This window comes from Columba livia, chromosome 2 (genome assembly GCF_036013475.1).
Source record: "Columba livia isolate bColLiv1 breed racing homer chromosome 2, bColLiv1.pat.W.v2, whole genome shotgun sequence".
Taxonomy (NCBI): domain Eukaryota; kingdom Metazoa; phylum Chordata; class Aves; order Columbiformes; family Columbidae; genus Columba; species Columba livia.
The window spans coordinates 17117391-17188822 of record NC_088603.1 but is presented as its reverse complement, the minus strand read 5'-3'; the positions used below and the strand labels follow the sequence as shown (position 1 = coordinate 17188822).

The 71432-nt window shown below is 43.4% G+C and overlaps 2 protein-coding genes and 1 long non-coding RNA gene across 3 annotated transcripts; 2 read left to right on the top strand and 1 right to left on the bottom strand.

The window, feature by feature from the left end:
* Positions 1–7041: 7041 nt before the first annotated feature.
* On the top strand, positions 7042–10079 carry LOC135578411 (uncharacterized). The gene is made up of 2 exons (XR_010469954.1): positions 7042–7391; positions 8435–10079. It is a non-coding gene; the product is annotated as an uncharacterized LOC135578411 (long non-coding RNA).
* A 22967-nt stretch (positions 10080–33046) lies between these two features.
* Positions 33047–54406, bottom strand: MAP3K8 (mitogen-activated protein kinase kinase kinase 8). The gene is made up of 11 exons (XM_065050655.1): positions 53740–54406; positions 53157–53348; positions 52164–52557; positions 49307–49431; positions 48083–48443; positions 45175–45339; positions 43415–43676; positions 40814–40920; positions 36792–36944; positions 35915–36161; positions 33047–34424 (listed from the first exon to the last, which is right to left on the bottom strand). The coding sequence occupies exons 2-11, from the start codon at positions 53228–53230 to the stop codon at positions 34291–34293; spliced, it is 2022 nt and encodes a 673-aa protein (XP_064906727.1). The 5' UTR covers positions 53231–53348; positions 53740–54406; the 3' UTR covers positions 33047–34290.
* Positions 54407–54561: 155 nt separating this feature from the next.
* MTPAP (mitochondrial poly(A) polymerase) lies at positions 54562–68871 on the top strand. The gene is made up of 9 exons (XM_065050656.1): positions 54562–54817; positions 57282–57454; positions 58009–58242; positions 58559–58783; positions 62470–62681; positions 64570–64796; positions 65997–66089; positions 66195–66268; positions 68011–68871. The coding sequence occupies exons 1-9, from the start codon at positions 54643–54645 to the stop codon at positions 68347–68349; spliced, it is 1752 nt and encodes a 583-aa protein (XP_064906728.1). The 5' UTR covers positions 54562–54642; the 3' UTR covers positions 68350–68871.
* The last annotated feature ends 2561 nt before the right edge of the window (positions 68872–71432 follow it).

Here is a 71432-nt window from a genome sequence, read left to right as displayed (position 1 = left end):
GTTTGACAACATTAGAACATTGGAGTATATTATTAAAAATTACTGTGCAAGAATGAGTGATCAAAAAAGAGACTGAAATTTAAACTTCAACTTTTTATTTGTACTGCTATCAGGTTTAAAACTAACCTGAAGATATAACCAAATCTTAAGTTTTTCTTTTATTTTATTTTTCATAGCATGAACGAAAGCAAGAAAAACCAAAAGCAAAGTAGAATAAAATAAAGCCTTGCTTGACTTCTGGATGTAAGCCCCCTCAGGCTCCCCAAATCCTGCAGTCCTGCAGAGCAGGACCATGGAAGCTTCGCTGCAGCTGTGCTCACGATTGCCCACACGGGGAGGTTCATGCAGACCAGCATGGCTGCAGGTCAAAATGCGGCTTTGCGTGGATGAACTTGCTCACCAGCAATGCAAAGCAGTTTGAAAGGTCCTCTCTTGGTCTGCATCTGGAAAAATAATCTGCACAGTTCATTTCCATAATTATTTTAATAATTGACACAATTATATGACACTAGAAGGCATCCAGAGAAGGAATGATAAATTAATAAGGATATTTTTTAACTGGAAACCACTTCACAGTAATTAATTCCTGATCTGTGTTTGACCATCATTACTCCGTGCATGGGTTGAAACTTGAAAGAGCATTTGAATCAAAGCACACGCGTTCCTTAGCACACAGACCCCACTAAGCTCATTTCCTATCGAAATGCAGTGTTCAGTTTAAAAGTTAATTCCACCCCTACAGAGGTTATGGGCTGCAGCGGTACTCCCTTCTTTAATGAGGGGGAATACTGCTGTGCTGGGAATATTTCCATGGCCAAATTAAATTCTTGAAGTACGCCCAGCAGAGCCGAGACCCCCATTCTGCAGCCTTTCCTTACCTCTCTTTATAGCCTCACCTCACCACAGCAGAGTTGAGCCCATTGCTGAGAATAAACCATGGGTCCAAATTCTGCCCTCAGACATGGTGCAGCGAGTCTGCCTTCCCAAGGAGGCTGCTCAGGTACCATTGAAGGGGGTATTGGACCTCACTCTTTGTAGTGTATGAGAGCAGACTGAAACTGGTGTATATTAAGTCTTTTAGTTTAATGTGTCTGGTCTTCCTTTTTTTTTTTTTTTTTTTAAATAAACCTTGTGTTTTCCTAAGTCCTCAAGAAAGCCTTTTCAGAATAACACACACACACAAAAGAAATTAAAGACAGAAGACAGAAAATCTCAGACGTGCTTCTCTGGTTTGAACAAGTTTGACTATCCTGTAATGCTCAGGATGAAATACTAAAAAATGATTATAAAAGAAATTAAGGCTTTCTTAGCTGAGAGAAAGGATGAGAGTATATTTAGGAGAAGCAAGGAGTTCTATAAATAGATTAAATGATGTACACTTTGTTTGAGAGAGCTTTCAACACAGTACACAAATTAAACATTTCCAGAAATTCTGTTGGGCCTATGTAACAGGATGCTATTGTGGGTCCTCAAAATGACCTTTCATATTTTTTAAAAAAGTCTGTATATATAATGGAAAAATGTGCCTTGATAAACATAAGGTACTTTGTTGACTGTGGTTGAAAACTGACTGTTGAAGTAATCCCACATGGACACAAAATAGGCCTATATTTTATTTATTTTTTTCTTTTAATTCTTTAGCAAGGTTATGAGTTTACAGACATTGCACAGAGAAAATGGAAACTTGTACCTCATCACACGAACAAGCGGAATTCAGTACAACTCTCTGGCATTCTCACTGGCCAGTGCGGTCACAGTTTTCATCGATGCATCTGCAAAGGAATAAGTGTTCTCATCTGAAGACTTCGGACGTAGTGTTAGAGTGTTGTTGGACCCACCTTAATGCGTGTCTATAGAGGGGACACCACCTACCCCACCCTCACCTCTTGGTGGTGGGTGCCCACCCCTGGGCAGCCCAGCCCATCAGCCTACCTCATTCAAAACTTCTGACATTCATCCCAGGTGGGCTAAAGAAATGTTTGGATTTTTTAGTGTGCCAGCTTCTTCTTACTTGGTAGAGGTAGCGGAAGATTTCCACATGCACAAAATCCTCACTTCAGCTGAATGATCTGGCCCTTTTCTGTTTGGCAGGAGAACAGGTTGGGAGTCACAGCAGATGAAGAAGAAAACCTTGTCTGACATCTCCAGTGCTGCTCTATCCTCACACTTTCAGACCTTTTATCTAAGGTCTTTTGTCCTTGTCCTGGGAAGTAAAGGTTCTTGTTTCTTCCCACAATTTAATAATGCTTCCTGATGATTTCTGTACTCTTTCTCATGTTTCATGAAACCTACCACATTTCAAGTTGTTTCTCTTTCCTCGTGTCTACAGCAGCTCTTCCCACTCTCCTCTGCAGCCACCAACATGCTGATACCATTTTGGGGAAGGAATGGCAAGCACATGTCCCTTGCTTGTCAACGCTTGCTTTGCTGTCGCCTCATACTTGTGGCCCTGACTGACCACAACAGTCAGGTCACTGGGTTTCCCAAAGCACAGGAGAAGCCCTCTTGGTCTTCAGTGCAACATGGGGCCAGGCACTGCACAAAGCATAATGTCCAGCCCTTGGCTTTATGAGTCGTTTACCTCTCTCTGTCTCCATATTGCTGTCTTTGAATGACCAGCTTTGTAAAACACAGACATCTGGCAGTGAAAACATTGCAGGTTAAGGAGGAAGAATCACTGTTGACTTACTTGCGGTTCTGGGAGGAGCAAGGTGCGATCTAAAGTGGGTTTAACTTCTTGTGTTCTCCAAGGTCGGAGTTGATTTCCCTCTGTGGCAGTAACAATGCCTACTCAACAGGATCCACTGCCCAACTCACTATTTTATTATTAAATTACAGACCTAGTAATGCTTGAAATACAAACTGATTAGATCAAACACTACTTGCTTAGCACATCACCATGGCAACTCCCCTTTCTCAATCTGCTTATTTATGATGATGATGACCTCTGCAATGACTTCGAAATAGATACGTAGACAGAACCAAATCAAAATAAATTACAGAAAATGAATATCTTAATTGGAAGCAAGTAAGTCTGTCATCCTCTGCCCCAGGATATCACTGTTGTCTAGCCTCAAGACAAAAAAAAAAAAAAAAATGGCCACAAGAACTATCACATAAGCAGAATTTAAGCACATGTAAAAATGCAATCCACAAGATTCCCAGCTGTGCTACCCTAAAATCCATAGATACTTCAGGATAATTTGACTTTGAAATTCTCCAAACACCCGAAGTTTTCACACGCTCCAGTGGCTTCCAGTATGGTCTGTTTGGGCAGCACGTTACTAGTGGTGATAGTACATAAACACTCCCCAGAAGAATCTCTGCTTGGAAAATACTAATAAAAGTTAAATCATTTCAGCTCATGGCAGTCATTCATTTAATTTCTCTTCATCTCCATGAATCACAACCAGTTGATTGTGAAAACACCTCATTATCATGTGAAACTAGACAGGTTTCTAACAGCCAACCTATTAGAAACTTCTCAAAGGTGCCAACACTCCTCTGTGAATGAACAAGGTGAATAGTTACCTCCTCCCAGACACATCAATAGATCATCAAGGACTTCAGTGCATTGCAAGAACAAGTATAGGTAAACATCAATAAACTTTGATCCCTGTGGTCCACAGGGGGAAATCATCACTCTCAGAGGTGATCTGTTATCCTTCTGAGATGCCCTGCTAAGCACAGAGGGAATCCAGTGATACAGAAGATGGAGGCCACCCTTAAACATCAAGCACTGATGCCTGAATAGTCTTCTAAATAGTGCCCAGAATCAGATCACAAAGGTGTTGCACAAGCACTGTTATTCTAGGCACTTTCTTCTCCATGAGCAGCAATTACATGTACACCATTCTTGGTAGGATCATCCCTGGGTGATAGCGCTGGAGCTACCAAACACATGGAGAGGCGAGATCTCACAACCTGGTTCCCTCCTCTCCTGGTTCTCAGTCAAACACGGATCCTAACCTGCCTGACAAAACACAAGTGTGCCGGAAGGCAGCCTTCTCCCTCTTTCACCTTAGTGGGGAACAAGACTTTTTTCCTTATTCAGATGAATTTAAATGATTAAAACCCCTGACTCTATATTTTTTTTTTTTTTTATAACTTTCTATGTTGGCCTCACGGTCTTACCCAGGGATGCAGGTGCTAGGCAGAAGCCACCCAAACAGACATCCCTGTGACAAAGAGGGCTATATATGCATGCACAAAAAGGTAGCAGGCAAGACTAAAGCCTTGGGGATGAGAACAAGCAGAGTTATTCTGTGTTGTAACGCAAACATGAGAACAGCTATATCCCATCAATATGTGGGAGACACAGTCTCCCACAGCATCCTCACAGCTAAGTTGAGGAGGTGTGGTCTAGACAACAGAGTAGTGAGGTGGGTTGAAATCTGGCTTAAGGAGAGAAGCCAGAGAGTGGTAGTCAATGGAGCGGAGTCTAGTTGGAGGCCAGTATCTAGTGGAGTGCCTCAGGGGTCAGTACTGAGGCCAATATTATTCAATATATTCATTAACGATTTAGACAAGGGAATAGAGTGTACTATCAGCAAGTTTGCTGATGACACTAAGCTGGGAGGAGTGGCTGACACGTCAGAAGGCTGTGCTGCCATCCAGCGGGACCTGGACAGGCTGGAGAGTTGGGAATAACCTAACAAAATTTAACAAGGGAAAGTGTAGAGTCCTGCATCTGGGCAGGAACAACCCCAGGTTCCAGTATAGGTTGGGAAATTACATATTAGAGAGCAGTGTAGGGGAAAGGGACCTGGGGGTCCTGGTGGACAACAGGATGACCATGAGCCAGCACTGTGCCCTTGTGGGCAGGAAGGCCAATGGCATCCTTGTATTACAAGGGGAGTGGTTAGTAGATCGAGAGAGGTTCTCCTTCCCCTCTACTCCGCCCTGGTGAGACCACATCTGGAATATTGTGTCCAGTTCTGGGCCCCTCAGTTCAAGAAGGACAGGGAACTGCTGGAGAGGGTCCAGCGTAGGGCAATGAAGATGATTAAGGGAGTGGAGCACCTCCCTTATGAAGAAAGGCTGAGGGAGCTGGGTCTCTTTAGTCTGGAGAAGAGGAGACTGAGGGGTGACCTTATTAATGCTTATAAGTATATAAAGGCTGAGTGCCATGAGGATGGAGCCAGGCTCTTCTCGGTGGCAAACAATGATAGGACAAGGGGTAATGGGATCAAGCTGGAACACAAGAGGTTCCACTTAAATTTGAGAAGAAACTTCTTCTCAGTGAGGGTGACAGAGCACTGGAACAGGCTGCCCAGGGAGGTTGTGGAGTCTCCTTCCCTGGAGACATTCAAAACCCACCTGGACATGTTCCTGTGCGACCTCACTTAGGCGTTCCTGCTCCAGCAGGGGGATTGGACTAGATGATCTTTTGAGGTCCCTTCCAATCCCAAACATACTGTGATACTGTGATACATGGTGGCTTCAATGCCCTGAAACACAGCTCCCACACACTGTGCTCCTTTATGTTCATAGACCTTTCCCCAAAGCCCAAATTTCTCTGTGTTTGTACGGATGCACACGGTTATGGACAATGCTATTCTTGGGATGTATGCCCACACAGGCAGGCAAACAAGGATCTTCACAATCAAAGAAAAGCATTCACAATTCGTCTGTCTTTATTTTACTGTTTATAAATACACAGTTAGGAATTAGAGGAAAACCACTGTGTGGTTTAAGTAGCCAGTCTTCTACCACAAAAGATGAATAGTGAATAGCTGAACTGAATGATTCCCAGAAAACTCATAGTCTGAAAATGGTTTGTCTGTGCTATTCAGCAAATGCTTATGAATAATAAACAAGCAAACAGAAGTCAAAACAAAAGCAGAGGATGGATTAAAATTGTCAGAGCATTTATTCACAATTAAATATTTATCATACACTAAATATATATATGTATATATGTTGGGAGGTTATTTATACACATCGCACTCTTGAGCAGGCGTAAACCAACCAAAGCACTGACAACACTGTATCATCTATCAGATGTGAATGAGCAATGCTAATGGGAGTGCAGGAAATGACTGTCCCTGACTACAAGGCAACACCCCTACGTCAACTACATTTTACCTTCTTGTTTCATCTGTCCCATATGCTACAAGCACGTTACGAGCATTATCAATACTCCTGTTGAAACCTGATGGTTATGCATCAGCAAGGGTGTAAAAAAAGGGCATGACCTGACAAACTTCATCACAATGTTCCTCAGTCAGGATGGGATTGAGCCTGTGGTGAGAGCTGAGATGGAGAATCATCATATGAACACTGGCACCAAAAATTCCTTGCCAAGAAACTGTCAGAGATGTTACCTACAAAGGATCCTGCCTCCCATCTTACTGATGTTCTTGTCTTGCTGCAGTGATTTCTCAGTCCTCAAAAGTAATCTTGAAGAGACAGTCACGTGCATAACAATTTCTTTAGAGGTACTACACATATTACAAGACCATTGCTTTCAGAACCTTTTGCAAGAGTCCTGAGTGGGAAGCCATGATAGGGTCAACCAGAAATAATCCAAAAGTATTTATTTTCCTACTAATACAGGCTTACTAGATCACCAAGCACTGTCAAACTCTCCAGCAGAATTGGGTGAAAAACAGATTTTTATTTTTTTTTCAACTGCCAACTGGAAAGGAGTATTTGGGACTGATTTGATATTTTTAAATACGCCCTGATTTCGAAATGAAAATGTCATTTTAAAACAAAATATCAAGATGCTTTCCAGGCCTTCTCCCCACTTTTTGTCAAAATGATTTATCAAACTTGACCCAAATTGATTCAATTGCTGTGAATTTATATATTAGCTAAAAATATTTTCTGCTCAGCTCCATCCAGAACATGTATAACACTCCTAAGAACTGTTGAGGGAAACTGTGACTGGGATACAGAAATATTTAAACATCCAATGCAAATAAAGGGCAAATGTAATGGCCTCACTACTACAGAAATGTCTTGGCATGTTTCCACCTGGAGCCAGTGAGATGATTAACTGACCACATGCACTAATTATTTGAGGTTGACGTTTACATCAGCACTGTGCAAACTGGGTGCCGTTCTGCTTGCAGAGAAAAACCACTCAACCGAAGCCTGGAGACTGGATCTTCTGTGCCTGGGAAAACCTGAAATAAGGTACAGAAAAATGAGCCTCCGGGATTTCCAAGCAGAGGTTTGGGCAGACCCAAAGGAGCCGACAGCCTGGCCAGGGAAAGCCCTCATTGAAGGAAAAGCTCCAGTAGTCCCCAGAGAACTTCCCCAGAGATGGAGTCATTCGCACAGGGACTTCCACCACTTCTGTCCTGCTGGAAACCTCTCTAACAACTTTCCCCCTGGAATTCAGATGGAGGAGCATGGAGGTGACTGCATGTTACCCACAGTTGGTAGGTACCATTTGGAGGAGTGTCTGAGTGGTGCTGGCAGATGAGCACAATGCCAAATCCAGCCAAATCTCCTTTCCTTTGTTCTCTATCATTCTGCAAATGGTTCTTGCATGAGAGATTTACAATACATGTTTACATACACTGGTTGAATTCTCCTCTCAGTTGACAAGAATTGGAAACAGTTCCCCAGAAGCCAACATAAGAGTTGCATTCCAGAAGGTCTGCAAGAATGCACATGAAAAAAGGCATTTAGTTGTTGTGCAATTACAGTAGGCATCTATAACAAAAAATGCAAGTGTTTCCCAGAAAAAAAACTGTGTAAACACAAAAGACAGGCTTATCCCAAATCTCTTTGAAATCCAGTGGCCAAATCTGATCCCAGTCTGAGTGAATAAGGTACAAGTCTACTACAGCAAGTAAAGCTTCAGCAGTGTGCACTTGGGACTGGAGCATCTGTATTTAGAGCCCTGTGCCATGAGGAGTGCTGCTTAGCAAGCAAGTACTTAAATGTCTGCAGACAGCACCTAAATTTGCATCCCTGCCTTGGATGGAAATAAACAGGTTTGTTCTTCATCCGTGTTTGGAGTAGGCAGAGCAGGATCCGGACTGAGCTTTTGCTGAAAGGCACCTGTTGTTCTGGTTCTCCTACATATACTGACAGCAAAAATTATGTTAAAGCTTAGCTTAAAGGTTGGTTGAGTTGAACACAATCTACAAACCCAGTTTCAGTTAGAGTGCTTCAGGGCTTTAGGAAGTCTTGCTGTTCACTGCCTCTTTTCATATATTCCCATCAGCTGTGGCTGAGCCTTATCTGTTCTCTGTTTACTATTTGCATGTTTTAAAACAAGGGATGAAACAATTGCCAAGAGAATCTTGGCACATTTTCTGTGTGTGACAGCCACATTATAAATAATAGAAAATTAATGTTTTCCTTTTTCTTTTTTAATATCTTCTTACAGCTGGCTTGTCCTGTGTATTTCAGGCAGCAAAATTAGATCAGTAGCAGCTTTGTCAAACATATTTATTTCTTACAAAATGTTCAGTTTCTTTCAGAGCCTGTCCAGCCAAATTCTCTGAAGGACTGATGCTAAAATGAGATCTTCCTGTGCTCTTCAGCAGCTCTGCGCCTGCAGGGATGGGACAGATTGCTTGTTCATATATCAGTCCATTGTTTCATGAAACAATGCTGGTAAGAAATGAATGGAAAAAAGAGTAGAGGTCAAGTGCAAGCTTTTATTATTTGTTAAACTCGCAGTAAGGGGAAAACATTCTCCTAAGGTGACATGTGTAGGAGGGCCTGTCTACCCACTAGATGGTGCTAAAAAATAATGTATTATAACTGCCCAGAGCATGGCTCTGCCAACCAACCCTGTGTGCACAGCAGCCGCTGCTTCTGAGGAGGCAATGCCTGGGTGATGCACCACCCTGCAATGTGCTAGGCATGTGGTTTAAAATCACCTGGAAGCCAATATGCTTTCTACTCTAATCTGAGTTCAATTTGGTTTACTTGGTGTATAGATGTGCCCTGAAAGAGAAGGGTTAGTTCAGGTGTAGTTTGGTAACTCCTGTTTTTTGCAAACTGAGCATCTCCACAAGCAGCAGCTGCTGGGCTGGCACAGTGTGTGGCGTTGGGGTTGGGCTCATCGGGCTCAGCAGCGATGGCCAAGGAGACCTGCAGGTCAGCAGCCAGCAAGATGGAAAATCATTCCATTCAGACCAGGCAAGTTTAAAACACCTTGTGAGGAGGAAAGCCCTGGCATGGCTGGGGCCACCAAGGGAGTGAGTAGCTCCCTTGGAGAAGGGCACCCAGCAGACTGAGGACATCAAGCACTGAAATGTTTTCTCTCAGATTTTAAGAAAACCATTTTCATTTCAAAAGTTTCATCTTTGTGAAGGCATGTACTTAATATTGAGCAATTTTCATATTTATTTAAGACAGGGCACTGCTTTCTCTTGGGTACACAAGGAGGTACTACAAGAACTCGCTTTTTAAAATATTTCTTACTTAATTCCAGCTTTCACTTTTATTTGTTGTTGTTGTTTGTTTGTTTTTCTTTTTTTCCTGCACTATTTTTAATTAACTGCAGGAATTAATCACTCTTGCTAGTGGACATAACAAGCTGGATTCAGATCCATACTACAATTCAGAATTACTATATCTGATGAGAGTTTCCCTGATATTACATGATTGATAGTGAGATCAATTTCTGGCCCTGTTTGCCTGTGGCTTTCATGTTATGCAACAAACATTCAAAGGCAGAATACGATGCTCTCACACAGCCACAGGAAAAATGACAGACATGGGGTATACGACAAGGATATAAGTGAGGAATCTGACCCTTAAAGCTGCAATCCTGTACAGTCTGGAAAAGCTTTCTGGGTAAAAAGCAGGGCCAGAGGTCAGACTGATTTCTGCAGCGGTCACAGGTCAGCTGAGGTCAGGTCATCTGCAATAAGCAGATATTTCTATCCTGGAGCACTGGGTAACATGGTCCTGGCACATCCGTGTTCCAAACACATGGCCAATATTTGTTATTACATATCATTTATTAAAGCTTGGCCAATCATAATAGCAAATTTGTATGCATGTGAAGATGTCTGTATTTTGCCAAAAGTAGCTCATGCATGAAAAATATTACATAAACTTTCTGAACATATATCAAAATAAATATTACAAATTACAGGAAATATGCTAAAATGACTCCCATTAAAGTTTCAGGATTTGTTTAGGATTACTCTTATGGTTATAAAAGTGTCTCCTCTCATATCCTTGAGTAAAGGAACAGCTTTGTCTTGGGCATTTTCTCCCCTTAAAAACATGCCAGATTATTCTTATATCCATCAGAACTCCTAAAGGCATGGCACAAAGTCTAGACACCTGCTCTTGTCCAGACCAAGTACACTGCTGAGCTGGGTCCCCCCAGGCCGGAAAAATCTGTGCCAGTTTTCCAGTGCTGATTGACGCTGTCCCTCCATGCCGCGCAGACCTGAGCCGTCAAGCCACCATCTGCAGTGGTCACTGTGTCTCTGCGAGTCGTGCCAGCACTTTAAAGGCAGGTGTCAACACTCTTCACAGAGCACGGCGACAGCAGGACTTGAACTTCCACTGCATGTGGCAAAGAGGGATGAAGTCACGTATTTGCTTCTCTTGATGCCTGTCAACGTGCCCTTGCCACAGCTCTGGCTCTACTCACTTCACAGCACGATAGTGACTGCAGTATCATGACATGCTTATGGTCCTTGTTAAATCTGCCTCTTCCTCTGCAGCACAGCAGTGCTTCACCTCACAAACTAAGACCCCTACATTCAGCTGTGAGCTGAATAGCACCCATAAAGCCTGACACAAACTTCCCTCTGTTAGTGGCAGAGTGTCTTTTGACTTCAAGGGGTTGGGGATTTTGTTCCAAGACAGATGAAAATGACTTAATATTCACAGGTTGAAAACTTATATAGTACATATAGTCATAGTTCACTTAAAGGCAATGAAAAAGGGTTTGAAAATGTTTAATAAGTACCAAGTCTACCCTAACAAAAATAATTTGTTCAGCTCTGGTCAATCTTTCGCAAGAAGTGATGCAGAGATAGCAGGAGCTGAAAGACAGGAAATGAAAATGATGACAGAGGTAGAAAAAGAGCAGTGGGAAACACTGGAACTGCGTAACTCAATTAAATGGAAAAGTTACACGTTTAAGGATAGTGTTAAAATGAACAAAAGACAGGATTTTTTTACATCACATTATCTCTGGCACTTACTGCTTCATGATTTCATTGAAGCCAAGCATATATCAGGTTTCCAAGAGGGCTTAAATGTGGATAAACTAGATCCATATGAAGACGTACAGCATTAGAATGGAAAAAGAAAAAAAAAACCCACCCTTTTTTTAATGATGAACTCTTACGAGTCAGTCGCATTATTCCATAGCTGCATATTACAGGACACTGTGTACTTCCCGTAAAGCACCAATTATTTAGCATAGAAATACTTTTACATTGCCCCTATGGCCACATTCTTAGACAGAAGGAGGGGCAGAAGAAAAAAGAAGTGAAGAAAACTACCCCAAGCGTTGCAGGACAGGTCAAGCAGACCTTCTGGGGGTCGTCCCCTCACCTCCAGTGGCGAACAGTCCTGAGGAACCCCAGCTAGCTACAGCCCATTGCCTTCGGGCTGGCGTGGGTGGGAGGCTACCACAGTAAAGCCCACTGTACCCAGAATCACACAGCGAGGAGCAAGCATGTGAAGTTTAAATAGCTCATCCAAGATCACATATTAAATCAACAGAAAGCCTCGGGCTCGGGGAGATCCCTGTCTCTGCTGTGTTCTTTAGCCAACACTGCCTATCTCCTGCCATGCAAATGCAGCTAATAAAAATGAGGCTGGGTGCTGTGTGGGGCTCTTTCTCCATAAATGCTATCAGATCTGACACTTATCTCTCTTGGCCCGTTTCAGCCAGCACATTAAATACTCCTCCGTTCGTCCAGCCGCGTATTTTCGGTGCTTCCCCTGCCCGCCCAGACCGTGCGCTCACACGTGGAGAAGGAGCACCCGGAGCCAACCCGCCCTCCCGGGCGCCGCAGCTCCTCCGGGCACGGCAGCGCCTCCCCGGGCCGCTTCCCCGAGCCGGGGCGGAGCAGCGCCGTGCGAAGGGACGGCTTCCCCGGCCGGGGCTGCGCCGCCACCTGCTGGCAGCCGCTGCGGGGAGCGGCCGGGGAGGGGCTCGGCGGGGCACGGCTGGCCGGGGGTCCCCGGGGCTCCTTTGGGTGTGCTGGGACCAGCTGGGCAGGGCGGGCGGGCGGCTGCCTGCGCCATCGCCGCGGCTCAAGGGCCTGGGCACTCCAGACGATGCAAAACATCCCCGGCATGAGGGAACAAACCCCTCCAATTGTCCTGTGTAACCCGGTTCTTTATATCCGCGCCTGCCACAGGAACGGCCATCGGGGCTGCTCTGACTGACGCAGCACGGCAGCATTGCTGTGGGCCGCACACGGGCACCCATCCCAAACTCACCCCTGGGCAAACCTGGGAGTCGGAGGGGAAAGGCCCTCCTCGTCTCCAAAACCACCTCTTGGAACAATGATGGAGAAGGGGAGGGAGGTGGTGCCCAGGTGAGAGTGGAGCCGTGTTCGGAAATCCCCAAGCAGAATGTGAAGAGAGCAAACAGCATGGAAATGTGGAAACACGAAATGCAGGTGGGAGCTGGGCACTGAGCCGGGGTGCTGCAAAGCCAGGAGTGCGCCCTGCCTCCCTGCAGCGCCTGGCACCAGCTTGGAGACCACAGCGTTTCCCAGCACACGTATGGGGACAATGGAGACACTTTCTGATGACTTAAGGCACACAGACCTCACAGCAGCAGACGTTATCTTGCAGCTGCTGGGACTAGGCTATTTTTAGTGAAAAGCAACATTTTCATAAATATTTGCTGACTCCAAGAGTTAGGGAATTAAAAAAAAAAAAAAAAAAAAAGAAGTTATTGCAGAATTTGGGGTAATTCGCAAGCTTTAGCATTGCTACAATGTACATAGATAAGTACTGTTATTTAAAGAGGAAGTGAAGTTGTGTAAAGAGTTTCAGTGGAGGCTTTAAATGTCTTTAAATATAATAACAAATTTCCCTGTCTGAGGACTTTCACTTTACAGTCACACACGATAGAAAGTTTTTTGCTGGTATATATTAGAGCAGAGACACTAAGTTTTATTTTAACTCCAAAATGAATTAATTTGAGTTAGAGATTTATAAAAGTTTTTTTAATGAAAGCGTTAGCAGTGTCTACCTTTGTAAATGCGTACACATATAGGAGTGGCGCACAAGCATTCTCACAAACCCAGTTCCCAAACCAAGGTTGCCCGAATGGTGAGCTTGCCTATGCAGAAAATGTCAGTACGCTGTTCCCACAAGATCCAGTATGAAAACCACTGCAGAGCCTTCCATCCTCCCAGTGCCAGCTCACCCCCACTTCAGTCCCAAACAAAAATCTTAATGGGAAATGTATGATTTTCCCTTGGTCCTAAATAGAAGTAAGCCATTTCTGCTCAAATTATGAAAAAAACCTGACCACTTTTTCACCAAAGCTCAGGAATTGCCAGTCTGAAAGATTTAGCCAGGTAAAGTTTGTAAAATCTTCCACAGATTTAAGAGCCTCTTTTGGATTCAGCTACTAGTGACAGACTTGGAGGCCCTTAAACCAACAGAGTTACATTAATAGTGAGGAAAATGGAGAAAACTGCAAGTGACTAAAGACTCTTTTAATCAGAAAACACTGCGAGCTAAAGCTTTGGCCAAGTTGCCGGTGGTAAGTATTTTGTGTATGACTTTTATTGAGATACAAGTTCCAGGCTTGTAGAAGACAGGACCAGTGGTTTGTACTTAAAGAAAATGACTTTGTGTAGTGCTGACTATTTTTATAGGTCTTCCTGTTGCTATTGAAACATGAAAGTGCTTATCTTTATGTAGTTTCCGCTATCTCAATCAGCTAGTTGTAAAGTCCATTTGATTTTCCAGATCCTTTACAGTCAAATGTTATTTAATAAGGACTGTGGTGTATACAGAGCAGAGCAGCCAAAGTGCAGTTTTTAATTTTCAGGCCGAAGTAAGATGTATTATAACCAGGCAGGGAGGAACCTCCTGGCCATTTTTTAGAAACTAATGAGTTTTTTTCAGAGAAGTCAGCTAATCTTCTCCTTGCTGTATCATTTCTCTTCACCTGGAACAGGAACCCTTTGCCAACAAAAGCAAAGCTGGTGGCAGAAAATGGTTCTGCTCAGCCTGCATGATCCTGTCTGCAGATGAAGGCAGGAGATAGCAGGGTACGTTGCGTTTATATTTAAGTCCTTGCACCGTTGTCAAGGAAGTGATATGAGCTTCTGGGAAACCCATAACTCCTCTTCAACATGTGTCCCGGTTTCGGTTGAGGTAGAGTTAATTTTCTTCCTAGTGGCTGGTGTGCTGCCGTGTTTTGGATTTAGAATGAGAATAACATGGATAACACACTGATGTTTTGGTTGTTGCTAAGCAGTGAGGGATTTCTCAGCTTCCCACACTGTGCCAGGTGCACAAGAAGCTGAGAGGGGGCACAGCCAGGACAACTCACCCAAACTGGCCAAGGGGATGTTGAGTACCGTATGACATCATGCTCAGTGCATATTTTGGGGAAAGCTGAATGGGGGAACAGCTACTTGGGAACTGGCTGCATATTGGTTTGAGAAATGGTGACCAGTTGCATTGCGCATCACTTGTTTTGTATATTCTATTAGTATCATTAAACTGTGGTTATTGTAACCCATGAGGTTTACCTTTATTTTCCCAATTCTCTCCCCCATCCCATGACCTGTGCCTGTGTGGAGTTTAGCTGCTTGCCGGGTTAAACCACAACAATATGTAAACAGGTTATCAGAGTTGTATAGACTGTATCTGACTGTGCAAACAAGGTGATGTTTGTCTGGCTGGATAGTGATAATGATGACTGGATGGGATAAGTTCTGATTCCTTCTGCGCTATTATCTTTCCATCTGGGCCATGAGCACAAGTATTGACTTAATTTATCCTTACTGGATGGCTTTTGTTACAGAACACCAATTCATTCAGCAAATTCCATTTATAGGAGCTTGGACGTCTTCATGTTTGCTCAAAACCCACTCCATGCTACTTTTCCTTTGTAACACATTTTGAGTTTTAGAACAAGTGCTCTATTTAAAATCCTCTCCTTACTGGAGAAGTCTTTTGAAAACTCGGAAGTCCCAAGTGATGCAACACTTTTCCTCCTGTTGTCTGACCACGAAGAATTGCTTGGCTACAGCAGGGTTTTCGCAGGGGCCTCCAGGAAGGGTCCCCAGGTACTGCCCACACTCCTCTCCCCCACGCGTGGAAGGGGTGGCCCACGCTGCACATCACGACTCCGCTACAGGATGGGTGCAGAGCAGGGACCACGGTGTGGACCATTAGTGAGAGAAGTCAGACCGATTTCCTATGCTGTTTTTCAGCCTTTCCATCCTCTGCTAGGGCATGTGCTCTAAACAACAGCTATATCACAGCACAAGAAAGCACTGCAACCCTGTGAGATGCCTGCACAGCTCAGGTCTTCTGCAAGCAGAGGGAATAATTAGACTATTTTTCAGTGCCAGGAGTGGAAGAGCCTGGGACAGCTCAGTTGTCTCCTTAGCAAAATAGTTCAATCAGTACTCCAGAAGGACTCAGAAAATTATTTTTTTCTGACCACAAATTCTCCGGAAGCAGCTAATTGGCAGGGTGAGGGTATTTTCTCATATTTTGAGATTATTTGCCAAATGTTGGAGGAGGGATCCTGAATAATTTTTGGTCTGTAGGGTTTTTTCCCCATGCGTTTCATAATGAATACACCATGTCCAAGCTTTTGACCTCTTTGAGCAAAACAATGATAGTTAACATTTGTGTTTTGAGACATTTCAAAAAGAGATTTTGGTCATAAATGGGTTGTGAGTTTTGGGTGTGAAGCTACCTTCTTTTAACCCTTCTGCACTGCTGGCTTGAAATGCACTGGAAATCCCCTGCACATAGTGGGCATTTTTTGGCCATGAAACTATTTTCTGAAATACTAACTAAAAGTGATGCATGAGCTCAGAAAATCCAACAGACTTTGTTCTAAAATTCTGACCAGGATTAAAACATAAATAAATAAAACCAGTCCAGTTCTGGTAATGGCGAATAAACTTCTTTTCCTAATTCTATATTTCTTTGTATCTCTCCCTGTTTTTAAATGTTACTTCCCTCAGTTTATTTATTTTTATCTCCACTTACATGTTTTTGTCCCTTGCCTTCCACCATGAATGACCTCACTGGAAAGTCCAAGAAAACCTCAACATAAAGCTTGCAGATACTCCCAAGGCAAGAAGAAAAACCCATTACTTCCCATTTGGTTATAAAATGTGGTTCCATAAATGTTCTTTCCAGTGCTGATGCTATTAGGAAAGAGCAGCAGCTCCAGCTGTGAGGTGAAACACCAATAAACATCTTGCAAGCCTTAGCCATTAAACAAAATTTTGATTGTATTTTATATTTTCCCCCTCCCAGAGTTTAATGTGCATCATTCTTTGCACTGCTTTACCAACCTTGTCCCCCCTTAGAAAAGCATGCGCTTTTATTTTAAAAAGACATTAAACAAACCTAGCAAATGTAAAACCTCCCTTCCTTGGGTGGTTTTATGGGTATATGCTGATTAGTTCTGTCTCTGTGCACCAGAAACCGTGAGGCAGTCAGGTGTCGGGGAAAAAAATCTTGGTAAAATCACAAAATCCTTGGGTAACACAAGAAGGCTGCTCAGAGAACAGCATATTACAACAAAAGCCAGACCACTGCTGCAGAGGAGAAACCGCCTGAGTCTGGACACAGCACAAGGTGGGAACCGCTGAGGTGAGGTGGACAGAGGAGAGGACAGAGACACAGGCAAACAGGATGGACACAGCCTGGGAGCTGGAAAGCGGTTGAAAGCAGGGCAGTCCCTCACGCAACAGAAAAGCCAGCCCAGACCTCTGCAGCCATGTCACCGAGGCCACCAATGTGATGCCTGTGCAGGTCTGAGGGGCCCTAAGCACCAGAAATGTGCTGTGGTTGGTCTGATCTCTGCCTGCAAGAGCAAATACCTGCTTCCTCCTGTGCCATGCAGAGAGGGAACAACCGGGGCTGAGTCATGTCTGGTGAAATTCTGGGTGGTGTTGTTGAAGGGGAAAAGTCGTTTGGATGAAAGTGAGACCAAGAACCAGAGGGAGAAGTAGAAATGCTGCATATCAGCAGAGGCACAGAGACCAGAAGGTGCTGGTGGCATTTGCACAACAGCACCGTGGATATGCCCAGAGAGTTCTCAGTGCCACCCGGCCACCAGCACCAACAAGTGCCCACAGCTGCGCTTGGGTATCCGTGGGGAAAAAGAAGGAAGAGAATGGAATGGAATGGAATGGAATGGAATGGAATGGAATGGAAGAAGAGTGGAATTAAAAGAAAAATGAACTGGGCTCTAAAATGGAAAGGAAAGCCAGACACAGTTGTCAGGGTGTTCTTCCACAGCATGCTGCTGCAGGGCTGGGATCCCTGCATGGGTTCTGCTCAGTCCCAAATTTATTCAATGCTATCACGATATGTTTAAGTCAGACCCAGTCCCAGGCAAGAGTGAGAGGGAGACATATTCTGCCCAGGGATGGGAACAAATGCCTGGGGCAGGGGGAAGAGTTACTTGTTCCAGCTTTGCAGCAGGAACACCTGTGTGAATCGTGCCAGGCAAGCTTGCAACCTGTGGCTGCTGCAAGGCTACATGGAAGGACAGAGCCACTGAGCTAGCAATGTTGTTATTTAACTTTTTGTGTGTGTGTATTTAATTTTTTATCTTGTGAATCTGGATCCTGCTGCTCCTTTGCACAAAAATCCTGGGTCATCTCTTAAAAGTTTCCTGTTTAAGAAAATTCAGCTACAGTGGATTAAATTTACACCACTACTCAACTGACAAGTGCTTTCTATTTTCTGTTGAGCAGCTTAATGAGTTTATTTTTGCATAAAGGGCATTGATGTGCTCTATGGTTCATGTTTCTTCTCTGCATCACATTAATTCTTGCGTCTGAGGACTGTTTTTCTTATATTTTGTGGCAGTAAAGCTGAACTGCTCAGAAAATGCTTGTAACAACAAATTACTAGGGCATTTATATTCCTAATTTAACCTGTGAAACAGAAGGGAGAGCACACTGTGGTTGGGGATTTCAGCTGAGCATTGCTGAAATCCTGTCCCTCGGTAGGTGAACGCTGGCTAATGCTCCCTGGCAGCTGATGGCTGCCAGCAGAGCAGAGAGTGACAAGGTGACAGGCACTGTCTGCGGGGCCCAGGCACCGCACCCACTGGTAGCACAGAACCCTTGTGCCCTCCCAGCCAGCTGTGCAGGCTCAGCCACATTTGGGACACACGGCATTCCCAGAGGACAGCAGGGAGCTGGTATAATACAAAAATCGAAAACAACAACAGCCCAGCGAGAGGGAAGCGGTTGCAATTGCCCCGCTTTCAGCTGGGCTTTCTGTCTTCCCCATCTCGTTTTGGGTCCCTGCCGTGCAGCTCCCGAAAATGTGGCTCTGGCAGGGACATCACTAGATGGCGATCGAAGTTTTCAAACCGAGCTGGAGTCTCCTTAGGATTCGCACAAGGCTAAGGGATGTGGTTCGGGTTTTAGCTCCCCAAAACTGCTCTCCACACCAGGAGGCATGAGGCCGATTTTGGTAGCACTGCCCATGCAGTCCACTTAAGCTGCAGAAACGTCAGAGAGAACAGGAAAGCTTAAATATTTTGTTAGTTCTGCTTTGTACAGTGCCGGAATGATAGTCTAACTTCTTCCACCTATGCCTCACCCTATCAGGCAGAAACTATAGTATAGCTTGGGCTGCTGATGGGCCTCTTTAGCTCCAGCCATCACCCCCTTTCCCTCCCAGAGGGGCAATAAGCCACATTATACTCATTATACTATACTTAACCTTTGTTTCAGGGCAAGAATCCTGTATGCTGGGCTGGAGATACAGAGACAGGTTGTACAGCTGGAGGGCCTCTGTCTGCCAATGGGGCAATGCAAATACTCACATCCTATTGCATCTGCTGCAGTTCCTGAGTATGGTTGAGTAACCTGAGCCTGGTCAACCAACCAGAATAATAACACTGAGGTGGCCAGAGCAGTATTTACTGTGTCATTCAGAAAAAAAGTGCCGGAGATCTACTTCCAGGCTGCAGCACCAGTCAGCCATCCCCACAGCAGTGCCCCAACATACCTCCATCCTGCGCTCAGGCTTAGGTTTAGTTTTAATCTATGCAAAAAGGGGAAGAAGGAAAAAAAATAAAAAAGGAGATAAAAAGAAGAGAGGCCAAGAAAAAAAAATTCAACTTAATATAGAATAAAAGTCTTTTGCAAAGAAGCTTGCCATTCTATGTGTTAAGCTACTCCCTGGGGAAGCTGTGGGACACATATCACCTTATTATATGCTGCAAACATGATTAACTTGTTTTTCTGTATAAATGACCAGTATGATTCATTGTTGTCACTCGGCTTGCACAGAGTTTCATTTACAGCTGAATTTAAAAAAGGGGTTGAGCAAATTGTTGGTGTTTTCTGGCCCATGATGCAAAACTGTGAAGTCACAAAGGGGTTAATTAATGAAACTGCTTTGGAGTATTACTGACTTTTTCAGGGCTGAGAATGTCTGTTACTCACTTTCTTTTTGCCCTTTTGCTCTGCTGACGCATACTGTGCTCTGCTAGGGGAGCAGCGATGGCATCCCAAAAGTGATGACATCCGTCTGCCTCACAGCAGGGACAGGAGGACCTGTTGGGGCATTGAAACTTGTCCTCTGCTTCTCCAGTCCCCATAGCACATCACCTTCAACATCATCTTCATAGGCTTGCAGAGGCATATTTTGGCAGCCTTTATACCTGCCTGTGCCCCAGATTTCAAGGACAAACACAGGCACAGGCAGGGCCTGGTGGCCTCTCTGCAGCATGAAACCGCATCCTCCCAGTGCCAGGGTGAAACCAAGGGCAGAAGCACTTTGCCTGACATAGGCTTCTCTTACCACCTTCTAAATGCCATGTCTTTATTTATAGCCTGCAGCCCCACATCACACAGTCTGGATGAAATTGGGCCCTGTGAGATAAATAGATAGACAGGTAGATGGACAGGCAGATAGAAAGATAGATAGACAGACAGACAGATAGAAGAGGCCATGGTCTAGATGACAGTCTTTTGGTTTCCAACTACTAACTCTCAGACAGAGAGCAGAGGGTCTATCTACATAGCCTTCCAAGTTTTCATCTTCTCCATGGCTTTGTGAGCAGGAGAGCACAGGTGGGCACCAAGGCATCAGCAGGAAGAGTAACCCACAAGTGTTCTGAGAGCCTGCAGCAGAGGAGGGAGTTGCACCAGGGCTGTGGAACTCCCACCCCAGCTGCGAAGCCACCCTTCCAGTCACAGCTGGGTCATTTTCAGGAAAAAGATTCTCTTGGTGGAGCTGCATTGCCCCTGCAAACTCTGCTTAACCATGGCAAGGCTAAGTAGGTGGGACACTGCCCTGCACCCTGGGGAAATGCATTGGTAAGTGTCTGCTGTGCTGGGGCAGTCAACCTGGCATATGCCTTTATTACCAGGTTGGTATCAGCATGGCTTTGAGTAAGGTGGGTGCTCACAGGTGACAGCCCCAATAGTTGCTCTGTTTTACCCCAGAAGTGGAAACCCAAACTTATACCTGCCCTACCCTCTGCTACGATTCATAAGCCTTGCAGAAAACATGCTGTTGGACCATTTGAGAGAGTTTTATGGGGTTTTGTAGTAACATTTTTAATTTATCTTGGCAATCTCAGTGCAATAGTGCCCACCAAATGTCCAATTGTGATATGGTGAAGTGCTGGAAATCCTGGAACATCGCAGAAGCAATTTAAAGCATATTTCTGTGTTTCTAAGGTGGTGTTACAGAAAGACGATAGGATGAAACCACGTTGTGTCCTTCCCAACACACCACTTAGACTGGTATCAGGAGCAACCCAGGAGGGGAGTGGGCAGAGGCACAGCCAGGCAGCGCGAGTGCTGGGCGCGGGATGGAGCCATTGGCGGGGGGAGCATCGAGGAGATGGAGGGCAAAGCCCTTGGGACACCTGCTGTGGTTACAAGGGCACAGGGCTGCCTCAAAAGGCAGGAGCTGGTTCACTGAAAATTCCTCTACCAGCTGGGCTTGGCTGCTGCCAGGGCCAAGGGTGCTGCCAGGCTCTGCCTGCGGTTGCAGAGAGTTGTCTGAGGGAAGGCTGAAATTGCATCACCTGCCTCTCATACCAGTGGAAACCTCTCACAAACCCCTGCTTACCCTGATGGGCCTCAGGTTGAGCTAGCAAGGAGTTTTCTGCCAAAACAAGGGGCTTTGGGATCAAACGCACCACCTCATCTTCAGCCCAAGCAAGGTCCTGGTGGGGTTATTTCCCTGGGAATTCCTCCCTGAAGGATATGTGTGCCTGGAAAAAAGGGAAAAGGAAATTCCCACAAGTTCCAAAGCTGTGTTTTAGCCATTCATAATCCATGCCAGTGATTAATATTTAATATCCTGCATCTGGATTGGCAACCCCAAACCAGGCTGGAGGCAGATAACCTGGCCCTCAGCCCATGCCCTGGCAGCAACAACTGTGGTCACACCAGTCTCCTCCCTTCAGGCTCCACCGAAAGCTCAGACCCATCTGGGAAGTTTTAGCTTTTTTTTTTTGATTGGTAGTTCAAAGGAGTAAACGTAATTCACTTTCTCCCGTCACCACCATTTTCGTGTGTGCTGGAGCTTCTGGTTTCAAGTTACCACCGAAAGCAGAAGCAAAAAGCAGCAAGAAAAGCTGTTCTCAGGGTATTTTAGATTCAAGCAAAGTCAGGAGGTTTTTGAAACAAAACAGGGGCATTATGAGATAATTCGGTTTGTGCTTAGCTAAAGGAAAAATCCAATTTTGACACTTGCTTATCCCTGTGAACCAGCCACATACTTTCTCCTCCCTCTGCAATACCCACTTGGTATCAGCATCCACAGCTCAGTTCCAGTTTTGCCAAGCAGAAAATGTTGTAATAAATGAGTAACAATGTTTTGCTGTTCAGTCAAAATTCCTGTTGGAAGGTCTCAAAACAACTGCAAAATTTTAATTTTGCCAAAGTAATAACTGAGAAACAACAGATAATCTGAACACAAGGCCTTACCTTAGTTACCCAAGCTTATGCTCTGTTTCTGGAATAGACCCCAGCTATCCTGTTTCCTTAAGCAGGTAATATTTTCTCAATTTTCCTTCAGCAAGTGGTCATATTTTGATAGAAGTAGTAACTGTCTGTTTTTCATAGTCACTTTCTTGTACAGATTTGGTCTTAGCCACCCAGAGAGGCAGCGGCAGAGCTGAGAATGATGCTGGAGTCCCTCAGCTCAAGGTGTAGCCATGCTTCACCAGATCACCTGCCTTTCCCAGCTGTCCTCCTGCCATGGACCAACAATACCTGAGGATGACCAGGTCTTACAACAGCTACAGATTTCTTAATTACTCAGATATCAAGAGAAGTGTTGGCATAAAAACCAGGCCCTCTGGTTTTGTTGTTGCTTTTAATCAGCACCGAGTGTGTATGACACTGCTATGTAGTAGAGATGATCTGGAACCAGAAACGTATGAAGTACAAGGAGATCTCAGAAAAAAATTGCGGTCAGAATGGAGAGATGAGATCCAGATCCATTTATCTACCCGTAGATTTCTTATGAGGGAGGATGACAAGTTGCTCTGCAGAGAAAACCTGTTTGCCAAGAGCAATGACATCAAGTGAAGACTTGAAACTGCAAAGATGATCTGGGAGCAGTGAAAGCCTATGGGTTTTTCTTTGTTAGACCAAATGACTATGAGCAATTCATACTGGAACAGGACAGCACAGCTACAGCAGGTGATGGAAGATGCTTAATATGAAGAAGTTTTAGGTGATATCCAGCGGAGTTTTCTGGCACAGAAAAGGAGTGCAAAGTCCTGGCTGTGCAGTGAAAATGAAGAGATGTTTCAAGACTTTGTGCTGTAAGGACAATCCAAGGGAGACATTCAAAGCCTGGAATCTATGTAGCTGAAACACTGACCTTTGGGGTCCAGATCTGGCCGAGCTGATCCTAGTCAATACTTCAAGTTAGGAAAAAACAAAAACAAAAAAACACACACACAAAACACACACACACACATGAGAAAACCCCCCAAACAACAACCGGGCAGGGAGTTGTTCTTGCAGCTTACAGCATATCGTCCAAGCAATTTCCCATTCAGCTCCAGGTTTCAACAGTTGGAAGAACTTTGCTTGCTGTGTCTAGTCTTACTAGACAGGAAGAGAAAATTAAGATAGAGTAGGAGATACAAGAAGTCTAGAGGGTAGGAGAATGTGCATCAAGGAGAAAGGAAGTAGTCATGCTGATAAGGACAGTTATTAAGGAAACATTACAGTAAATGAGAGAACTGTGCCTGTTTCCACTAAGAAATACGGTGATGTCAGACACAAAGAAGGAAAAACCAAACCAAACCAAAACCCCCACAAACAAACAACAACAACAAAAGCAAGCAAACAAACCAACAAGACAAAAAACCCCACAGCAACAACAACAAACCAAGCAGGAAATCAAGAGGATCGTACACAAATGTAGGCAGCCCAGGTAATAAAATGCAGGAGTATCCTGATACACCAGTGAAAGACATGAAATCAGCTAGTATGGAGATAACAGCAGTGAGAAAGTCACTCAGGGTTGTAGCGTCAATAGCGATCAGGAAACAGAATAGTATTGGGGAGGTGGTGGAAAACTTTCTTCACTTCAGGAGAAAGAAAGAAAATAATTTAATCTGTCTAAAAATCAGTTTGTTGAACTGGTCCTAAAGAAGTACTAGCTGGGCAGTTTTAAGAATCTGTTGTATATTCCTTAAGGTGAAATTTGCACTGTGATAGCACTCTTCAAGTATCATTAGAGAGTGGGTAACAATGAGAATTTCAGAGGCCAGCAGATTTTTCCATGTAGGGTTGATGTGCCAAGGTGCAGGGCCAGCATGTGGCGTTCCTCCCCATTCCCAAACCAGCCATGTGCCCACCATACAACCACGGCACACCTGCCCATGTCTGCCAGGTGTAGGATGGGCAGCTGTTGCATGCCCAAGAGGTGTCTGGTTGCATGACAGATGCACACAGGAGAGAAAAAACACAAAGCTTTGGTAGCCAGAGCAGCAGGGAATGGGCTTTTGGCTGGTAGGTCAATTCCCTGTCCAGGCATAAGAGCTGACATGCTGATGGGCTATACATTATCTAAACCTCCACTGGGAAGAAGATGCAGAAGCTGTTTCTAGAAACACTCCTCAAGTGAAGGAAGGTGTGGAAAGGCTCTATCCCTAATGGGGTGAGTTAGTAGCTGAGTAAGGGTTTCAGGTGTAAGCAGGAGCCTACAGAGGCTTGGAAAAGGGGCTGTGCAGCCGAGATCATGCCTTGGAAATTTCAGAGTGCAAGGGGAAAGTGAGAGCAGTCATGGGGCAAGCCAAATCAGTTAAAGGACATCAAAACAAACAGCAAAGTGTGGGTTAAATGGAGAAGGAACTCTTCCTCTTTTATGCAAGGTCTGCTGCATGATGCACCAGTGCCTGGGGGTGTTGCAAAAACCAGCACAATTGGACAGACATTTTCCATGGCAATATTTTTACTACATCCTCTTAGTTTCTCCTTAGTTCTAGTTTTCCTCCAGTTTCTAGGGAAGTCTGGGAATAAATAAAAAATAGATAGAGAGCCTTTAGACATGATCAAGGGCTGCCATCAGCTGATCAGGTGCTAGACTTCAGTTCCTGTGTCCTTTTTAGGATCTGGCTCCAGACACCTTCCTCCTTTTAATCTCTCAGGAAATCCCCTTCAAGGGCTGAAAATAAAACTACCCTAAACTTACCAGAGTACAGAAAGGCACCTGAAAATGTAATGGGAAAAGAGCTTTTCTCTGCATACAGGTGAAGTCTGAAAGTGGTTTTTAAAGTAAACTTTCCCCACTGCCAGCTAATTTCTGCACTGATCTAGTGCATAAGGAAACATCAGCCTAAGACAGACTTTTCCAATAAAGTTGACAATGGGGTGCAAAATGGAAGCAGAGCCCCACCTAGGGGGGTCACCTCCCATTCCCCGCCTGCACACAGGCTTGTGGTGTCCGGAGATGGCTGGAGGGCAGGCGGGTGAGTCACGGGGGAGGTGGGCAGGGGAATACCAATGGTGCCCATGGGTGCTCTCAGGGTGACTCAGCGAGCACATGCAGCACCCGCCAGCTGCCAGGAGGGCACCAAAGACCATTGGGGCACCAAGCAGCAGCCCAGGAGGGAAGGGGAAAAAGTCTGGGGCTCGTTGATCTGTGCAGGAAGAGCAGGAGAGCAGAGTGGGTCTGGGATTGCTATGGCGTGAAGACACTGGATCAGCAGGTGGAGCCGAAGGCAAGGATGTGCCTCTGGGGTGGCTACCACCATGCTGGGAGCATGGGATGGGCCAGAGACAGTAGCCAGCTCCTGTGTCCTTCCAATATAGCACTTCCCACTGCCACCAGCAGAGATGGGAGAGGACCCTCTGCTGCAGGTGGCCCAGCCTGGGGACACTCACAGAGCACACACTGCCAGCCCCACTCAGCAGCCCTGCTGCACCCTCCTCTTGCAGCAGAAATCCACATAGCTCACGTCCATGAGACCACTTTTCACAGATGGTATCACACAGCTGTGGCACTCGAGTCTTCTCATATTTCTGAAGCACTTCATCAGCTTGTCTCCAGCCCTTCTGCTCCAGGGAGCAGGGCAGGACAGAGGAGCTGGTGGAGTTTCTGTGAGGCGTCCCTTAGCTTGTGTTATGCAAAGAGTTAGACAAGATGATAACTACCTCTTTCAGTTTTAAGGTTTCTGAACCATTTCCTCTCTCTACCTCATGCGTTCACTCTGTTCATTTTGCCCCACACTAGAGCTTTCCCTTCTGCCCGTGCTGGTCTGCAGCAATGTCTGATCCCTGGGGCATCTCCACCATCCCCACAGGAACTCCACAAAACCTCGCTGTGGAAAGCACCTCAAGGGCTGGGGAACCACAGCAGAAGAAGGCACTAGACAGCAAGCGTGCCATTTCCAAAATGCCAAGCCCTAACCAGGGGGAGCTGCATTCCCTTCTGTGATCCCAGGGGCCATGACATTCCTCTCCGTGAGCGAGGCAGCTGTGAGCTCTGCCTTGCACGGGGCGTGTGGACACGCTGCTCTCCAGATGCGAGCCTTTCCTTCCCACACCCTGTGAAAGGTGAGACAAGTTGCAGGCACAGATAAATAAACATTATACTGTGCTTGGCTCTCAACAGCAAGGAAATAAGCTGAGGGCTCCAGCGCACATGGCTGAGAAATCATTACTAACTGGGACAAATACAGGAAGATCTTGTCCCTGGCAGCATGCCCACACAGTCAGCAGCGTGACACCAGGAGTCAGCTACACACCAGGACTGAGTCCGTGGGAGTTGTGGAGGTTGGGAATAATCCTGCGTGCACCACCCTGGGATGAAGAGCTATGTTAAGCTCATCACTAACAGTAACGTAGCTCCTTAAATATACGTGACTGCCTGTTGTCCCCGCAGATACAAGACAGACGTACTCCATATGGGGTTTCTGAAGTGCATGTCTGGGACTATGCTACCGGAGATAGTTAGAAGGACCCTTTCATAAATAAGTAGCTCAGAGCTCAAGTGTCTGAGTGACAGGAGACAGCTTGGCTGTGGTGGCTGGGGCTGGGGCAGGCTTGCTGAGTGCTGGCAGCTCTCCTGTTTTGCTAGCTGGGTTGCTCCATATAGCCTGCATGGGACTAGGGCAGGCACAAGGCAAGGGGCATGAAAGCATCAGCCGACCAAAGCTGCAAGTGTCCTAGGGTACCTGAGGGCATGGTGGCACAAACCAGTCTGTTCTTTTACTTACAGGAGAGTAGGGATTTAAACTCGGAAACATCAGGCTGCTCAGCAAGGTGCAGAGAGCGAGCTTTTAGCTAGTGTCCTGCAAAACAGACAGGTGTGTGCTAGGTAAAGGCCTGGAAGAGACTCACTTTGAAGAAAAGAGAAACTTGCGTGCATGTTATGGATAAATGCACTAAGCATATTAATAGGGTGGAACTACATCCCATGTCTCTGGTCAGCTTCTGCAGCCCTGGTGCCCTGTTGGTGCATGCATCACCCTGTGGCTTTGACTCATGAGTTGGCAGTGGAACAGCTTTGGATTTACTGTCTCATGTCCTGAGAGGAGATGAAGTGGAGGCACTGACGTCATTGGGAAAGTGGAAATAATCTTTAATCTTTCCACTCTGTATTACAGCAGTAGGCTGGTGCTCCTGCAGGAGACACACTGGGTGCCATGCTCAGCACCAGCTGGTGTGCAGCACAGCGCCCATTCCCACAGCCATCATCTTCCCAAAGCTTCTGACATCTGAGCCAGCCCAGCACTGCCAGCAGGCTGACTTGGAGCAAGTGCAGTGTGCAGGCAGCTCTGCTCTTCAGCATGTTCTGGTGACTGTGCAGCTATGCTAAGTATTATCTCTTGCTAATGGCTTGTACCCTTCCAGGCTTTCTGCCTGGGTCCTCTTCCAATAAAACCTCCCCTCGCAGGGGCCGGCAGGAGAGAAGATAGTAACCCTCATATCACAACATTAGTGCTTAGGTGGGCTTTTCTGCTCAGAAAGACACAGTAGTCTCTCTCTCTCAGTGATCCTAGAGGAGAGCGGACAGATGACTGAATCAGGCAGGGAGGAAGCAGGAGGGAACAGCGCCCGGCAGCACATCCAAAGTTGCCTGGATGGGGGAAACAAGGTTTTCTTCTGCAGTTTCCCCCAGGCATGAGGAATAACCTGGGACAGCTGTAATGACAGGGACTAAAAGACACTGTGTCATTAGGAGGTAGAAATTATAAAAGCCATTTGTGATACCTTGCAAGGCTGGGAAGGGAGGTGAGGTGAGCAAGTAGAAGAGTCCCATTGCTCCAGGACAGCAGAGAGGTAGCGGTGCAGACAGATGCTGCAGGGAGACAAGGTTCGCCTTTTTGCGGCTGTCTTTTTGTGTGCAGCCTCTGCTCTCCACCCAAACCGCGGGTCAGAGGGCAACAGGCTGCAGCGTGGCTCAGCTCTCTCTTGCCGCCTGACACCCCTCAAGGTTCAGGTCCACATGGAGCAGGAGACATCTCTAGTCCAAACCCTCCTCCATGCAGGGCAGACTGCAAAGTCACATGGTTATTTGGTTTGTCCCATTCAAGCTTTGAAAACGTGTTCCTGTATCTGTAAAAATGCCGATTTACAAACTTAAGGCAACTGGCCTCATAAATTAAAGATGAAATTGTGCGTGCAATCTTATGTGCTTGGTTCATTGCTCACATTTTCAAACTCTGGCCTGAAACTGTTATGTCGTTGCGAGTGCATGACTTCAGCTGAATAGTCACAGCCTCATGGGACTTGGGAGAGGAGCACCCAGCGGGGAGGGTGACAAAAATGAGTCATCCTCAACAGGCCGATATTTAATAGCGGGACATGTTTCCCTGGTGTCTAACCTCACCTCATTTCAAAATCTCTCAGGGGCATGGGTGATGTTGCCTGAGACAACATCTGCAAATACAACACCAACAATATTATTTGTGAGAAGATGATCTGTCTTCATGGCTTCTGGTACTAATTGCTCCTGCGGGAAGCTTCGCTCTGCCATGATGACATTTCACATAGCAGCACTATCCAGTTCACTAAAACTCCTTCCTAAATATAAATGAGACCTTTTCTGATTAAAAAAGCACAATGAAGTACTGTAGTCATCACTATTGCAAAATCTAGAAGAATAGTATCTACTGAAATATGAAAGGTGGCATGCTAAATGTTAAAGAGAAGGCAAATTCCAGTTTACAACAGCTGGAGTTCGATGAAGTTTGCAAGGAGCACCACATTTCCTTTCCTTCTTTCCTCAGGCAGCTGAGGGATGAAAGGTCTCTGTTGCTGATCATCGCCAGCCGAGTTCCTAGTTTCATCTCCCATATATCCTCACAAGGGGTCTGGAGGCATGTGTAAAAAACGGCTCTTGCCCAAGATCTGCTTATGGAGGGGTTTTCTGGATGGTCCCTCCTGTCCTCTGGCGTGCCAGAACACGAAGTGTGCATGGACCCGCTGCTGGGCACGAATTTTGGCTTCAGGTGCCTGAATGTGCAACGCTGCCTGAGTGTCCACCCGACAAATTAGCCCTGGAAGTCATGCCTGCCCCTTCATCATGGAAAAAAGGAATCTTTTGGTCCCATTTACAAATTTCATGGGGTGCAGGAGGAAATACCACACTTCTCTTTAAGATACGCACACTCAGAGACACACCTGGAGGCCTCCTCCTTCCAGGTGATTTCTGACTTCTGATCAAATCTGCACTTCTTCACAAACACTACAGGAGAGGCTAAGAGAAGATGCCACAGTTAATACCAGAGTCTTGCTGCAAGGCTGGGAAACAAAACCTAGCTGGGGTAGCAGTGGCTTGAAGCAGTGTACAAAGTGAGACAGACCTTCCTGAACATTTTTAAGATTATTTGTGTCATTTTCCTTCCCTCAAATGTGGCTCTTTTGGCAAATTGAGTTATTGATGTGCTGCAGCCAAAGATGTTTTCATATTTCTGTAGAAGAGCCAACTTAACTTCAAAGGGTACTCCTTGCTTACTTGAAAAAATCTTTCCATACACAGAAAATGCTTCAGCTTTCCCTGAAAATAACCTAGTGCATACATGAAAACAGCTTTTGGCTAACTCTGGCTGAGACAGTGAAACCAGGTTTTCTGTTCTTTCAAAACCACCTACACTCAAAACCACATGGTTGCAGCATACATGTCCCTCCACAGCAGGTCTGCAGGGGGGGCAGAGAGCCAGTTAGACAGTACATCATTGCACGGGGAGGTCAGACAATTTTTTTAACACATCCCTTTGTGGAAGCCTTTGCCAGCATCTCTGGTGATCTGGTGTTGCCTCCTCTTGTATGCCATAAAGCGCAGCCTTGGTCCCCATGGTGTCTGGCTCCTGTTGGAACAAGATTCATACTTGAGACCACATTTATGGGTGACTGTGATGCTGCTGTTGCATGCAGCTTTGACGAGAATCAGCTATGCACAGCCGTCTTGTCTCTCGCACTTCACTCTGAAGCGCCTCTGTCTCTCCTCCCTCTGACAGCTTCTCTCCAGACCAACCCACCTTCTCCTGGACACAGCTCAGACTGACCCTGCAGCCATGTCACACCACTGCTCAGGTGGCACGTGGGGCTGCCTCGCGCGGGAGGTGTGGGGTGCAGGTGAGCAAAGGCTCGTGGCTGTGGCAGCAGATCGTCTCCTCCCCAGTGAGTCACCCTGCCCCAGTATCAGTCGGTAAGGCTGTTGCTGGTGGCCAGCCTGAAGCAGCATGAGTGTGCCCATGGGACCTAGTGAGCCACTCCCAAGGTCCGGCTGGATTTTTTTGGGGCGTTGCTGAGTTTGGCCAGCACACACTGTTTGTAAATGACTTGTTTTCCCATTACGCAAATGATTAGCTTAGGATGGTGACAGTTTTAAACATGGACCTTGCTGGGCCTACCCTGTAAGAAATGGATGCTCAGGCTTCAGATAGTGCTTTGGAGCTCATTTACTGGGAATGTACAAAGTCCTTCCTGCCTGTGCATGGGATACAAAGCAAAGCATAGGAAACAAAGTCCTTACCCGCAGTGCCTGAGCCTACCTTGGAAGCCACTGGTACAGCCCCAAGGAAAACTGTTCCCAGCTGTACAAACCCTTCCAGTTTTGGCCATGCACAGAACCATGCAGCTCCTACCCCCCAGCCCTTCCCAACCATTCTGTTCGGTCTTCTCAGCGGCTCCAGTGGTCAGACCTCCAGTGTCCCTTCCCCAGCTGCCTCTTTGCTTCTGCCATTTAGGCAGAAGAGCAACACTTTGGTTTCCCCAAGATCCCAATGAAGGGGCTAGTGCTCAGCCAAGGGCATGGCAAACTGCTCTGTACTTCTACTGCAGGCTCTTTCAAACCTCCGCTTGGGTTAACATGGAAGCTCATTTGACTCACAGGCAAGCAAATACTTATTTCCACTTCCAGTTTGTCTTCCAAGTCTCTTCTACCCACTGACATTTTTGCAGGATTAGAAGAATGAGGGCCTGATTTTAGAAGGAGTTAAGAAACCTGCAGAAACCAGGCAGCAAGTGAAACCTCACTTGCTGGAGGCATGGGAGAAAGAAAGGGGGCCAGGGAGCACAAAGATGCAGCAATGCAGCAGCTACAAGCAAATAGAAAAAAAACAGGCTTAGACTTCTCTCTTTTCCCCGATGTTGTTTCAAAGGCATGACCTAAACCTGATCTTCCTTCAAAAACAGCATGAGGAGCTCAGCACATCTTCAAATGATCTCTAACCCTGCCGCAGGCTGCTCACACTGAGGAGCCCAGCGGAGAAGCACGGTGGTGGGCTCAGGGTCACAGGCTGATCTGAGCACAAGAAACTGCTAAGGCCAGGAGGAGAAAAGGTACCTCTGGCTCTCCAGTTTCATCAGCTACTGCAAACAGTGTGTTTCTCCGCACACTTGCACTTTCCTTTGCAATTAGCATCAGTCTCAGCATTGCCCCAAGAGAAAATGAAACCCTGCACCAGAAATCAACACGGAGGCAAATCGTTTGCAAAATCCCACAGCTCAGCACAGACGGGCCATCCCCCTGAGGCCCGTGCTGGCAGGGCTTTCACACCATCCCTTCTCCTCCCCTCCCCCTCACCTCCAGTCTTGATTGCTCCAAGTGCACAGCTGATCAGGCAACCAAATTAGAGAAACAACCTCTCCCATCCCAGGTTATTTCTAACCCAGTTCATTCCCCTGACCTAATTTCCCAGGCGGTGCCACAAACCGGTGAACCTGCACAGTGCAGGGGTGAGCTGCTGTGGGACAGGCGTGAGGGATGTGATGTGCTCGGGATATGATGTGTTGCTCCAGAGAGAAACCCCTGCTGAGCTGCAGCCTGAGGCTCACCTGGAAAACAGTCCTCAGCTGTTAGAAATCTCACAGAGCTGGTGGCAATGCCTGGTGTTTGGTGCACCTGAGCAGCTCTTTGTTGACTGTGCACTGGTCCTCTGAAGTGATATTTACCACAAAGCGCCATCCTTCTCAGACCTGTGGATGTACCTATACAGAGCTATTGGTTCACTCAGCTGAACCTTATCATCTTTGTCAATACATACTCCGTAATTACTTTAGACAAGCAGTTCACTTATTACTTGTGTAGTGTGAAGATACATAACAGCCATATGCTAAGAATGAATACTAAATAGTGAGCCGATCGTCATATAAAGATTTCCACGTTAAATCATTTAACTGGGTGAGGGAGAGAAGGATGGCACTGAAGAAAAAAAATAAAAGTAAAATCAGTGTAACATTTTTCAAGTAATAGCAGCCTTCAATTCCTACATGGACTTCATGTAGGCACTTGATAAGTATTTGCATAACATCTAGTCACTATTTGATGGGGATGAATGCCTTGATTTTATAGAAGGGAAACTGAGGAAGAGATTTTAAGCCCACCTCCAGTTACCTGAAAAGCAGCTTCCTACTAATTCTGCATATTTCATTAAAGATCAAAAGCCTTCAGTAGAAAACAAAAAATTGAACCCATGTCTCTCAATGCAAAGGTGAGCATCCAGACCATTAGGTCACATTTTCTTTAAGTCAGTCACACTGAAATTCTGATCCCCGAATATCCTGATCACTACAGCCAGTATCGATATGAAGAGGCCTCCCCTACACAGCTCTCACCAAAGCAGCCAGTCATCTAGAGATTTTGCACAAAGTATTGGAGCAGGTGGGTTATTCCCAGCAGGATTTTTTCAGCAATTAACATCAGGTCTGAAGTGCTGTGTGTTGTATACAACCACTGTGCAACATCCACACAGTTGAGGCGTGTTGGGGTCTGAGAATGAGATTTTGTCAGAGACACTCATCGTCTGTTACCAAAGTCCAGAATCCATCAGCAATGACCTTGACTCAGCTCCCCAGTAAATCAAACGATGTGCGTAGAGTACCTGGACCATGGTAGGGGAGGTTGGCCCAGATACAGTCACAGCCCCACACTGTTTTGCAAGATGAAAGAACAGAGTGACCACGTCTCAAGGCACTGAGCTGGATTTATTCAATTGACCATATCAGTATCAAACTAGAAATCATCTTTTTAAGGTCACGTGTTAGGAACAGCATTCAATATTAGACATATGAAAAAGAGACTGTGCTTCAGAAAAGATTCAGTGTACAACATACATAGTATGCCATTTTAACACAAATGCTTATGAAGGGTCATCCTAAGCATCAAAGAGAGTTTTATAAAAGTTTACGTTCTCATCCGATGGGATGTACAGAACTATGCAGTTTACATAGTTTTACTATCATCCAAAACATCATGTTTCAAATGTATGAGGCACAGCAAGAACAACAGAATTCCATTTCCATAGGAACATAAACACAGCTTGTCATTAATGACACGCTTTCCAAACCATAGCACTCACAGCAATTATACACGTGTACAATTTTAAAGTATTAAAAAGCAAGAGTCTGGAGCCTGCCCACTGTAACCAACAGGGAATAACATTTGTTCTGCCCTTGAAAACCACCCAAGATACCCTTGCAGTAGCTGCAACATAGGTAGCAGTCACTGCTGTGCTTTGTCAGGGCAGGCTTGCTGAGCTGTTCCCAAAGGTCACCAATACGGCTAGTAAGGGAGTCCCTACGCCCACCGAGAGGGGTAACAGCACCCTGCTTAGCTCTGACAGCCCAGGGAAGATGCAAAGTTAAAACACATCTGTAACCAAGGGATGCTCCAGAGATAGCTGACAGAAATTAGCTCAGCTTAAGGGAGGCCCTGATTTCTGTTAAGAACGACCACAGTCTCGCCAGGTCTCAAAGACAGAACAAGACTGAACCAGTCTTTAGTTAAATCAAAGACTTTTTTTTTTGGAAGGGTTTTTTAAGGACAGCTCAGAGAGACTTAACTCCTACAGCCCACATACTCAACTTCTTTTTTTTTTTTTTTATGGCAGTATTTGCAAGCATATATTACAAGTCTTATAAAAGTGCAAGACCCAGCACAGGAAGATATCCTGGATTAAGATGTTCCCAGCAGTGTTCTTTTTGCCATCTTCTTTTTGGTCAACCAGCAGGCACACGAATATCGTTGCTTGGGATCAGCTTATCAGAGCCCCTAAGGGTTTAGCTTAATCATCTGTACAGTGAAACACTATTCACATTTTACAGCCTACAATGGCAATATTTTTATGTACAAATTTGAAAATCGTCTTAAAAATCAAGTTTTAAGAGGTAGAGGTCCATTTCTGGCCTGCTGAAACACAATGTTACTGAGTCAGTCATATTCTAAGGCTGGTGGTCCCCTAACTATATTGAAGTAACCAGCTAGAGCTCCAAAGTCTATGTAGAGCGATCTTTGCCTCTTCAGCAGGTCTGACTCTTCCATGCTCCCAGTACACAATGAGGAATCTAAAGAGGAAAGAGACAAAACACATCCTTATTGCACAAATTGCTACATTAGTTCAGTTTCACAGTTGCAGACATTACTGGAATAATTTGCCTAATATTTGATTGTATTTATCTGTGGTTTAGAAAGCTTCATTTTTAAGGACAATATAACATCAACCGCATATAAAATAAAATATACTAAATCAAACCACAACTCTAGGGAAAAGAATGGTAAGCAGTTTGCTACTGCAAACAGCAAGTGTGTCCAACCTCCATCAGCTGGGACAGCTAGGCAGAGCTTCCTCATCCCCTGAGCCACAGTACCAAAAGAGAGTTTAGTGCAAGAAAAAAACCCAACCAAACAGCTGCTTTCTGCCCGCTGAGAATTCCCCTCATTACAGGGGAATTTTAATCTAAACAGATGACATCCTCTTTGTGTCACTGGGTGTGACAATACAGAACAAGTATGGGACCATCACCCTCAGACTTTTTTATTTGAAACCAAGGTCTGAAGAAACCAGACCTGGTGTGCAACAGCAGAACTCCCGTGAGTACTTGTATAATGATTGTCATGGAATCTCAAGCACCTAAACTAAAGTTCCTCTTTAATGGTCCAATATTTTTTCATCTTCAAAAGAATTGATTCAGATGGCCTGGGCTGGTCAAAGTATTATACACCCACAAGGCAAAATTCAGAAGGAGCAATGCCATTCGGGATGCAAAGGCTGTGACTGATTTAAATGTTAAGTGGATTTGTTGCAACAATTATGCATTACAGCACCCAAAACTTTGCATAGATATCTTTTCAAACACCTACCACAATCACCACTTGTCTGGGATCAGTTTTTAAATGCCTTTGGCAGGACCCACCTCACATATTTTAGAAATAGAAGAAAAGCATTTTAAAGTCTGTTAGCAGGTTGCTGCCACTATATCTCCCTTGTGCTTAATATTATCTGAGGACACACTGAGTTTTCTAACTGGTTCATGTGTTATCCTTCATAAAGCACTTATTAATGCACAATGGGAACCGTGTTCTATCGTACAATCACTTAACAAAGGGCTTGTACTGTTGACACTCAGCAACATTACATTTATTTTTTTTTTTATCTTTTGCTTTAAGGAGGCAAAAAGTGTTGGATTTGGTGGTGGTGGTTGTTGGATTTGTTGTTGTTTTTAACAAATTACTAGTATCAATAAAACACCTCTAGTGCTGTGGTAAATTAAGGCAATTTTGGACAGCAACCTATACTTCATGAGGAACTGCCCTGAATGACTGCCAGGGCTTTTTCATGAGCCCTCCCAGAGCTGCAGAATTCAGGCTAAGTTCCTCCCGTGTTGAAGTCAATGGGTGTTTTACATAACGCTTAATGAGCTCTGGGCCTGATCTCATCTGATTGGGATTTTTATTGGTCTCTTTCCAGAAGCTTCTTGAGTTTCATTTGTTTCTAAACACTCAGTTTTGACACCAAGTCTGCACAGTGCAAAGTAAGTAAACTTGATAGCATTACCTGTAATGTTTTCTGGCAACTGCAGCTCCTTCCTTGCGAGGAGTCTTTTCCTTTCAAACAATGCAGAGTCCAAACTCTGGCACCGTGGCTGCTCCTCTGGGGGTGGGTGTAAGGCTTCATGTTTCAGTAAGTCTGCTGCAGACAGCCTATGATTAGGATTCCTTTCTAGAGCTGCTTCTAGCAATTCTCTCATGGAAGTGCTGCAGTCTTCAGCAATGTCCTCTAAGGGAGGAGCTTGCTTATGTATCTGTTGAAATAAAAAAGACAATTGAAACACTTATTCCAGAAACCATGGAAGAGGAAGTCACAGATAACCACATGAGTGGTCAGGGAATTCCCCACTTTATTGCTCATCACCTCCCTAAGCTGGGCTGACCAATTAGAACAGAAGATGTAACTGCACAAAATCCACCTCTTATAAAAATCAGATTTTATAATAAATTTAAAAACTCAAAGCAACTCCAAGCAACCCTAAAATCTGATGCAATGCAAATTCACCAGGTTTCTGTACTACATGGAATGAACCAGAGAATCATATTTGCCAGGCTCCAGTTTAGCTGCAACTTCTAAGCAGAAGAGAATAGTTAAACACAGATGTGCTTGCTTCATTCAAGTTTCAGACTGCTGAACTGCACCCTTGCAGTAAACCCAAGGCCTGTAAGTTCTAACACAAACCACAGAGGACTCCTTCTCAGCCTCTGTCCTCCCCTAAGTGATCAAAACCCACTTCTTCCCTCCCTCCACTGCAGCAAAAAGGATGATACCGTCTCTGACAAATATTATGATAGTTTTTATATGACTGGAGCTTTCCGAACAAAAGTACAAGAAACCTTTCAACTGAAACCGAACTAAGGCTTTGCTAAGGAAGGACACTTACAATATAGAGGTAGGACGGATATGCAGAACGAGGATATCTGTTCACCCAGGGTGGGATGCCAGTTTGCATATGAATAATAGTAGCTCCCATGCTGTAGATGTCTGCTTTTGTTGTGTGGCCTCTGCAGAGGATAACTTCAGGGCTCATGTAAATCTGTGAAGAACAGTCAAAAAAAGATTAATCAATAGAGGAATAAAACAAGCAAAGACCAATTGTGACATTTTGTGATCTGGGAAACTTCTCTCTAAAAGGATGCATCCCACTAGTACCTGCAGCCTAAAGACCAAGCACCAGCTGGGGAACACACTTTTTGTTCTGTACATTCCCACAACCACAGGGATTTTCTAGTCTGGCACCGCATACTCCAGGTTTGCCCTCACCAGACATCCACAGCTCAGTGGCTAGGGGACTTGGTTGAGCTGTGAGAGGCTGAGCTTCAAGCCATGGCTCTGCTTTGTTCAGCTGGGTAGCAGGAACCTCTTCCCTCCACAGCAAAAGGAGGTGCCTGAATTGCCAGTTTGTTTTGCTGGGCGCTGCTGGGACTGCTCCATTCTGCTTGAGTAACATGGGTGTGCACCAGACTAAGGAGAGAGGGCGAGCCCACTGCAAGCCACTCGGCTGGGGGTCCAGTCCTCAAACCTTGTTACAATGGATGCTCCACTGGGCAGAACCGGGAGATATACACCCTCCTGTCTTCCTTACTCTTCTCCTCTCACCCCCTTATCCAATAATCTGCATGTTGGGGCATTACCCTAAGAAATGGCATGCTGAATAACAAGCCAGGTCTAAGGCAATGCACAAATTAACAAGCCAGGTCTCTCAAGTCCTGCTGGGTACCCTTTCCACCGGGTTACCCCCAGAGCAGCTATTAAGGCAAGCATCCCTCTTCCACCCTTTTATAAACCAAAAATTCTAATATCTTCTAATATAAAATATAGTATCCATCCAAACACTTCACATTTGGATTTGGCAAGATTCTGAAGAAGGATCTGGTGGGAAGCTCCTGCCAGCTCCAAGTGCAGCTGGAGGAGACCCGGAGGGGCAGGGCGCAGGAGCCACAACCTGCACCAGACAGGAGCTGCCCACACGGCTCTGCCACCACCGACCCAGGGAGCTGCTTTCAACACAACGTGGGCACAGCACACAACACACTTAGTTAACAAGCTACCCTGCTTGCTTCTTGTTTCTACTTTTCCCTCATCCAACTTCCCTCTAAAGTAGCCAAGCAGAATTCAATTATTTCAAGTCATCCTGCCACAAAGAATCACATTAAAAGCCATGAACTGACACAGGAGCAGGAAGTTAAGTAATCTCTGCATAGTTTGACTACTTATTACCACACACTGAGAACAACTGTAGGGCTCATACAAATTCCAAGGAATATTTCCCAGTAAATCACATACCATATTTGCAAACAGTGCTTCAGACCAGAAGTGTGTGCAAAGGTTCAGCAGGTGTCTACAGTTGCTACATACTCCTATCCATTGATTTCCTCGCGGCTAAGACAGAGTAAGTGTGCCTGCACCCGCCACCTCTAAGTCTCATTAGGAGCAAAGAACAGAATTTCTACTTTTGTTAAAAAACCTCATTAGGAAATACAGTGCAACTTGAGTGAAATCTATATAAACAAAAAGCAGCTACATTCTTGAGAAAAAAAAGATGCTGGAGCAAGAACCTGTCTGCAGTTAAAGTATGAAAATGGTCAAGGTGCATCTTGATTGCACAGGGACAAAACATTAAAAATGAGATGTGCACCAAAGCTGTGATTTCAAACTGATTTAGACTGGCCTAAGTCTCTGTTGCCAGCAAATGAGGCAGCTAAAGCCCCGGTTACCTTCCCATTCCCACTCTTTCCTGCTGCTGGGCTGGCACTTGTCGGCCAGTCAGACCAGAGACACAACCCAGTTAAAACTAGTCCCCTTCTTTGTGCTGTGCTAGTTTTAGTTTAGCATCACTACAAATGAACCACACCTTCCACATTCCATAAACCTTAGCAGGTAACTTTTTCCTCCCCTCAAATGGTTTTAATTGAAGATAACATTTTAACCAGGTGACAGAAGCCTAACAGAAAATGTAGCAAATGCCTAGAAAAAGTATTTCCTGCAAAGTAGCTTCATCACAACCATGGCATATTGTGCTGCATGGGTCCTACACACACTGTTCAGAAAACCCAGGCTTTTCATGCTACACCAACTAAACAAAATTTAGCTATCTTTCAATCATTCTGCCCAGAATTGTGATTATTCAAACAAAGAAGATTCAGTACTTTCAGACTCTGAAGGGTGAAGATCTTACTTTGAAAAACGTCAAGAAAGCCAGTGCCATCAAAGACTACGGAGCGCACTTGTGGGTGACTGAATTATGTACCCCACAAGGCTGAACATGGGCATGGTAGAGAAGAATATGCCTTGGAAGAAGACTGTGAGCAGGAAAATCTATAGACCAGCATTCACGACATTCCTATAAGTCTTTGAGTGCTATTGGAAAGCCTTCTTCTCCAGCACTCCCTCTGCAACCTTACTTCTGGCCTGCAATGCTGCAGCAGAACGGCAGGATTACCAGTTCCAAGGACAGGCTACGTGTTCCCTGAGACAGCAAACACCAAGCACCGCCGTGTTTCAGGGGCTGTGGGGATTATCGTTTTTCTGAGGACATGGCTGCAGGTGCTCAGTAGTGTGGGACAATTTTCTTCCTACTAAATGAAGAACTAAGTGTTTTTTGCAGTTGTTCTTACTAACATGAACTTGGCCTGTTCTCCAACAGCCAGGAGCAGATCAGCACTAGTCCAGTCCACAAACCTGGAAATTTCCTGTTTACACACATCTCCATTCTTAGGAAATACCCTACAAGGGCTTCCAGCCCATTCCCACCATTTTTGTTATTCTCATTAACACAGCACACAAAAATCCCTCAACCAAACCAAACCAAAATAAAGAAACCCACAAATCAGGTACATCAAATGCCAGAAAGCACGTTGCCTCCAGTACAGTAAGCATTTTAAGCTCTTAATTCCCCTGACTAGAAAGACAGTGAAAACAAATCTTCAAGTATTTTCCCAAATATCTTGAAAACAAACAAACAAGTCTGACCTTCTGTGAAATCTTGGTTTATCGCACCCCTCCAAGGAGTGAAATGCTCTTTGTCAGTTATACAAGTATGTCCTCTAAACACATGCCTATGCTACGGAAGACTATCCAAATGGTAAGCACCGACATTTTGGCTGAAGCGTTTCCTGTAAAGAACCTCCTCCAGCAACAGAGAGCATGCAAAGCCACATCGGCAGCAGCTACCCAAGCTAATTGTCGCTGCTTGGCTGTTTGCTAAAGCTCCAGCCCTGGAAACACCTCAGCGTGGGTGTAGCCGAAGTGGCATGCAGGACCTCTGTGCATGTTCAGAGCCAAAGTCACTGAAGACACTCACCTCCGTCCCTGTAATGCCTAAGTAGTTTACCAGATAATCATCAGCCATGCCATACATAACCTCCAAAGGACAAGAGGGTTACGTGGGGATGGGGAACAGAGCTTAGAAATAGTAAGGGACAAAACCCAAAGGTCTGTAGTTTCTGCAGTTTCACAGGAGGAATCAAACTGCTAACTGCTGTGTTGAGCAGGTCACCCCAGTCCGTAGCTGGTATCTCAGAAAAAATCTTTGCTAGAGCAAAGAACCAAATTCCAGTCTGAAGTGTCCCTGACCAGAAGCCAATTCACTGCAAACAGCCCTCCTCAGAGCACTGTTTCTTGACTTCAGTGAACCCCAGTTTCTCTGACTTTGGATTTAACAGTCACTAACAAACAGGACTGTAGAGGAGGTGACATGGCTTTTGAAGTGTAACACCTGATTCTCCCTTCAACAAGTTGAAAATAAAAATCTAATTGAGATTATATTAATGCTTGTTTGCAACTTTTTGCTAAGTTTTTATAATACTTTTTTGCCCAAGGGTCTACCCTTAAGCTCCAATTTTCAGCCTAAGCATCACAACCATCAGAATAACACTGAGGGCTTTTGTCACTTCAGCTTCTTACCTCGGTTCCTCTAAGGTCTTTGGGATAGTAAATGTCTTCAGTCATTTGAACACTTAGGCCAAAATCCACCAGAACAGCCTTAGTTGACATAAAGACAATGTTGCTTGCTAAAAGAAAAACATAAATGACAGCATTTAAGTTTCTATCACGTTGGGGGCATTTCTTTTACAATGTCTGTTTCATTTGGACATTAGCCTGAAACGGATTAGCACAACCAGTCCCTATAGCTGACACAGTCCTTCTCCTAGCCAAAACAGGTCTGCTAGTGATTAGGTCCAATTTTAAAACTTATGTTAAAAATAAAACTAGAGTGGTTTACACAAAATAAGAGTCAACGTTTGGTCATTTTCCTAGCTTAAAAAAAAAAAAAAATGAGAGAAAATGTCTGAGGGTAAGGGAGGAAGGTAGAAGACTGGCAGGCACCTCTAGTACAGTGAGGCTTGAAGATTAATGGTCTCCAAGGTGAAGGGCATGCTGTGCAGGTCTGTCTGCAAACAACATAACTGTTGGTCACCAAGAGGTTTCTCTACACTAATGATTTAAATGAAGACAGAAGTAGAGTGTAACTGAGGCCCCTCCACAGCAGTTGCACCAGTGTCCTGCACTGGTCAGCAAGAGTGGCTCAGCATGATGACAACAGGCAGACTATGGCTACAAAAGTAATAAAAGGTGAAGAGTTTCAAACTCCCACAGGATTGCAGCAGCATCTAGGAGCTTAATTCACTTTCCTTCATAAAATTCTGTCCAAGGCACAACTTGGTACTCAAAGGCTGTCTTTGCAGTTGTATTTATGAAGGTAGCACTCTGTCTAAGCCTTGAGAAATTCTTGTTTGCTGTTTCAGAAGACATGGACAAATGAAGTCTCCAACTCAGACAACAGAAACACATTTTCTCCCACAGGAAACTGTGGGTCATTTTCAGTCTTGACAGTGCCCATCATGACTATCCAGTGGGAAGATACAGGTTTGATTTCCACAGTACCAGTTCCTGAGGCAAACCTGCACACAGCCACCTTCTTTGAGTGCTACAAAACTATGTAAATAAATCTGTAATTTCAAGGATACCTTTGAAGATATACATTTTAAACACTACATAAAGGACAGTGCAGAGGGCCACACTGCCACAGCACAGCAAGCTCTGCTGCCTGTTTGGGACTGCAACAAGCCCCAGTTTTGGCTGGGTTTAGACTAGTGTTCCTCCCACCTTACGATTTAACCAATTTCCAAACAGGGTTTAAAATGAATGGCAGCACTGAACTGCTCCTAAGAGCCAACAGAAAATCTTCCTCCTCCCTTTCCTGACTCAGGGGAGTCTTTCAGTAAAATCCCCTTCTCCTCCTGCATCAGATGGACAGAGGCCCAATAGTGGCTGGTGCAGTGAGGAAGAAATCGGACATGTTTTGGAAACAGTCTTTTCTATAGATTCTGCCTGGCAAGGGAAAATATCAGCCCTGGAGGCCAGCAGCCCCAGGCAGCCACCTCAGCTCCTGCCCTGCATCTAGTAACATAGAAAAATGCTGGAAAAAGCAAAACACACTCACAGCCACCACATTCACAATGAGCTGGTTCTCCTATCCGCTATCTAGATGTAGTGGGCTGGGTTTTGACTGGCTTGGTTTTTAAACCTCTTAATTAACGTCATTGTTACTGTCAATTACAAATCCATGGGCAAGACACTACAAGCAAGAAAGCACAAGGGAAAATTAAGCAGCTTAATAGTTGTAAGAACCTCAAAGACTTACAACTAAAGTACTGATCCACATTTAGTAAAAAAAAAAAAAAACGCCAAACTGAGATAAAAATTTAGCAACTCCTGATAATCATCTTCTGTCAACTATTTACTATAACACTTCAGTTTGAGTATTTCTATTTCAAACCCTCAAGTTTAGCAAAAATTAACTCATAGAAGATAAATGTCTTCATTAGAAGCACTGTTACTAGAAAGGCAAAATTTATCTGTCTGCAGCAGGAGGAGGTGCTGGGGGAAACAGTATTTTAATATTAAACTTAATGTAATGCATTAACATTTTAAACCATTTAATATTAATGTATTAAAGTTAGGTTTAATATCAAAATGTCTTGATTATTTATACATGCCAATACCTAGGACTTTTTAAAAGCAAATATGTACTAAAATCTGCCGTAACTGTTGAAAAAAAACCCACAGTACAAATTATGTATTTAGTTCCAAAGTGGCTCAAACTGAGGAATAGCCATGCAGAGACATAAAACCTAAAAGAAGGTGCAAGCATAAGGTGGGCACGGAAGCACTTAGGATGAATTCACATAGAAAGAAGGAAACTTCTGGCTTAACACAGACTCATAGTTTTACTCATTTTCTTTAGCGTTTTATTTCAAATTGAATTACTCAAGAAAGCCAAATGAACTAGGACTTTCGAATCATCCTCTCCACTGAAGTGTATTAATAAATTGTGTAAATATCTCTTACCTCCAGAACCTGACCTTGCCACTTGCTGAGCATTATCCATCCCTCCCTCCCAGAGAGGTGAGGCCACACGCCCCAGGTCAGCCCCAGGCTCCCCACCAAGAACCCCAGCCCAGCCTGGACCAGAAACCACCCCAAGGTATCACACACACATACGTTTGATGTCGTGGTGGATAATCCTCTTGGAGTGGAGAAAGTCAAGTCCTTTCAGAATATGCTTTGTCACCCAAATTATTTCAAATTCTCTCATTGGACCACAACTCTCCAGCTTTTCCATGACAGATCCTCCCTCTCCAGCTTCCATAAAGAGATGGATTGTTTCATCCCACAGAATAGCACCGTATAATTCAGCAATGTTTTCGTGACGGAAACATGCCTGTATTTCAACATCCGATGGTTTGAACTGCTCCACTGGGACCTAAGACATTGAAACAAGACCACAGAAAAGCAGTTCAAAAAACAGGTTATCCGTACTAACATTAGTTATCTTATAGATAAAATGGAAGAAGGAAACAAAGCACTCCTATCCATTTGTTAAAATACAGAGCTTTATTTTGATTCTGTGACTTGTTCTTAGTTTCCACTTCAGACACAACTTGTTTAAACTTGAGAGAGTTTTTGGAATCGTGCCCAAATAAAAAGCACAATCTTCCAGAAAAAGCAATGTAGCAAGAGCTATTCCCGTCAAAATCCGGTAGTTACGCAAAAGCTCTATGCAAACTTCCTGGTGAAGGACATAAAAATCCCTCTGCTTTTTCCACTAGCTTTGTGCAGTCTCCTCAGCTCTACCAGAACTACACACCCGTTTCACATGTGGATCAGTGCTTGCAGCACAGAGCACACTCTGCAGACTAACCATGCTCAGGACCATTACTGACCTCAATTCAATCCTTATCAGCACTGTTTTATGGCTTACAAGAAATGAAGCTTGCTTTAAAGTGAGCACCTGGCAGCACTATTTCTTTAAAAAGTACTGACAGCAGATTGCTAAGACAATAAAAGCAGCATTTGCTTACACATGGAAAGGCTACTACCACTCTTTTTACTCTCTTTCCCTCAGACTTGTGGCTGTGAACCAAATAAGAGACTAATCTTTTTATTGCAATGAGAAATACTGTTTGTATTTTCAGAAACATTAGGATGCTTTAATTCTACAATGGTTTATGCAGAAATAGTAAACTAAATCTATCCTCATGTGGATACACCGGTTGCAAGGGAAGGACATACAGCTGCCTCCCCAACTCCTTCTCACACAGAAGTATTACAGGTACTTATTCACAAGCTGGGGGACATCGAGCAATGCCTCAGTTGAGCTTTAACTGGCCCTAAATATTTACTGCTCAATTCAGAATAGCATGCTGAATGGTGAAGTTGAAAGAAAATGTTGGCTTGCATAAAAATAGGGCAATGCTCAGCAGTTTTCTTAAGATATCGCAACCTTAAACTCAGTCAGTGCCCAAAACACAATTAGAGTTGGACATTAATGGCACTGGCGTAAAGAAAACTTAAGTCTAAGGACCCCAGTTAAAGGACGAGATGCTAAAGTCATCTGCAGCCACAGGGTTTTGCTCTCGCCTTCAGCAGGGATGTGACCTCATGCTGATATCTTACCACCATGAGCACATCAGGAGAAGATAGAAACTCTTCTACCCCCGCTCCGCCACAGGCCTCCCACATGGCAGTTACACACACTTCCAGATGCTTTCAAAATGCAGAAACTTTTGCAGTCCCAGAGCCAAAAAATTAAAACAAGTTAACAGTTAAAACCATGCATTTTTCCTGCCTTGTGTCAGCCAAGAAAACCAAGACCATCACCAGCCTAACAGTGGAATTTGATGCAGTCATATTTGAAAGTACAGTGTATGTATTATGTCATACAATATTTGCTCAGAGATTAAACTACTGAACTAACATACCAGTTTGCATGCCATTCGTTTCTTGGTTTCTCTATCTTGGGCTAGGTACACCTTCCCAAAAGCTCCACGAGGAATAAAATCAGAGCCAATGTTCCTGTAAGTCAGCTTCCATGGAAACAGGAGCACATCTGAGTCGATTTGATAGCGCCCATTCTTGGGTGTGATCTGTGGAGTTAATTAAAAAAAAAAAAAAAATCACAATGAAGTTAAAGCTACTTCAAGCCAAAAAAAAAATAAATACATTGCTTATACATGTGCCCGATACACGTGACCTGTTCAGCAGTCTTTATTTAGAAACACCAAATGGGAACAGCATGCGAGGCGTGGCATTCATTCACAGCCCAGGCATCCACGTTTCTCTCCAGTGACTAACTTATGAAGTGTAAGTTGCAATTAATTGTCTTGAAACAACAACAACAGCAGCTGGGTTAATGAAGTTACCCACCTCTTCTTATTAAATTCACCTGCACGTTTGCCCTTCCTGTAATCTGCTAACCTGTTATGCCACATACCTGTTACTCACATGCTATCTTATACAATGTGAGCAAGAGTTTCAGCATTTCCTAATATCACATGTACTGCTAGAGGAACACGTTTTGATTTTTTTTTTATCTTGTATCGGAGTTTCTGCTGCTTAGTAAAAGGCCGAAGAAGTCTGCTGTGATTTTATCAGCCACATTCTTCTAGTTCAAAAAAAAAAAAAAGCGTGAGTCACGCTGTCTGCTTTAGGTGGTAACGTTGGGAGCTTTGGTTCTCTATACTGTCAACAAGGTGAGGAGGGCTCCTCCAAGAAGCAATTCAGAACATCTAAGTCAGTATCTTGCTCTAAATCTACCTGCGGAACAGCTCCCCAACTCTGCACATGACAGAGTGACACCAAGCTCCTAACTACAGCCATGTGAGTACTGCTTCAGGTTTGATTTTATGTCTTCAGTCTCTTAATATTCTCTCAGCTAAAGACTAAGTTATGTTTCCTGTGAACATGCTTCTAATTAATTCAGGGATATACACTATTGTCAGCATCTGGAATATCATTAGCCTGTTTACTGCTACTTTTGAAGATAAATAAAAGCAGATCAAGGATATTTATCACTTCATGACTGTCACATGGCCTCACGTACCCAGTTCTTCAGCTACCCTTTTTAAGATAACAGCATATTAGGAAGATTATTTGGTTTATATTTCTTTTTAAGATGTAATGCACATAGTCTTTCTGTACTTTAACTATATGTTTTTCAACTAGGAAAGTGCCTTCTTGACTGCTAAAACTGTCATTTTTGACTAGTATCTACATGAAATAAAGTTAATTATTCAAAGTTATTAATTTTGAGGAGAATAAGTTCTTCACTGTTGGGGGTGTGTGTCTTTTAATAAAAAGTATTTTGCTTAGAATATGCAGAATGAGCCTCCCCTTTACTTATCAGAACCAAAATAAAGCCTGTAGCAATCCATACATCTCATCTACGCACTTCAGCATGTCAAGGGGTTGAGACTAACTAATCCATGTGGGTTGCACCTGTCCTGGAGAGTAACACAGACTCAAGTGGAATGGATTTGCAGAGCAAGAGAGCAACAATCGCCACGCTATTCACATTTTCAGGAGGCTTTCGGGACTAGTTCCTGGCCTGGTCCTGTGCCGTGAATCCTCTTTTGTGGCTGCAATGCATCCTTCCAGTTTAGTTTCAAGGAAAGAAACACGGCTTGCAGATCCAGCACTCCAAGACCCTTCGTGACATAAGCCATGGTGCAGTCAGAGGGGGTCACCAGGCAATCAGAAACACTCCTGCTCCTAACTAAAATGCTGTAGATATTTACAGTGTAGTTGCACATGCTGAAATGCATGTAGAGGTAATGCCCCATCTCCAATCCTCAGTTGCTTAACAGGATCACATGTACCTAATAGTACCTGGTTCATACCACTTGTATGCATCTACAGAAATAATACGCAGGCAAAACAGCCATGAGTATGTAAGAACAGTGTCTACCCTAAGTATAGGAAACATTTAATATTAGTAAATGTAATTTCAATGTCAGAGTTTAAAAAGTTACTTTTGCAATACTGCAATGCTCCCTCCAAATCAGAATAAAACAATACCCTGTGCTATTTCACACCTGAGTAACCAGTTAAGCCTCAAGCAATCAATGTTCACATATAAAACCTATTACATACAAGATATTTAAGATGATAGATGTGGCACGTCTTAAGAAAATAAAGCAGCAACACAAACATATATGAACAAACTTCCATTTCACAGCTGGTTATTTCCAGAGCAACTGATTTTAAATACAAGTCAAATAAAACTAATACCTACAGATGCTTGTAGAACACCAATGAATGTATCTCAGAACAACACATCTATACTTGAATTTAGCAGTGTGATATTACAAAATATTGCAATTCTGAAAGTCACAGTTGATACTATATTTTTTTTCTCCTTACATTACTACTTTTCACTTTTCACACCATTACAGTGAATTCAGTAACTATAGCAAAATAGATCCTAGACCTTTATTTGAGAATTTTGCATAATAAACTCTTTTTACTGCCTGAACACAAGGCACTGGAAAACCCTGTCTCCCAAACCTGTAAGCCATCATAGTTGTGCCTTTTGTTTTTTACTCCATGTCTTAAGTTTGTATTCAGTGCTGGGAAATGTTTTCTAATCTCCAGGGATACCAACAGGCAACATAGAGTGGATCTTTCTGAACAAAAGCCCTTTCTCCATAGCTGCTGGATACTGCAGGGACTAGACTTGATGACCTCAGAGAACCCCTCCAGTCCCAGGTTTGCACAGGGACCAACAGCCTGGCTGTTACTCCTGGGACTGGGGGTGATCTTTGATTAAAGTAATTAATAACTTCCAACTCCTAAGGTCTACTAATTTTCAAGTAAAAATAAGAGACATACCATATTCAAGAGGATTCCAGATTCTTGCTGTCTGCATCCTTTAAATGGTTTTGCAGTGTTAGACACCTGATTTGCAAAAGCAAGAAGGTCTTCGACAGTCCCATATTTGACAGAGGACATAAAAGAAACCTCCCTTTCACAAAACAGTAAAGATTCCGCACGTTCTTCATTTTGATTTGCCTCTTCACACATTGTAATTAAGCTGTCTTCATAGACTTCAAGGTCTCCACCTGGATAAAGGTTTTCCATTATGTCTATCACCTCCGACATATTTAAATTAGTTAGCAACAAGTCAATCTCCTCTTTGCTATCACTACCCGTGCTCATATACTCCATTACTGTCCACTTTGCAAAACCACTCCTGAAAAAAAAAAAGAGACAAACAAACCTGAAAAATCTTTTCACCTAAATTTGTTCTAGCAAAGTAAGAATGAAAAGAAGTGATCAGGGTGATAGACAATTCATGATTATACAGTTACATTTTAAATCATTAATTTGTATTATGATCATAATTGGAAGACTGGGTGAAGAGAAACCTCCCCTGTCATTCATTCATGGATTTTACTTTGACAATGCTTTTTGTTAGAGGAACGGGCACAGTATGGAAGTACAAACTAGTTATATTTTGCTGGATATGTAAAAATGAAGGAGCACCCTCAAGACAAATGAAGGAATTCATTATCTGGAAATAAATGACAAAGAGCTATAAACATACTAAATTACTTTATCCCCAAGTTTTTATGAGCAATTTATGTGATGTGTCCAGAAAGAAGGTCATGGAGCAAGATCATTCCACTACTAATAAGCATCTGTTAGTATCATTGCATAAAGCACAAGTAAGTCACCACATGAGATACACAACCCATCTGTTTTTTGCAAATAACTGACCAGAACTAAATTTGAACTGAAATTGTCACCAGTTTCAGAAGAAAGTCAGAAACTGAGCTATCATAAAAGCAATGAGCTTTTGAAGCAGTTTTTAGCAATTTGTTCTACCCTCACTATTCCTAACAAACACTTTTTAAGATCAATCTTGACCATTTTGCTGAAGTGGACTTTCACTACTAGAAACTGGATTTGACATCCCAAGCAGCCCTTTCCCATCCCAGGTTCCTACTTTAAGCCAGAGAGAGTTACTCTATTCAAGTTAACGCATGTGCATGGTCAGTCACTAAAATACTCACACAAATAGTTTTCAACATGTAAATGTCTAGGAGCACTTACCTTGTATTTATCCTAGTTGCATCACACAAAACCATCAAAAACGTCTCAGTATAATCCCTAAAGACGTCATGTTTCTTGAACCCGTATTTACCACTGATGACAATTTCACACCGTTCTGTAGCAGTCTATTATAAAAGCAAAACAAATAAAGCCATGGCAGACCAGCTCAAGCAGAAAGACTGGTTTATACTCATATGATCATTTGCTTCACAAGCTTCACGGAAAAACAAAACAAAAAACCACTAGTAACCACAAGGCTGAGATAACAGAGTTTTTTTTTTTTTCAAAGAAAAAATGATGACAGCTCGAAATCAAGCTACTATATGATCATTCAGACTTTCAAGTAGTAGCGAAAAATAAGTTTTCCATTATTAGGTCCCAGGTTTTGTTGCTTCTGCCTCATACTTTTTAATAGCAAAGGTGGTAGAAGGATCTCCTTTTCCCCTCGCAGAACTGAGTATGCCCTTATTTAGAGAGCTCTCACTTCCCTTTTCCATAATCCACTGCAACTATCTATTTTGGGCAAAAGATAACAACCAGACCAAAAGATACATAAAAAAGAAAGAAGAAAAGAAGCAAGCACGATCTATCTCAAGGACAAGCAGCAGACTCAGTTCCCTGAGGCCATGAAGCAATGCCGTTTACCCAGGTACAGTTTTTGGTTATGATCACGATCTTTCTTACCCTCCCCACACGGACGTGGAAGCTTTATGGCACATATTTCTCATGGGCTGGAGTATTTACGTCAGCTCTAGCGCTGAACAAAACCGAGTAAAATGACGTGGCTCACTGGGCAAAGAAACTCAGCCCACGTGCTGCGAATTCGAAAGGCAGGACAGGACAGCTCAGCAGCCGCAGCACAGGAAAAGGCGAGGGGACAGACTGCGGTGCCCTTTTCAAACCCTGGGTGACAGTGGCGGAGCAGCACCATGTCCCTCCACCCCCACAGGATGGACACAGTGACTTTCACGAGCGTTCTACACCAGTTCACCCCGCCTCAATCAACCTGAGAGCACCCCTAGCATTAGGGCAGGCAAGTAGGAACAGTGTGGTCGCCAGCACTTACTTGAGCAGGGAGCACCCAGACTCTGTACCCAGGTGCTGAGAGGTCAGGTTTTCCCAACCTACACAAGATTTACAAGATGCTGAGGGTGTTTTCTAACCCCTAGCATCCCACCTTCCTGTTCTATGCCCAAGCTAAAGGCCGCTTAAATTGTTTACTCTCAATTATAAAGGAAATGTCTATGTTTCTCCACAGCAAGACTTTTATGCGTTGCTTTTTCTGGTGCTGAATTAAAGGGGGTAGAGAGAAACGAAACAGTCCAGTCATAAAAGGAACTGAGAGACTGTATGTGAGAAGCCAGGTAAAGTCAGAAACTAGTCCCCAGGGACTTTCTGAAGAAAAACACAAGCCTCCAGATGCTCTAGTCTTCTGTGGATAGAGACAAGTTCGTACCATGATTAAACTAATTCGCTCTCTGCTAATGTTTTAATGCATAAAGCAACTGTACAGTTTAGACCAAATGCAGCTTTCTGTAAGTACCAGCTCTGCTCTGTTCCTCAAAATGTTCCGAAACTACAGGACAATACCAATAACACCCTCAACAGTTTCACTACTATCAAAAAGCTCTGAATGACAAGAAAAAGTGCCTATAACCTGCACATTCTCAGTTCTGTGCTGTTAGTGCTTGGGGAAAGCTGCAGACCCTTCATTTTTCCCTACATCTAGCAAATTCTAAACACTAAATGTTCACATAATGAGCAGTGCCTAGTCTCTTTAAAGCTGATTTTTAAAATTACACAGCAAATTATATATTTTATTTCCACCACTGGCAAAAGGTGTCCAGTTAACAACAGGGAATCCCTTTTTTTCCCCCTAGATACTCTACTAGTATCTGTGGTGAGCACCTAAGTAATGTTCTAAATCATAGTATACAATTCAGTTAAATGAAGAAATTACATCACTAAGTATGTTTTACTTATATTCTCAGTTAAAAAACTGGTTACCTATGGTGGAAAAGTAAAACTAAATGTAAGCACTTAAAACAGCTGCTAAAGCACAAGACTCTCCAGTTCTGCCATTATTTCAACATCATCACATGAGTAATTTGCAAGCCAAGAGTTTATTTCTCTATTCATCACTAATAGCTTTTCTTTAAACTTCTTTTTCTGAGAGGTGTGCTGCTGGAGAGCATCCTTATATCCACCGTATCAAAATAAGAGCAACTGGATAGCAGACTTGTGAGCCCCTGTGGGATTTTGTTGTGTCAAGGATCACCAAACCAAACAAACAAAAATACAATATAATTTTTTTTAAAAAAGAATAAAACTAACCAAAAACCGCATAGAATGGCTCAACACAATCACACCCCCATAATAAAGATTCCTTGTGCTGCTTTTAGGGAATAATTTTCTGGGTCTAAGTGGAAAGTAATTGTCCCTCAGTGATTTAAAATATATATATATATATATATATATATATATATATATATATATAAATCCTTATGTGCTTTGAACAAAAGTTATCGACAGATCTTGAAAATCACAGTCACTCAAAGTTCTGCTCTTAAGGCACAAGAAACTGCAACAATTTCAATCTCTCCATCACGTCAGATTTCCACTTGGGGAACACAGCAAGCCACCCCGGAGCGCAGCTGAGGGGTGTTCCGTGCCCACTCTGCCCCGCAAGCCCCACGGGGCCAGCGCAGGCGCTGGAGATCGACGGGCCGGGGGCGAGGGCGGCCGGAGCCCACTCAGCTGCAGCCCCGGTATCTCTGTCCCTCGCCGCCCCGTCGGGCAGCCGTGCTGCCCCCAGCGCCCTCTCCGCCCGCTCCCCTCACCGCCCGGCCCCGCTTACCCGCAGGGCGCCAGGAGAGGCCGTGCAGCGCGTCCGTCCGTCCGTACGCACGCAACCAGCGCCGGGGCCGCCCGGCCGGGAGCTGCGGGAAACTCCCGGAGGCGGGGAAGGGCGCAGGTGGCGCCGCCCGCCCCTCGCCGGGGGCGGGGGACCGGGGCGGCTCCGGTCGAGGTTTCTGTTTCGGTTTCCCGGAAGGTGGGAGCCGGTGCCGGGCTGCCCCGGGCCAAGCGCAGCCCCAGCTCTGCCTCTCTCCTCGGACCTGGCACCTCCCCGGCCGTGGCACCTCCCGACGGCAACTGCGTGTCGCTGGCTCGTGGCGTCGGTGAACCCCTTCCCACAGCCCCTCGTGTCTTCGTGGGCAGCACCCGCATCCAGAGGGGAGCCCAGCAGCTTCCTGCACACTCGTATTTTAAACATTATCAGAACAAAACTTCAGCTGAAACTCCGGGGGAATTTAGGACAACAATGTGAAGGATTTGTTAGTGGCAGTAGGATCAAAATACTCTGGGTTACAGTAGCATGAGTTTGCTAAGCACTAAAATTGGGCAGGACTACATTTTATTTCTCATCCAAAAGGCAGTAGCTTCTGCAGGACTGTGCTGCCCAATAGCTCCACTTCAGTGAACTAGTTTTTAAGAAGAGAAATGGCACCTCTTGATAACCAAAACCATTTCCTGCGGCACTAAGAGCTGATGGCTCCAGCCTGCCTCCAGATCTCAAGACACATAAGTTGTCTTGTCTGTTTATTATCTTCCCTATAATAACTATTTGCTTACTGAAGTCAAAGGTAAAACTTTCATTATGAAGTTTCAGGACTTGCCTTAGGCCTCAGTGTTCATTATCAGAACACACAATTCCTCTCGTGTTTACCTTATCCAAACACATTGCCTTACCTGTTTAAAAGTTATATGTTTGCTACCTATGTTCAAAATTGTCCAAAGCATGGCACAAATGACAGCGTGAAACGTACAGGGATTCAGAAAGACTCAATACCTGATTTTGTTTTCCTTAGCATTGTAACTCAGCACATGGAACTCTGCTAGGAGGGTTAACCTCTGATCACACATGACTTCTTCTCAAAAATACACAGATGACCTTAGAAAACCTTCATAAAGAAATATGTGTCTTCTTCACTGAGCTTCACCTTGTTCAATTGCACTATTTGGTTCATTTGCTAAGAAACACCTGTAAAAAAATGCAAAAAAGTTTAAGATGATTAAAGGAAGAAAAAACTGAGGAAGGAAAAGGGGATTTAGGTAGAAGGGAGGCTACAGGAGAAGAGGTAAAAAGGAGAGTCCAGGCCTAGGAGAGGGTGGAATTGGCAGCACCTCGAAAGTGGGAGGTTAAGGCTGAGTAACACACCCTTAATGCACACAGCTCTCATGCCAGGATACCTTAGGTATCCTCTTTCAGGAACTGGCTTGGGTTATTAGTTTTCCTAAACCCACAACTAATTTTAATGAAACCATTTTCCTCTTTTAGACCAGCTTCAAAGGGAAAAAGAGGAGTTTCTCCCCACATCAATGAATTTAAGAAGGATATGTCATAGGATTCCAGAGGAAACTTGCGTACTTACCGTGAAGAGACGGAGAAAACACAAGTTTCTGCTCCCTGGCATGTGTACATACAACATAAACTGAAATGTAGTATTTTAAGAGCAATCTACTCTCTGTCTTCCAGATCATTCTGGGGTACAAAACACGGATAATAAAGTTACAATAATTGCCTACAAACCCTGACTCACCCAGAGGCTACCAAGTGTGTAGCTTGGCAGTGAAGACCTACTAACACACCAAGCAGCCACATGGCCCCTAACATACACTACAGATGTACCCACAATTTTTACGTGAATTACTGGTTTTAAATACTAAAGAAAATGATGCCTTCTCCATTCCCCATCCAGGGAACCACAGAGCAGGACAATGACAGCTTCCCGGGTGCCCTGCAGCTCTGTGCCTCGCCGCTGCAGAACGCGGTCTCCACAGTGACCCTGCTTGTGCCTTCCTGGCGTGGGACCTGCCACACGTTTTATTACCCTCCAGGTTCCGCACGCACCCTGACCCTCCTGCCCTCCGCCGGCAGGGCTCACAGAGCGGCAGCCGCAGGCCTGGGAGGCGGCCATGCAGCAGGGCCAGGCCGCTCCGCGCTCCCTTGCACTACACAGGCAGCTGCCGGCCCTGCACACCCGGGGCCTCGCCTGGGCAGCTCGGTTTGTTCCCTCTGCCCAGAGCAGACGGCTGCCTGCACCCACACGCTGGGCTGGGCTGGGCTGGCCGGTTGGATTTGCCCGCTCTCACACGCCCCAGGGGCACCAGCAGCCCTTCCCGGCCCGGCAAACGCCGTGCGGGCGACCTGGGGACTGCCCCGAGATCCGGCAAACTCCGCGCCCGGCAGAGGAAGCCTGAGCCTCACCGGCTGCCGTCGAACGCGACGCACGGCGCCTGCGCAGAGTCTGTGGCCGGCGCTGCGCGGCCCGGCAATGGCGCACCGCGCGGGCGGGCGGACGCTGTCTCTTCTGCGGGGCCGCCTGCCCCTCCCCGGCCCGGCGGCGGCGGGTGGCGGCTGCGCGGCCCGCGGGCAGGCCCAGCTCGGCTCCTCCGGCGCCGCGGTGCAGAGGGCGCCGCAGGCAGCCGGCGCCGAGGAGGCGGGTGAAGGTAGGGGGTTCCCCTCAGGGCCTGGCTGCCGCGTGGGGCCGGGGCGGCCCGGCTGTTTCTCCGGCGGCAGTGGGGTCAGGCGGGGGCCCGGGGAGCGGAGCGGCCGCCTGTCGCGCTTACCGCCCGCGGTTCTGCTCCGGGAGAGCCGCCTGGGCGTTACTGGCGTCCCGGGCGTGAGGCCCGGGGAGCCCCTGCCGAGGACACGGACGGGCAGAGCGCCCGCGGGCAGCCCAGGGGACCAGTGATGTAGAGATCAGCCAGAGGCAAGCGAAGTGACAGTAATTATGTGGAGTGGAGCATCTCCGTTATGAGGACAGGCTGAGGGAGCTGGGTCTCTTTACCTTGGAGGAGACTGAGGAATGACCTCATTAATGTTTATCAATATGTAAAGGGTGAGTGTCACTAGGATAGAGCCAGGCTCTTCTCTGTGACAACCAACGATAGGACACGTGGCAATGCATACAAACTGGAATACAGGAGGTTCCACTTAAATATAAGAAGAAACTTCTTCACAGTGAGGGTGATGGAACACTGGAACAGGCTGCCCAGGGAGGTTGTGGAGTCTCCTTCTCTAGAGACATTCAGAACCTGCGCCTTCCTGTGTAACCTCATCTGGGTGTTCCTGCTCTGGGAGGGGGATTGGACTGGATGATCTTTCGAGGTCCCTTCCAATCCCTAACATTCTGTGGTTATGCTGAAGGACCCCCATAAAGAGCTGTTAGATTGGTGCTGTGTCTTCAGCAGAAGCCGGGAACTGGTGAGCATGGTCCATCACCCATGTGCTGTGATCTGGGTGTGCTTTAGCTCACAGCTAAAGCATTTGTGAGCCTGAGGCCTGTGCTGCTGCTTATGTTTGTGCTTCAGAGCTTGAGGAACATTAGGTAGCAAGCTTTTCTTGAGGAGAAGATCAGGCTATATTGTCACAGCTTCACAAAACCAACAGTCTTCTGCTGTTCACACTCTTGTACTAATAAATATGCAGCAGCATTAAGGAATTATTCCAGATTTCAGTTAGTCATTCCTGTTTTGCTGTATAAATTGGGTCGTTAGTCTCACCTGGTTTGCTTCATGACAATGTAAACACATTACCATCAGCATGCAGAGGGCAGCGTTAAGCGTATGTACGAGTACCATGTGGTTGATGGAGCCATTTCTACCAGCAGTAGTGCTGGTGTGTACCTGTGTAAAATCATGGTGAAGCTGTGGCACTAAGATCTGGATTCATTTCGTGATTGTGTCATTGGTCCGTGAGGCTTCTCCTTTCTGCATCTCAGTCACTTCACACCTCTCTCACCCCATGGCAATCAGGATGATCATCATCACTGCAAAGTGCTGCTTTGGTCATTTGATGAAAAATCCTGTATAAAATAAAGCTATTAAAAATATTTAGGGTATTTATTACTTACAAGCCTGTGTGAGAGTACAGTAAATTTGTAAAATGAAAGATTTTTTGAAAATAATAAATGCTAACAAGTGTCTTTAGATAATAAAGTTTTTCTTCAGGCCACCATATACCTTGGGTTCCTCAAAATCAAAACCATAGAATAAAGAGCTCTATGTTGAATCCTTCTGTAGCAGATAGTAGCTGCAGAGAAATAACTCTATGTTCTTCAGCTTCGCAGTCTGAATTGAGAATGGCAATATTAACAGGGAGCAGCTTCACAGGCTGTGGTGATGCGGTCAGTGGATTAGTTTGAGAGATGTGCAGGGAGGTGATTACAATTTCAAATTTGGGACATGGTCCCTTTGGCTGTACACAATCAAGAAGAAAGTTTCTGTGTTTCTGGATGTTCCAGCATGTCTGATTTCCATGTCAGTTCAGTGGGTGTCAGCAACAATATAGATTGCCAGTAGTGTGATATATGACTGATCTGTGGGTTTATTGTAGTAGAGTAGCTGAAAGTATAGTATTAAATGAAAATTTTGAGTAGGCGTTTACTGTAAAAGAAGGTGATGAGTTGTAAAAATAAGCAAGTGTCAAATTGTTCCGAAGGTGAAAGTGCTGGTTTTGTGGTAGCCGAGAGCGTTTTTTTTTTAATCTGCAGCTTGTCACAGGTCTAGCGCTGCCTCATACCGTAGCTGGTATTTCCAGACTTGAATGTAGAGTCTGACTCTGTGTGATGTTTTTTGATGGTGAACAGCAAATCAAAGAAAAGCAAAGATTCCTTGTATCAAGCCTCCTGTGGCATCAGGGGAAATCAGTATTGTTTTCTTTCTACATTTCCTATTCCTTGTTCTTACAAATGTATGGATTTTTGAGTGAAATACACTTATGTTTGTGTCTTTTATTAATTCTTGATTGTTTGTTTTTTTTTTTTTTTTTTTTTTGCTGTAACCCTTTTAGAGAGTGAGGGCAAACTTTTGTTCAGTTATTTAATCCAGAGGAAGAGATTAAGTGTACTAAAATCAGTTTTAAATCTTTCTGTTAATAAAGAAAAGCCTCGATGTTCATTTCTTCTCACAGATGCTGAAGTCAGTACCAGAAAGAAGACATTCACTGAGGTTCAAACAGAACGATCGGAGCAAGCAGAACGGACCGTTTTAATTAAATGCCCACAAAAACTCAACGAAAAAAAACTATTGCAGTATTTATCCAGTCATGGAAACATTAAGAGTCATTTCTTTTTTGAAAATCGTGTAAGTAATTAACAAGGTAAACTAAAATCTAGACTTAGACAAAAAGAAGTAGCAGTATTTGGTCAAGGTCTTATACATGCAAGTTTAGCAAATTATATATAATTAGTATATTAAATTAGTTTTTATCTTTGTTAATGTTTACAAGCTGCTGAGCAACAGAATTTTATTCATAAGTCAGCTAAAAAACACCTCATCTAAGAGATAGCTGGCAACTAGATTTGCAGTAAATCTTTGAAACTTTTATAGCACTGTTCATTGTTCTAACAATAGAGCTAAATTTTTATGTGTTTCTTGAGCATCGCTGTTATGAAGATAGATTTTACAACTTTTATGTTTAGTGCTTACTGCCAAGAATAGCATATCTTAAATATTTTTGACCTCTTGTGAAAAAGTATCTAAAAAGTGTTGAGGTACAGAAGCTAGCATTCAGTTTCAGGACTGTCATATTAAGCTGTCTCAGTATTCCCAAGAACATCTGAATAATATCAGTGCAATCAGTTCAGGGCTTGTATGCATTTATCTAACACTTTCTATTTCCATTCTTAATGTTTTAGGGTATCCATGCTTTAATAGAATTTTCGGAAAAGAACAGTATAGACTCATTGCAGGATGCTGTTGGAGTCCCAAGTGCTGCAGAACATCATGTTGTCCCATTTAAATCTAGACTTTTTACTTTCACGCTGAAAAACCCAGTGAGTCAAGCTGCTGGAGGCACACCAGTTCACCTCTCTCCTCAGTTTCACATTCCAGTGAAAGACCTTATTCCAAAGCTTTGTCATGCAGACAGTGTAAGTAGAGGTTTCTAGATCTCTCTCAATTAAGAATGAACCATATCCATTTCAGATTTGCAAGTGGTCGTGCACAACTTATAAAGCACTTTATTAAAAAAAAAGTAACTCCTGTTAGAATTTTGTGTGAATGATTCTCCTACATTGAAACAAAAAATTACTCATTTTAATTGTCAAAATATTTTTTCTGTATGAAGTAAACCCGCCTGAGATTGAAAAAAAGTCTTCTAGTTGCAGTGATGTTAAGTAAATTAAAATATGTTAGTGGATAGAAGATGGATCACTGTATTTTTACAATGTTTATTTTCTTAACTAGATAAGCAGTCAGATGTACATGCTACTGAATGAGTATCAGCTTACAGAAGAAAATATCAAGCTCCGATATCTGGCTTGTTCTCTTGTTCGGGATTTTGCACGTGCATATTTTCCACACAGCACGGTTAAGCCATTTGGCTCTTCAGTCAACACCTTTGGCAAACTGGGATGCGATGTGGACATGTTTCTGGACTTCTATGATACACAAAAGCATGCTACAAAAATGGTAAGATTATGCTGTGCATCTTCAGTCTGTTGGATTCTTCACCAGAGCACCCGTGTGCTGTTTCACATACAGGAATCAGGTTTTTTATATTTAGGCTTGACATGAGTTCATAGTATAGATTGTGGACAAGTTTGAGTGTTTGGACTTGAAGACTTTCAAAAGCCTGGATAAAAGAGATCTTTCTTGCAATAGGAAGAAAATTATTTGGGTTTATGTAGACTTTGTACTGTCACGGTGAGTTTCACTGTGAAAAAAACCCTCATCCTCTGAAATTGACTTCAGCAATGTCAGACCTTAGGTGATTTTGGAATTTTGAAAACTTTTTATTTGTATGACGACAGATAGTGTGGGGAAAACTAGCTTTGTTTTCCATTAAAAAACATAAAATTACAATGGGCTTAAGCTTTTGAAGATTGAAGTTCGCTCAGCTTTTCTGTACAATTTTTATATTTCCATATGCTTTGTTTTTAAAGAAATACCCCTTCAAACTTACACAGTTTTTAGTATTGCAGTGATCAAACACAATGGAAGCAAATACGTCAGCTGAAGAGTAGGATCATGTAGGAACCCTTTACATTTAAACAGTAAAGTAGTGTCTTAAATTTTGAGGGAATAATCTTTCAAATATAAAATGTCTATTTTCATAGCATGCCTTGTAACTGGCTGTTTTCTCTGGTATTCAGACTGTGTAGAAACAGAAGCTCTATTTTGAACTGAAGAGCTATTTGGTGATGGATGGGGTTGCTAGCAGTTGTGATTACTTGTAGATGGTTGACAGACTTACAATTGTGGGGATGCTGCAGCAAAAGCCAGCAGGGATGCTGTCTGTGTGTCTTTAGGTTACATGATAGGTTAATAGGTGGTGTGGCACACTTACACTCTGTGTGGTGCAATGAGGCTTTTGTCTTGCATGCAAGCACAGTCTTTATGCACTAAAGATGATGATCATCTTGGTTTTGTTGAAATTTTGTAGCATTAAAACATGGGTAAATCAGCATTGATGTGAAGGTATTTACAACAATAAGGTACGTTAAAGCATGGGCCTGTAAAGAGTGTAAAAACCATTAGTGCAACTCTTGTGTCTTTGTTCAGGCATTGTCAAAACGGGAGACTGAGGTGCTAGCACCTAGAAAGCTTTGTGCTTTGTAGGTGTGGTGGATTAACACTGGCTGGCCTCCAGCCGCCCGCTGAGTTGCTCTCTCACTCCCCCTCCTCAGCAGGATAAGGGGAGAAAATAAGGTGAAAAAGCTTGTGGATAGAGATAAAGACAGGGAGATCACTTACCAATTACCATCAGAGGCAAAACAGACTCAACCTGGGGAAGATTAAGATAATTTATTGCCAGTGAATAACACAGTAGGATAGTGAGAATTAAAAAAAAAAGCACCTTCCCAGCACTGCCCCGTCTTCCCAAGCTCAACTCCACTCCCATCGCTTCTACCTCCTCCCCCGAAGAGGCACAGGGGGTTGAGGAATGGGGGTTGTGGGGGTTGTGGTCAGCTCATAACACTTTATCTCTGCTTCTTCTTCCTCCTCATGCTGTTCCCATGCTCCAGCATGGGGTCCCTGCTGTGGGCTGCAGCTCTTCAAGAGCTGCTCCTATATGGGTGCTTCCCACAGGGTACCAGCTGAAATTGTCCAGCATGAGGACCATCTTCTGATGTTGTCTTGCAGAAGCTACCTCTGCATCCCCCCCACTACTAAAACCTTGCCACGTAAACCCACTACAGTATGAAAATAAGATGTTGGGTGTATCTCCTGTGGTAGGCAACAGACAATGCTGCTGAGGAAGGCAAAAGTCTTATATAGTTGGCAGTGTAATTTACAGGGATAATGATATTCTCCCAGGCAAATTGTATTACTAGTATACATAAGTTAACTACCTTAGAACAAGGGAAGACAAGGTGAGGTAGCTGTAGTTGTAAGGTGATAGATACAGCGGAAGTAGGAAGGCTATCTTCTGATTTCTTCTCTGTTGCAGCTTTTCAGAAGTTACCAGCAGTGGAGGAGGACCAGGCATTTCAGCACCTATTTACATTAAATAACATTTTTTGAGTCTTATGGTAAACTGATTACTAATTGTGAATTTTAAAAGTACCGAAAGTGGGAGCATTCTTTACCAAGAGTAGAGTTTGACGACAAATGTGGTGTTTTTTGACATGCGGGCACTTTGGGAGATTAGTAAATGACTTAAAACAGTGTTCTGTGATATTTTTAGAGTAACAGGTTTTGTATTAAACCAGTTTTGCTTCTTGCTTAGGGTACTATGTCAGTTTACCTCAAAGTACTCGTTTATGTACATTTGCTGTTTACAGTAACATGGCAAGAATGGGGGAGAACCACAGGGTTGGGTCAGGCGTATCAGTACTTCATCCCGCTCAGCTGGCACCAAAGCTATGTATGAAGATCCTACCAATTATTAAGTGTCTGTTTTATCATTACAAAAAAGTCTTCATTCAGCTTTTGAGAGATATTGAGATGCTGTCTGAGAAGGCATGTTGTGATTTTTGTCACAAAGGTCTGAACACCAGCACGCCTACGTGTTGGCCGAGGCTGCATTTTTTTCCTTTGTGTTACCTGCCTCAATGTTGATAGTTAGAGGCTCCTTCCACTTTGAGCCAGCTCTGCTGTAACATGCAGCTACACAGCCAAATGGCATCAGGGACCTCTGTCCTGGTATGTCCAAACAACATGTGCCGGCTGGAAGACTGTTGGCAAGAGGAGAGCAGGAACAGTCACCTCAGGGATTTCCAGAGTTACTCAAATTCAGCACCTAAAGTGAGTTTCTGGGAAACGTTGCAAGGTCTATAACTTCTGAATTGTTTCACCTGTCTGTGTGTTTTAGAGGACTAGTTAGGTCACTGTGTAATGCTGTGTATATAGTATGCGTTCACCCATGACACGTTCCAAGGGGGAGGATGAGTTAGTGCCAAGTGTTGGATTAGCAAGTAGAATTAGCTGAGGCTTAAAAACAGAGAAAGACTAAAAAGAGATATCATAGGTATGAAGTTATTTTATTGAGGTATAAACTACAAATACAACAATTCAAAATACAAAGACCTACAGGAAAATTAATTTCTGATGCCAAAATACATCTTCACATTTTTTTTGTCAGAAAAACTGTGTGTGATTTTAAGGATTATTTGAAGTTTACAGAATTTTATCTTCATTTTGAAGGGTTAAATAATTTGCATGCTATTTTTTTTAAGTGAAAAAGACATTTTCCTTTGCATTGATACTTGATTCACTAATAACACATTGTTCTTTGAAGATTTGAAATGGAATTACTGATTTTTTAAATTAATGGTGGTTTGGTTGTGTTTTGCCCCTTCTTTATTTAATGGTATGCTCCTCTTTTCAGTCAGAGCATGTGTGCTCTCTTGGGGATTCCAGAATTACTTGTTTTAGGCAATGGTGAGGTGTAGTATTATACCCTCATCTGAACAAGTAACTTTACAGTAAGTTGATCACTATTAACCTGTAAGAACTGAATCACTGAAAAATAATATAAAAGAGAAAGCAATATGTTTTTACCTCTTTTAAGTTCTGCGGGCTGATTTGAATAATTCTTGTCTTTCAGTCTCTAATTGTACAAACTCCTTTGCAAATTGCTGTAGTCTTTCAGAAGTATTCTTAAATGTCTCTTTAGTTACAGAGCTAACAGTTTACTTTTAAAATTCTGTTAGAAAAAAGGTCCCTTTGAAATGGAATATCAGATGAAAAGATTACCGTCTGAAAGATTAGCAACTCAGAAAATCCTTTCTGTGATTGGTGATTGCCTTGATAACTTTGGTCCTGGATGTATAGGCATACAGAAGATACTCAATGCTCGCTGCCCGCTGGTGAAATTTTCCCATCAAGCAACAGGATTCCAGTGTGATCTGTCAGTCAGCAACAGGTGAGACCTGGTTTTAAAAACCTTAGGAAGAATACTAATGTACTTATGTTCTGAAAACCTGTGATAAAAACTGTTTAGTCTGCTTCTTTCTATGTTCTTAACAATTGACGGTTTTTACTTCTAGAGCTTAGGTTTTAATGTGCTTAAGATGTCTTTCTCCAGCATAAGAAATACTTGCTAGCTGAAACTGAAGACTTGAAAACCACTCTATACAATAAGTTTGGCTTATAAGGAATTGAAAGAAGGCAGCGTTCGTTAGTCATTACTTCCATTTCTGTATATGGGCATGCACAGCCTTCTTTTGATTGCTTGTCAGATTAAGCAGCTCCACTGTGTTAATTTTTAGTGACTGAGCTTCTAGGAATTTTGGAGTCCTTTTTTAATTCTTAAGGGCCTGTGTACACCTGTTTGCTTGCAAGGTATCTTGAATACTGAATTAACTCACTGTATCAGAAAACAGAATCTGAAGTGTTCCCGTTGCTTAGGACCTTTAGCAGCAGTGCCCAATAGAGGGAGCAGGCTTCTTAGAAATACCTCTCTTTGCAACTGCTTTTCCACTTCCAGCTTGCTGTCATTTAGTTTATAGTAAAGCATATGCTTTGTTTTGTTGTCACTTCATTAAGAAATACCTATGTCAATCCAGTATACATCCGTAGCCCTGGCATAAGGATACATAATCGAAAATGAGTTACTAACCCTTTTCATTGCTGTTAGGGAATAGTAGAATATGAATTATTATTTCAGAATACTTTGGTACGACTCTTAGAGCAGATTTTCTGATTTGTCTACATCAGATAACATCAGATCCTAGACTGAATTTTGTAAATTACTCAAAGTTCTCTTTCAGAATAATCAGCAGTTGTTAAAGCAGTACTGAACATAAAGTTATTTTGTATATGCAGCCACAGTGAAAGTCAGCATGCAGTTCTGTGCAAAATTCCTTGTAATTCTCTGCTGATGGTTTGGCTGTTTGGGACTGTGTGTGTTGTTTTGTTGTCATTTGGCATAATAACAAACCTCTGCACACAAGGAAGCACTTCACAGCTGAAATTTTAGAAGTCCAGGTGTTACAAAACTTTGACGTGGTAAACTTCCCTGAAATGCCATGGTGGATTTTTAGAAGAATTCAGTGCAAGACTGAGAGTAAAAACTCCTGCAGCTGTAGTTCAACAAGCACATTAGACTAAAACTGACACCAAAGTAAGTTTTGCTCTCACACCATGCTTCCATTTTTTTTTCAGCTTTTTTTTTCGCCCTCTCATTTGTACACGACATGGGTGTTTACACAACTATATGATGATGCAGATCAAGAACTGATCCATCTGAAAACCTTTAACCTTTCAGATTGTGTGTTTTTTTCAGCAGGACCAAACATCAGTAATTTGAAAGTTACCAAACTGACTTGTTTTGCAGATTTCGTTATGTGTCTGTACTTCGTGTATTTTATTACTTTTTAAAGTTGCAAAAGAAGTTCTAGATTTTGCTGTTGTTGTTATATACTAGGATAGGGATATTATCTAAAGTACGTCAGGAAGTTGTGGCTAAATGATGTTTTTCACTTTGATTCTGCATAGCCTCACACCTGAGTGATGGCGGTGCTTTGGTTGGTTGATTGTTTTTCCTCCCACTGTGATGTGGAACAAGGAAACAGTGCAAATGCAGTATTATTATTTACCTGTAACTGTATCCTTCTTAGTACGGAAAACCACCAGGGATTTCATCCTGGACAATTTAAGGCATTCTCTTCTACTTTTTAAAATGCACAGAAGTTGTTTGGGTTTTGTTGTTTTGGGGTTTTTTAAATACCATTTTCTCTTAAAACTGATGCTCTAGGGCTGAACAACAAGCACTGCATTTACATGTCTTTTACTTTTCATTTCTTCTTCAGCATTGCTATAAAAAGTTCAGAACTCTTGTATATCTATGGCTGTCTGGATCCCCGTGTAAGGGCACTGGTGTTCAGTGTACGATGTTGGGCCCGTGTTCATGGACTTACAAATAGTGTTCCTGGTACCTGGATTACAAATTTCTCTTTGACCATGATGGTCATGTTCTTTCTGCAAAGGAGATCACCACCCATCATTCCAACACTAGACCAGCTTAAAGAACTGGCAGGTAACGGCAGCTCTTTATGTGTTAATTGGAGTGACTTTCACATTTGTTTCCTCTAAAATGATGAATAAACCCAAGAAATTTCTTTATGGTCTCCAATACCAATGCATATTATGTGTGCCTTAAGTTTGATGGAATATACGGGTTTTACTTGTTTTTTGTTTGTTTGTTTGTTTGTTTGTTTTGTGAAAATAATGCATTTTCAATACAATACTAAATTCTATTTAGAGGGGTTAGGCTTGTTCTATGCTTCAGGTAATTAAAAGTCATTTATTTGCTCGACCGTTTTTTGTTTTTGGTTTTTTTAGAAGACTTGTAGAGTCTTAAATGTCTGCACTGGTTAAGGATTTCGTGCGGATTGATGTGATGTGTGTATTGTTTTATAGATACCAAATGTTTAAAAGAAAGGCTTTATTTTTTCCTTACGATTTGTAATATCCTTGAGACAGGCGGTTCAGGCCATCTGCAAGTAGTTCTTTTATCTTTGCAAACAAGCTGTTCTGGCTCTTTCATACATAGCTTTCAGGGTGTATTATCTTCAGTAAATCTTATGAAAGCGTAGAAACTGACACCCCAAGTTCTTGATTCCTCACTCATGCCTTCTGCTTATTGACATGCATCCTTGGAAGCTTTGAGTGCTTTGAGTGGAGAAAAAGGTCTGTGCTCAGTTACTTTAATAGCATTTTAAACATTTCTATCAGAAATCTACAGAATTTTTACATAGTAAATAAAACATCTGCCCTGAAATTTTACAAGAATATTCTTAATTCTCTTGAAGTTTTTCAGAAAATACAGTGGACACTTTGAGTCAGATTTTTTGGAAACCCTCTTATAGGTATTAACCTCAGAGATTTGTGTTGTTTAGTGTATAATAAAGCTCTGTATGCAGAGATATCTGGCTTGTTATTGAAAATAAGTAACTTCAGAGATACAAAGATGTCATATACCTTATTCCTGTAGGCTTTTGAAAATACACCATTTACTCATGCTCTTTTGCTTTACCTGTCCATAGACCTTTTTTTTTTAAACCTTTAGCCACTTAATTTGAGTCTTAACCTGAAAGTTCAGTTGTGAACTCCTAATTTGATTTACTTAATATGATAGCATTATTGAATTCAGTCATGTCTGTTATCTGAGTTTTGTTATATGCAGTGGTATTTTGTTGTTTAGCACTTCAAAATATGCCTGCGATTTTTATTCCAGATGAAAAGGACAAACTTGTAATTGGAGGATATGATTGCTCATTTGTTACTGATTTAAGCAAGATTAAACCTACAAAAAATACAGAAACACTTGGTAGGTAAATCTTAATCAACTTTTTTTCTTTTATATTTTCACGAGCATATTGAATATAAACTTTTCCTTAATGTTACTGATGGCTGTTGTTTTCCTTTCCCTTAGATGTATTGTTGGGTGATTTTTTTGAATTTTTTGGAAACTTTGATTTCAGAAGGAATTCCTTAAATCTTCGAAAGGTAAAATGAGTTTTAATCTCTCATCATTATCAATTGAATTTATCTGTTTGCTTTTTGACAAACTGCAAATGCTAAGCAACGATTTCTGTCATTTTTAATTGTACATATGATGTACATGTTAATTGGTTGCATCCAGAAACTGACTCATTTCTGTTAAGGAAGAGAGTTTTCCTCTCACAGCCTAATCACTTACAGCAGTGTTAAGAACATTTACAGTGTCATTACTTGGATATGATGGAAAGCACAAACTCTGATGTTAAGCCTGTATGGTTTTCTTGAAAATCCTGTAAAAAAAAAAAAAAAAAGGCAATTTTTAAAAGTAAAAGCTGTTTTGCTTCCGTGAGAGGAAAACTTAAAATGTCATGATATATGTCATAGCAAAAGTCTGTGGCAAACCTTCTATGTGAACAGGCTTTGCATTGAAGTTGGGAGTGCAGACGCAAACAGTGTCTGCATTAAAACTTCCAGCTGAGTTCTGAAACTTGCTTTTGGCACTTGAGTGTCCTACTGCAGTTCGTATCAGCCCACAGCAAGTGTACTTACAACTCAGTAAGCGTGACAGATAACGTGATCGTCCTGTGCTATCATTTTGTTTTACTTTATATGTTTAAGTCATGCTATTTATTGATATGTGTGTCTGTATGCAAGTATAATAGAAATATATATAAATGTAACTACCTTAACTCACAGCTGTTCCTGCTGGACTGTTGACAGGGTGGGGGTGTCAGTGCTGTGTTGCTGTGCGGGCACTTTCGTTTGTGTTCTGTTTCCTACTTGGCACCATGGATTACTGACATAGGAGCTCTTTTTGCTGCTCTGGGTTCGTCCTAGAAACTGATTCATTAAGCTGGAGAACTTTTGTTTGCCATTAAGCCTTACAAAAGACAAGCAAAAATAATACACGTGCTGGAGCCTGAGCTAGTCAGGGGAAGTGTCCGTGCTGCTGGTGTTTTCCTGTTTAATCAGTGAGTCCTCTGGCCATGGGGCAAGCGCATGTAGCATGTATGTGGACACTTCCTGGACCAGCAGCAGCTGGTAGGTTCCGGCTAGAGCTTGCGGTGGAAGATGTGAAGAGGTTCTGTGATACAAAGCAGCTCAGCTAAGTACCACTGATAAGGACTGACATGGAAGTGCATTTAAATAGTAAATACACAGTTGTCAACAGCTTGTATTATACTGGAGCAAGTGCCCGAAAGTGGACCATGACCTGAATAGCTATGTGCTGAAAAGACAGACTGAACTGGGAGGAATTTCAGCCAAGGCAGTAATCTTGTTTTGTTATGCTACCTCTTAAGGAGCACTGTGAGGGGAATGGTTTGAACAGTTTAAGTGCATGTAGTAGTTTATCAAACTGGGCTTACATGCAGGTTAATATGACATGCTTGTTCTGGCCATACACAAATGGAGATAGGAGTAGGAGGTTGCAATGAGTGAGGTCTGAGGTTTGTGGAAAAGCAAATGGGAAAAGGGCCAAAAAGACAGGCTAAGCTGTAGTTGTGTGTTCTCTGCCTTGAAGAAAATGTAAGCTGTATGTGGCAAGGGAAACCACCGCAGCAAACAGGAGTCATACAGTCAGGTTGACAGGAAAATTAACTTGATTGATAATGACTGTTGTTTTTGCAAAAAGTTCTCTACTAGGTCAAAATACTTTTAATGCTAATGTAATAACTCAAATGATTTGTTATTTGCTCACCCTATAATGCATGTATGCAACTTTGGCTTTTTCTTTGCACTGTCTGCAGGGAAAGGAAGTAAATAAACCTGAGTCGTCTCCTCTTTATATCTGGAATCCCTTTGAACAAGACCTTAATATCAGCAAGAATGTTAATCAGCCACAGCTGGAGAAATTTGTAGCTGTGGCCAGAGAAAGTGCCTGGATTTTACAGAATGAAGATAAAACTCAGCAAACGATCAAAAAAGAGCCTTGGGGACTGGCAGCTCTACTGATACCATTTGGAAAAAGTAATGCCAGCAAGACGAAGAATAGGATGAAAGGAATAGGAAGTGAAACAATCAGAAGCCTCTTGGACTCTTTAAAGTTAAACAGTGCAAACAGTCTACAAAAAGCAGTGGGAAAGTGACTTTTCAGCACAGAAACACAATATTCTGTTTTAGGAATTGAATGTGACACACATTACGAAGAACATTACTTTTAGTATTTCTATTATGGTGAAATGGAGAGATAAATGACCTCTGTTTTCCATCGTGATGCTTTTTGTACAGATCTGCGTTCTTTCTGTACGTTTTTCTCCTTGCTCTTCATTTTTCCATCTGTATTATGAATGAAGAGCATTCAAATGCAAGTTTTACAGGTGCGTTTTGGAAATAGCCTTCAGCTGGGCATGGGAAGACAGATGCAGCATGGGAAAAAGCCTTTGGGAATTCTGTTGGCTAAAATACAAATGATATGCTAAATAAAAGCTCAAGAAACAACCAGCTTTCAGTGGAACCACAGTTTGAAATAAGATGAATGCGTTAGAACCATTGCTTCCATTCCAATCATGTTCTGGAAGCCCATAAAACCTAAGTGCATGATCTATTTTTGCAGTTGTTTTCCATTCATGTAGATAGTGCCAAGACAAAATAAAGAGAATGGAAATAGATAGTAGGGTTTGCAGTTTCATAAAGTATCTCTCTCCAAGGGTAGTGCAACTGTTTTGTTTTGTAAAAGTGGTTTTGCTCTTTTGTTTGCCACCTGATCTCAAGTTTCTTCAGTCAACTCTCCTTTGTTGTCTGTACCCATAGGACTGGTTCCCACCCACGCTTGCCTGTGCACTCGTGTTCTTCATTTAGCCTTCAGCTTCACTTTAGACCTGTATTTCAGGTTCAGGCAGGGCTTTTTGCGTGCTCTTCTTGCGTCATCACTTTCCTCAAAGTTGCTGCGTACTAGGTGACACCAAAGCCCTCCTCATGCTGTCCCTTGCAGAGAGATCCTTAAGAAATCATATATCATACTGGAGTCCTGTTCCCATTCTTGCTGTGTTCTTGAGATATTCAGCAGAATGATGACTGTTCCCCTTCAAGATCAGTTGGACTAGTGAGAGTCAATGCTTCTTGTTGACTTAAAGCGTTGAGTTCCCTATCCATCTGCCACAAAAGAGTGTTTTGAGAGGAAGGGGACGAGGTGAGGGCAGGCAGGAAGTCAGAAGGGAAATGGAGGGCATGCAAATGTCAGATAGATTTTCTGGGTAAAATTGTGAGTATTCTACCCGAAAGCTGCTCATGCATTAAAATTAAATGGCAACTGTAGTCTTTATTATTACAGTAATTTCTTGTGCAGAATTTCCCTTAACTCAGAGAGATTATCATACAGATGCAGCATCGATGTTTATGATTACTGTTTCATTTTCAGGATTTTTAGATTCTTTAATGTTGCAGAGGTCTATGATTATGTGTAGACTTTCTAATGGTTTAGTATGAACAGTTTAAAAGTGTGTTTTCTCTTTTCCCTGACGTATTATTTGTTGGAGATACTGTGGGCTTTAATGCATGCTTCCAAAGTACTCGTAAAAACTGGGCAAGGAAAAGCACTTTCTAACTAAAGGGTGAGACCTTGAGTGGCAGAAAGACCTTACAGATCGATTCCGTATTAGTTTATTTGGAGTTTAAAATAATACGTGTCCATTTCTAATTCATAAATGTTTTCTCAAATAATGATTAACATAGTCATTATCTGGGTCACAGGAATTAATTCTTGTATTAACTGCTTCGCGATTGAGCCTTGAATTTCAAACTTTATTTTCTACCTAAATCCTGGTGCTAGTGTGTGAGCTTTTTGGAGGCTGGTATTAAGTTTATTGTAACTTGGTTTTGGTGCTGACCCAAAGCCTTTGATAGCAAGCTTGGCACTGATGCTATAAGGAGCATATTTTTACCTTAATCTTGACAGAATTTTCTTTCTGTTTTCCCCAGCAATATACTTTGAAGCTTTTTGAAGATTAGGGCAGTACTCAAGTATTTCTCAGTTTTCTTTCTGGGCAATACTGCAGTGCAATAATAAGGAAGTGGCTTATTGGAACCAGAAGCACACAGCAAAACTGTGGCAGTGTATTCCTACTTGCATTATATTCACAGTGGTTCCCTCTGTCACAGGTAGGAAAGATTTTATAAGAATTTCAACACTTATACACAGGATGCTTTTAGTCAAATAGCAATAAACTTTGCATTTTGCTTATACAGTTGAGCTGTGCTGAAGCACACACTTCATTTGTAAATGCGTGCAGGCGTTCAAGCTGCCTAGTCCTTCAAAGGCTGAGCAGAACATGGGTCCTGTCTGTGCAGCACCTTTCAGCATCACTTCTCTCTTTAGACTGCCAGTCCCTTTTGGGAATAATTCTGAACTCTTGCCATGGCTGCAGGCCCGTTTCTGAAAAGAACACAAAGAAGCCAAAAGCAGCATTGCAGCAATGGAAATAGACAGGTGATCGTTTCAGATGTCTGCAAGTCCAGGGAGCTGGAGGCCAGCTGTGGGGCAAAGCCTGGAGACTTGGAGGAGCAGCTGCTCTAGTGATCTAAATAAGCCTGACCGGCAGCTCTTGTAGGGAAGGCTGGTAGCTGGGAGGGAGAGCGGACCGCAAGCTTCCCTAGAGTGTGAGCTATGACTGTGAGAAGAGCTGTGTGACAGTGTTGGAATTTGAGCCACCTGTGGGAAGAGAACCAGACAGCGGAGGACCAAGATTTGAGGGAGTGTACTTAGCAAATCAAGAGATGGCGTGATTATAATTTCCTGAGGGCAGCAGTCTTATTGCATGATGGAAGATGGCTAGAAGCAATCAATATGGTTCTGTCAGTAAAAACAAGGGTTGGCTATTTGTCAAGAAAGGACTATGGTGATGGTCTGGATTTGAGAACTTGTCCATATGGTCTGAAGATATGTAAACAATGTCTTGGCGAGAGGGAGGCAGTAAGTTTTAGTTCTCAAAACTTGGCGCTGATATGCTATATTGTAGGGTAGGACTGTTGGGGAGGCCACATATAAGTAACATAAGTGAATTAAACACATTTTTGCCCCTCTGCCCCTTCCTCTTGCTGGGAATACTTTTTAGTGCAGTCTCACATTCCCTGGCTCTTACTGGTTAGGGAAACTGAAAATATCTAACAGTTCCTTTGCCCTGAGAAAATGTTCTCTGGGACATTAACTTCAAGTTAACATTTGTTGACAGGG

Excerpts from the sequence above, each read along its gene's own strand:
- MAP3K8 (XM_065050655.1), bottom strand. The coding sequence starts at position 53,230 with ATGTGTGATCAGAGGTTAACCCTCCTAGCAGAGTTCCATGTGCTGAGT. Across the intron at positions 52,558-53,156 it reads GCTAAGGAAAACAAAATCAG|GAAGCTGCTGGGCTCCCCTC; the intron begins GTATTGAGTCTT and ends ACGAGTGTGCAG. Across the intron at positions 36,162-36,791 it reads ATCCGTCCTACCTCTATATT|ATACATAAGCAAGCTCCTCC; the intron begins GTAAGTGTCCTT and ends TTATTTCAACAG.
- MTPAP (XM_065050656.1), top strand. The coding sequence starts at position 54,643 with ATGGCGCACCGCGCGGGCGGGCGGACGCTGTCTCTTCTGCGGGGCCGC. Across the intron at positions 54,818-57,281 it reads CGCCGAGGAGGCGGGTGAAG|ATGCTGAAGTCAGTACCAGA; the intron begins GTAGGGGGTTCC and ends TTCTTCTCACAG. Across the intron at positions 64,797-65,996 it reads CCAGCTTAAAGAACTGGCAG|ATGAAAAGGACAAACTTGTA; the intron begins GTAACGGCAGCT and ends TTTTTATTCCAG.